Source organism: Carcharodon carcharias (genome assembly GCF_017639515.1).
Source record: "Carcharodon carcharias isolate sCarCar2 chromosome 27 unlocalized genomic scaffold, sCarCar2.pri SUPER_27_unloc_1, whole genome shotgun sequence".
Taxonomy (NCBI): Eukaryota; Metazoa; Chordata; class Chondrichthyes; order Lamniformes; family Lamnidae; genus Carcharodon; species Carcharodon carcharias.
The window spans coordinates 3700573-3772661 of record NW_024470624.1 but is presented as its reverse complement, the minus strand read 5'-3'; the positions used below and the strand labels follow the sequence as shown (position 1 = coordinate 3772661).

The 72089-nt window shown below is 44.5% G+C and overlaps 2 protein-coding genes, 1 non-coding gene and 1 pseudogene across 4 annotated transcripts; 3 read left to right on the top strand and 1 right to left on the bottom strand.

Annotated features, from left to right (window-relative positions):
* The first annotated feature begins 20218 nt into the window (after nt 1-20218).
* On the top strand, nt 20219-24134 carry LOC121273678 (gastrula zinc finger protein XlCGF57.1-like). The gene is made up of 2 exons (XM_041180830.1): nt 20219-20288; nt 21271-24134. Exon 2 carries the CDS (start codon nt 22012-22014, stop codon nt 23881-23883), a length of 1872 nt encoding a protein of 623 aa, XP_041036764.1. The 5' UTR covers nt 20219-20288; nt 21271-22011; the 3' UTR covers nt 23884-24134.
* An 11556-nt stretch (nt 24135-35690) lies between these two features.
* On the bottom strand, nt 35691-51622 carry LOC121273757 (annotated as a pseudogene).
* Nucleotides 39894-48489, top strand: LOC121273756 (gastrula zinc finger protein XlCGF7.1-like). 2 transcript variants are annotated; one of them, XM_041180917.1, is made up of 2 exons: nt 39894-41139; nt 46645-48489. In XM_041180917.1, the coding sequence occupies exon 2, from the start codon at nt 47009-47011 to the stop codon at nt 47741-47743; it is 735 nt and encodes a 244-aa protein (XP_041036851.1). In that variant the 5' UTR covers nt 39894-41139; nt 46645-47008; the 3' UTR covers nt 47744-48489. The 2 variants fall into 2 exon arrangements, with proteins under 2 accessions (XP_041036851.1, XP_041036852.1); XM_041180918.1 differs by lacking the exon at nt 39894-41139 and adding an exon at nt 45618-45779.
* A 13767-nt stretch (nt 51623-65389) lies between the features above and the next one.
* On the top strand, nt 65390-65530 carry LOC121273789. The gene has a single exon (XR_005942078.1). It is a non-coding gene; the product is annotated as a U4 spliceosomal RNA (small nuclear RNA).
* Nucleotides 65531-72089: the final 6559 nt, after the last annotated feature.

The window sequence follows — 72089 nt, the reverse complement described above, 5'->3', positions numbered from 1 at the left end:
TCTCAACAGCATCAAACCCATATTTCTCCCTCTCTGAAATTCTGGAGAAGAGTCAGACTGGACTCGAAACGTTAACTCTGTTTCTCTCACCAAAGGTGCTGCCAGACCTGCTGAGTTTTTCCAGCACTTTCTGTATTTACTTTAAATTTATCTGTAATGGTAGCAAAAAACACAATTTACTATCCAGGATAAAATAAATGTCCATCATCAGCTTTTGTGGATCATTTCAGTGGAAATGTTCACTCCCAGGCTCAAAGAGCATCAGCCACTGGAAGCAAAGTTGTGAGACCGGCCAGTCCAGCAGAAAGAAACCCTCCGACCCTCCCACTTCACCAAGTGTCAGAATGAACATGGTTCAGTCCTGGATGTGATTAACAGCAGCAATAACAGCAGAATCCAACCCCTGGAATCACTTGTGAACTCGTTGGTGTCTCAGCAGGTTGGATAAATGAGTGAATCCCTTCCCACACACAGAGCAGGTGAACGGCCTCTCTCCAGTGTGAACTCGCTGGTGGTCTCTGCAGGTGGGATACATAGTGAATCCTTTCCATCGGAGCAGGTGAACGACCTCTCCCAGGTGTGAACTCCCTGATGTGTCAGCAGGGTGGATGAAACAGTGAATCCCTTCCCACACTTGGAGCAGATGAAGGGTCTCTCCCCCGTGTGAACTGCTTTGTGTTTTTTAAGGTCGGATGAATTACTGAATCCTTTCCCACACTCAGAGCATGTGAATGGCCTCTCCCCTGTGTGAACTCGCTGATGCCTCAGCACTTTGGATGATTCAGTGAATCCCTTCCCACACTTGGAGCAGGTGAACGGCCTTTCCCCAGTGTGAACTCGCTGGTGTCTCAGTAGGTGGGTTGAATGACTGAAACCCTTCCCACAATCGAGGCAGGTGAATAGTCTCTCCCCAATGTGACTGCGTCGATGAATCTCCAGCTCAGATGGGGATTTGAATCCCTTCCCACAGTCCCAACATTTCCATGGTTTCTCCATGGTGCTTATGTCCTTGTGTCTCTCCAGGTCTGATGATCAGTTGAAGCCTCATCCTCACACAGAACATCTATAATGTCTCTCCTCACTGTGAATGGAGTGATGTTTTTTCAGGCTGTGTAACTGGTGAAAGCTCAGTGCACTGGAACACTCTCACTTGGGTGTGTGGGTCTCGGTGCTTTTTTAGTCAAAATGTTGTTTAAAATTTTCTTGAAGCATACAGAACAGAGAAACCTTTCTCCTTCTAGATTCAAAGGCCAATGATATTCAGGTCGCGATGAATCGAGTGACTCCATCAGATCTTGATGTAAAGTTTCTGTTTGCAAATCCTCCTTCTAATATCCTGTAAAAGGAGTTTACACAAGACATCACTGTCAGTACAGGATAGAAATTCAGAACAGACAATTCTAGTTTCTAAGGAACATTCTTTCCTCTCTCGTTCCCCAAAAGCTGTAAATCTCTGTCCCCAATGCACTCTCCCTCCATTCTCATTCTGCTGTATCTATTATACACCTAACAGTACTGCACTAAAAATATGTGTAATATACAGTGTTAGGGTCGGAAGCAGTGAACTGTCATGGAGTGTTTCAGTTGGCAATTGTAGGTTAATTGACAAATACTTCACTGGGTGTATCTAAAGGGGAAACAGGTGAGACAATGTGTGTATAGAATTATGTGTGTGCTAGAATAAAACTCTGCTTGAAGGAGTAAAGACCTGGTTTCTGTCTTTATTATCAAGCAGCCATTGGAGCTTAACATACAGTACTCCATTACATGATTAGGGACAGATGGGTCTGTTAGGGAGAACTTTATTTCAACAGTGAGTGCTGATGACCTGGATCTCGCTGTCTACAAAGGTGGTGGGAGCATAAACGATCAATAGTTTCAAAATGAAACTGGATGGACAGACGAAGGAAATAATCTTGCAGGGGAACGGGCATATAGAGGAGGAATGGGACTGAGTGAATTGCTCTACAGAGATTCGGCATGGACTCGAGTTGCAGAATGGACTCCTGTGCTGCAATGGCTCTATGACTGGATATACATCACGTAGCTACAGTACTGTAGGAACTAGGACTAGGAACGATAATACATAAACTTTATTACAGAATCATAATTATTATATCTAAAATGTCCCCTATTAGACATATTATTATTATTATTATTACATTAGACATATCTATGTCCTATATTATTGTATTGTCCAGGGGGCAGAACTCTTATAAAATAAGGAGCACATCAGCCATGGGGCTGGAGGCATGGCTGGGGGGTGTGGTGCGGTGCTGGTGACCAAGACAGCAGCTGGGGAGGGTTGCGGATTTCAACATGAGACGGGCTGGAGAGAAGGGGTCTTGAGACAATAATAGTGGGAGGGGTGGGGGATAAAATTAACTAAAACTTACAACTTATTTTGTTCAGTCAGAAAATCATCATCTCTCTGCTGGCCGACTCACTCACTTGCCGTCTCACTCAAACTTACCCTGGAGACTCCCAGGATCAGTTTCCCACAGGCTGTCCTAGAAATACGGGGCAAAAGGCAAAATAAGGAGCAATCCCTCAAAATACGGGATAGTTAATTACCCTGAAATTGTCCCCTTAAATGTCATCCATCTCCCAGGGAAACCACCCCTTTAATTGTGAAATACATAACATAGCTACATACATATATATATATTGCAAAACTAGAAACAATAATAAATAAACTTTATTACAGAACCATAAATAATATATCCAATATGTACTATATAACTCCAGACACATCTCTGTCCGATATTAATTTACTGTCCCCTTAAATGTCAGCCATCTCCTGGGGAAACCACCCCATTAATTGTGAACATTAGGAAAGAGACCATCCTTTTAGCCAGCCAAATAAATGTGTCAAGCTGAGGGAGCAAAGGATGTCAATGTCTTTAAGAGAGAGAGAGAAAGAGGGAGACTTGGGCCAACCTTTCCAGAGTCTGCACCCTCCCTGGATTCACTTCCTTTCCCTTCAGTTCCTGCAAGTCAACAATTTCCCCCCAGAATGAGAAAAGAAATGGAAAGGGGGAGAAAAGAAACTGTTTTACTCATAGATGTTGGACACAGGAGGAAGTTTTAGTCTGTGTGAAGCTAAATCTTCATTCAGACAAAACCCGCGCTCTGATTGGCTGGAGGGCAAGAGACCTTCCGTTCCTCCAACTCTTCCCATTGGTCAATCTCCAGCATGAGGTCAATGGAGCAGCGGAAGTCGTCTTGGGCCCTGGAGACCCTTTGACCCTCGTGACGGCTGAGGGGTTGGTCAATGGGCAAAAATCCACTCTCTGCAAATGCGCACCTGTCCCTCTCCCTCGGACATGCGCTGCTCCCCACTCTCCCTCGGACATGCGCAGTCCCGGGCCGACAGCCCGCGTGGCAGACAGAGCGGTTTCCCCACCGCGGGGGAATGTGGGAGCTGCGGCCGCCATTATTCATCCGGAGCCCAGTCGCCAAACTCCTGAGACTGGGATGGAAAGTGGGGGTGGAGGGCGCAGTGCCCCCACGCTGACACACAGTACATGTGGGTAGTCACTGGATTTGATTGTCTTGTCCCCTTAGCAAAACAGTTTGTTAACTTCAGGTGTAAACATTCAGACACCTGGGTGACAGATCAGGGAGGGCAACAGGTGAGTGTGAAACAGAGCCCGAGAGTCAGCACCTTCAGGGGAGGAGAGTTAGGGGGAAAGCAGGAGGAGGATAGTAACATCAATTAGGGTTACAATGAATAGGAAGGAACGGAGTGTAAGGGGGCAGAGATTTATAGTTAGAGAAGAAGGATTCTGCTGTTATTGCTGCTGTTATTCAGATCCAGGAGCAAACTATATTCATCCTGACCGTTGGGGTATATTTCTGCTCATGTTAATGATCCCTGTAACTGAGCTGGAGTTTAATATTCTGGATGTAAGTGGAATTAATCAGCTTTGGATTGAACACCCTGTGTCATATCCTTGATGTGAGATAAATTGGGATTGCTGATTTGCTGGGTGAGCAGTGTCTCTTTAAGAACTGCTGTTTGTGATCTCTCCTCATTCATTCAGAGACTCTCAGCTGAATTTATTTTACAATAAAACAGTTCACTTTCAGCATCACATCCTAAGGTTAGGTTTAGGGTTCAGTTAGGGTTAGTTTTAGGTTTAGGGTTATGGTTAGGGTTAAGGTTAGGACTATGGTTAGGGTTTGGGTTAAGTTTAAGGTGAGGGTTCAGTTCAGGCTTATGGTTAGTGTTAGGTTTAGGGCAATGATTAGTTTTAGGGTTAGTGTTAGGTTTCGGCTTATGTTTAGGGTGATGGTTAGGGTTAGGGTTATGGTTAGGTTTAGGGTTATGGTTAGTTTTAGATTTAGATTTAGTATTAGCTTTATGCTGAGAGTTAGGTTTAAGATTAGGGTTAGGTTTAGGGTTATGGTTAAGTTTATGGCTTTGGCTAAGTTCATGGTTAGGTTAGGGTTATGGTTAAGTTTAGGATTCTGGATAGGTTTAGTGCTATGGTTAGGTTTAGAGTTAAGTTTAGGGTTATGGTTAGGTTTACGGCTATGATTACAAGAGTTAGGGTTACAGTCATGGTTTGGCTTCGGGTTATGGTTAGGTTTTGGGTTAGTGTTAGGTTTATGGTTAGGTTGAGGGTTAGGGTTAGACTTAGGGATATGGTTAGGTTTAAGTTTATGGTTAGGTTTAGGGTTAGGGTTAGGTTTAGGGTTAAGTTAGGATTAGGTTTAAGTTTAGGGTTCGGGTTAAGCTTAGGGCTATGGTTAGGTTGAGAACCATGGTTAGGTTCAGGATTCGTTTTAGTTTTATGGTTAGGGTTAGGTTTAAGGTTAGTGTTAGGGTTAGGATTCGGATTATGGTTAGGTTTATGGTTAGATTTAGGGTTATAGTTAGGTTTAGGTTAAGGTTAGGGTTAGGATTTTGGTTCGGGTTATGGTTAGGTTTAGGGTTATGTTTAGGGTTTGGGCTATGGCTAGGTTTAGGGTTAGATTTAGGGTTATGGTTGCGGTTAGGATTATGGTTAGGTTTAGAGTTAGGTTCAAGATTAGTGTTGGGATTATGGTTAGTTTTAGAATTTGGCTTAGGGTTAAGCTTAGTTTTAGGGTTAGGTTTAGGGTTATTGTTATGGTTAGTATTAGGTTTAGGGTTATGATTAGTTTTAGTGATAGTGTTAGCTTTCGGCTTATGTTTAAGGCTATAGTTAGGTTTCGGGTTAGGGTTAGGCTTAAAGTTATGGTTAGATTTAGGTTTATGGCTAGCTTTAAAGTTAGGTTTAGGCTTAGGTGTAAGGTTAGGTTTAGACTTCTGTGTAAGTTTATTGTTAGGTTCAGCATTATGGTTAGGTTTAGGGTTAGGTTTTTGGCAGGTTTAGGTTTAAAGTTAGGTTTAGGCTTAGGGTTAATGTTAAAGTTAGGTTTAGGGTTATGGTTAAGTTTACGGTTATGCTTAGGTTTAGGGTTAGATTTAAGGATATGGTTAGGCTTAGTGTTATGGTTAGGTTCATGGTTAGGTTTAGGGTTACAGATAGGTTTAGGGTTAGGGTTCAGGCTATGGTTAGGTTTAGGATTAGGTTTTGGGTTATGGTTATGTTTAGGGTTAGGTTTTGGGATTGTGGTGGGGTTTACTGTTATGATTAGGTTCACAGTAAGGTTTAGGGTTATGGATAGGTTTAGGGTTAGGGTTCGGGTTGTGGTTTGGTTTAGGACTAGGCTTAGGTATATGGTTAGGTTTAGTGTTATGGTTAGGTTCACAGTTAGGTTTAGGGTTATGGATAGGTTTAGGGTTGGATTTTGAGATATGGTTAGACTTAGGGTTAGGTTTAGGGTTATGGTTAGGTTTAGGGTTGGTTTTAGTGTTATGGTTAAGGCTAGGGTAGGGTTTAAGTTTAGGGTTAGGGCTAGATTTAGGGTTACAGTTACGGTTAGGGTTATGGTTAGATTCAGGGTTAGTGTTGGGGTTATGGTTAGGTTTAGGTTTTGGCTTATTGTTAGGGTTAGGTTTTGGGATGTAGTTAGGTTTAGTGTTATGGTTATGTTCATGGTTAGGTTCAGTGTTATGGATAGGTTTAGGGTTAGGGCTATGGTTATGTTCAGGATTAGGTTTAGGATTATGGTTATGGTCAGGTTTAGGGTTAGGTTTAGTTTTCAGGTTAGGGTTAGGGTTAAGGCTATGGTTAGGTTTAGGGCTATATTTAGATTTAAGGCTAGATTTAGGTTTAGTTTCAGTATTATGGTTATGTTTATGGTTATGGTTAGTGTTATGGTTAGGGTTAGCATTATGGTTAGGTTTAGAGTTAGGATTCGGTTTAGGTTTTGGGTCAGGTTTAGGGTTAGGGTTAGGATTATGCTTAGGTTAGGGTTATGATTAGGGTTCGTGTTAGGTTTAGGTTTAGGGTTAGAGTTAGGGTTATGGTCAGATTTAGTTTCAGGGTTAGGTTAGAATTAGGGTTAGGGTTAAGGCTATGGTTAGGTTTAGGGCTAGGTTTAGGTTTATCTTTAGTATTATGGTTAGGGTTCAGGTTAGTGTTAGGGTTAGGGGTATGGTTAGGGTTATGGTTATTGTTAGGTTTCGAGTTAGACTTTAGTTTAGGGTTAGGGTTAGGTTTAGGGCTATGGATAGGTTTATGGCTAGGTTTAAGTTTTATTTTAGTGTTATGGTTAGGGTTAGGGTTAGCTTTAGGATTAGGTTAGGGTTAGCGTTAGGGTTAGGTTTAGCTTTAGGGTTAGGTTAGGATTATATTTAGGGTTTTGATTACGGTTAGATTTAGAGTTAGTTAGCCTTCGGGTTAGGTTCAGGGTTAGGTTAGTGTTATGGCTAGGTTTAGAATAATGGTTAGGGTTAGGGGTTAGGCTTAAGGTTAGGGCTATGGTTGTGTTTAGGGCAATGTCTATGTTTAGGGCTATGTTTAGGTTTAGTTTTAATTTTATGGTTAGGGTTCATGTTCAAGTTGGTTTAGGGCTATAGTTAGGGTTAGGTTTAAGTTTAGTTTTAGTGTTGTGTTTTGGGTTAGGGTTAGCTTTAGGGTTAGGTTAGGATTATGGTTATGTTTAGGGTTAGGTTTAGAGTTAGAGTTAGCCTTAAGGTTAGGCTCTGGGTTCGGTTAGGGTTATGGCTCGGTTTAGAATAATGGTTAGCGTTAGTGTTAGGTTTAGAATAATGGTTAGGTTTAGGGTTAGATTTAGGGCAATGGTTAGTTTTAGGGTTATGGTTAGCTTTAAGGTTAGGTTTAGGTTTAGAGTTAGGTTTATGGTTCGCTTAGGGTTAGGCTTAGAGTTATAGTTAGTAATATGGTTAGATTTAGGGTTATGGTTAGGTTTAGGTTTAGATTTAGGGTTACGGTTAAGTTTGGGTTACAGTTAGGTGTAGGGTTACAAAGAACAAAGCAAAGTACAGTACAGGAACAAACCCTTCTGCCCTCCAAGCCTGCACCGATCATATTGCCCATCAGCTAAAACATTTTGCACTTCTGGGGTCCGTATCCCTCTATTCCCATCCTATTCATATATTTGTCAAGCAGCCTCTTAAACAACACTATCGTACCTGCTTCCACCACCTCCTCTGGCAGCAAATTCCAGACAATCACTACCCTCTGTGTAAAAAACTTGCCCTGCACATCAGCTTTATAGTTTTCTCCTCTCACCTTAATCTATGTCCCCTAGTAATTGAATCTTCCACCCTTGGAAAGGATGAGGTTTCATGCTGGGTTTTAAAAAGTTTAATAAAGTTTTGGTGTAATTTATGAACATGTCCCATCTCATGTCACATTGTCAAATGAAGGGTCATGTTAAGGATTTTATTTTCTATTTTTAATGTTTTTTAAAGTGTAAGCGATCTCCCTGAGGCAGCACTGAGCCTCAGGGAGATGTGTGCTCTTTCGTGCACATGCGTGAAAGAGCGCACTCTCGCTTTTGGGGAATCCCCACCAACCCGCACAGGGAGGAAATAGCGCTTCCCACTGGACAATGCGCTGGGTGGGCCTTAATTGACCTGCCCACGTAAAGTGGCAGTGATGCCCGCTTCTCCGGCAGGGATCGGCTTCCCGCCCGCCGGAGATTGGGTCGGGTCCACCCACCCGGCAGGCAGAAAATTCTGCCCTCTGATTCCACTGTCTTTTCAGGGAGAGAATTCCAAAGGTTTATGACCCTCTGAGAGAAAAAAATTCGCCTGATCTCTGTTTTAAACGGGCGGCCCCTTATTTTAAAACATTGATCCCCTCGTTTTACTTTCTCTTTTAAGTGGAAACATCCTCTCCACATCCACTCTGTGAAGACCTCTCAAGGTCTTAAAGGTTTCAATCAAGTCACTTCTTACTCTTTTAAACTCCAACTCCAAGCCCAGCCTGGCCAACTTTTCCTCATAAGACAACCCACCCGTTCCAGATATTAGCCTGGTAAATCTTCCCTGAACTGCTTCCAACACATTTACATCCTTCCTTAAATAAGGTGACCAATACAATCGACAGTACTCCAGATGCAGTCTCACTAGTGCTGTGTATAACTGAAGCATAACTTCCCTACTTATGTATCAAATTCCCCTCACAATAAATGATAACATTCTGTTAGCTTTCCTAATTACTTGTTGTCCTTGCATACTAGCCTTTTGCAATTCATGCACTAAGACACACAAATCCCTCTGTACGTCAGAGCTCTGCAATCTCTCATCATTTAGATAATATGCTTCTCTGACATTCTCCCTGCCAAAATGGACAATTTCAGATTTTCTCACAAACCCTAACTGTCAGAATGAACATGGTTCAGTACTGGATGTGATTAACAGCAGCAATAACAGCAGACAACAACCCCTGCAGTGAAACATGAATTCACTGGTGTGTCAGGAGATGGGACGAGCAAGTGAACCTTCAAACAGTCTTTCCCTGGTGTGAACTCAATGGTGTATCAACAGGCTGGAGGATTGGTTGAATTCCTTCCTACACATGGAACATTTAAATGCCTCTCCCCAGTGTGAATTCGCAGCTTGGCTGACTGAGTGAATCCCTTCTGAGTTGGATCAGGTGACTGGTCTCTCTCTGGTGTGAGCTCATTGATATGTTATCAAGCTCAATGAGTGAGTGAATCCCTTCCAACGTTCAGAGAAGGTCAGTGGCCTCTCGTGGTGTCCCAGTAGGTGAGAGGAAACCCTGAACCTTTTCACACACTGGAAGCGAGCAAAGGGCCTCTCCACAGTGTAAACTAGTTAGTGTCTAAGCAGGGTGGATGAGCAAAGGAATCCCTTCCCACACGCAGAGCAGGTGAATGGCTTCTCCCCACTGTGACTGCATGGTTGAATTTCCAGATTGGCTGCTTTCTCAAAGCCCCTCCCACTGCCAGGTTTACAAAGATCATCCCCTGTCGGGCTAGAGTTGTCCATCACCAAGCTGGATGACCAATTGAAGCCTCACACTGATAGCTGAAAACTTTTTCATTGGATAGATAAACAAATAATTTCTCATTTAGCATTCAGAAGCTGATGATAGACTCGAAACATCAACTGTGCTCCTCTCCAGACCTGCTGAGTTTTTCCAGGTATTTTTGTTTTTGTTTTTGTTCTGCTGATAGTCAGGGCCTGATAAATTGAGTGATGCTGTCAGATCTTGACGTGATATTTGGCTTGCGTTTCTGGTCTGCAAATCCTTCCTACTAATGCACTGTAAAATCAGATTACAAGCATACTACAAAAGCAAAGGGTAGAAATCCAGAACTGTCGATTCCAGTTATCATAGAACATCCTTCCTCCTTTCAAATGATAAATCTCTGTCCCGTACATGCTCTGTTCCTCCTTATTGATTGTAGCTCTAATTCATCTTACTATCCTCCTCCTGCTTTTTTTCCCAATTTTCCTCTCCTAAAGGTGCTGACTCTCGGGTTCAGTTTCACACTCACCTATTGCCTTCCCCAATATGTCACCCAGGTGTCTAAATCTTTACACCTGAAGTTAATGAACTGTTTTGCTAAGGGGACGTCAGAATCAAATCCAGTGTCTACCCACATGTACTTTGTGTCAGGGCGGGGTCATTGAGCCGCCCACCCCCACTTTCCATCCCAGTCCCAGGAGTTTGGAGACTGGGCTCCGGATCAGTAATGGCGGTCGCAGATCCCACAATCCACCGCGCTGGGGAAACCGCTCTATCCGCCGCGCTGGCGGCCGGCCCGGGACTGCGCATGTCCGAGGGACAGAGGAAGCTGCGCATGTGCGAAGAATTGTGATTTCCATTGGGCAACGACTCGTTCGTATTGGGTCAAAGAATCTCCCGCTTAAATGAAGGCTTCCGCACATTGTCTTCAGGCGGGAGATTGACCAATGGGAAGAGTTGGAGGGCTGGAAGGACTCTGGTCCTCCAGCCAATCAGAGCGCGGGCTTTGTGTGAATGAAGATTGAACTTCACACGGACTAAAACTTCCTCCTGTGTCCAACATCTGTGAGTAAAACACTTTCTTTTCTCCCCCTTTCCATTCCTTTTCTCATTCTGGGGAGAAATTGTTGACTTGCAGGAACTGAAGGGAAAGGAAGTGAATCCAGGGAGGGTGCAGACTCTGGAAAGGTTGGCCCAGGTCTCTCACTCTCTTAAAGACATTGACATCCTTTGCTCCCTCAGCTTGACACATTTATTTGTCTGGCTAAAAGGATGGTCTCTTTCCTAATGTTCACAATTAAAGGCTGATTTCCCCAGGAGATGGCTGACATTTAAGGGGACAGTAAATTAATATTAGACAAAGATATGTCTAGTGTTGTTATATGATACATATTTTATTATTCATGGTCATCTAAACTTCATTCATAATTATTTCTAGTCTTGTAATATAGTAGTGTAGTTACATAATGTGCCTTCATTCATAGTCTTTGTGGCACAGAGGGAGTCCATTCAGCAATTTGAGCCAACACTGACTCTCTGTGTAGAGCAATACAACCAGTAATCAGTATCAAACAGAAAGCGGTGAACATGATTCTGTCAGTCAGGATGAATCAGCATCTTCAGGAGAATTGGGAGGAGGTTTTAAGGTGAAGCAGTGTGAGAATGGAGAGAGAGTGTGGGTGGAGAGATTCACAACTTTTCGGCAATGACAGGAGGCAGAATGTTCCATGGAAACTAGAATTGTTGGTTCTAATATGTAATCCTGTACTGACTTTGCAAACTTCTTTTACAGGATATCAGAAGTGGAGGATTTGCAGAAAGAAATCTCAAACCAAACATCATGTCAAGATCTGACAGAGTCACACGGTTTAATGGGACCTGAATATCATCGGCCATTGAATCTAGAAAAAGCAATGTTTGTCTGTTCTGTCTGCTTCAGAAGATTTTAAACATCAGTGTGACTGGACAAGCACCAAGACACACACCCGAGTGACTGTTCCAGTGCACTGACTGTCAAGGAGCATCAACCAGGTAAACAGACTGATTTGACATTGCAATGTAGAGAGACTGTAAAAGTGTTCTGATTGTGGACGAGGATTTAACTGATCGTCAAACCTGGAGAGACACAAGGACACCCGCACCATGGAGAAACTGTGGGAAGGGGTTCACATCCCCCTCGAAGCTGGAAATTCATCGGCGCAGTCACACTGGGGAGAGGCTGTTCACCTGATCTGTGTGTGGGAAGGGATTCAGTCAGTTATCGAACCTTCTGACACACCAGCCAGTTCACACCAGGGAGAGGCCATTCTCCTGCTCTGAGTGTGGCAAGGGATTCACTCGGTCATCCCACCTGCAGACACACTGGTGGGTTCACACCGGGGACAGGCCATTCACCTGTTCAGAGTGTGAGAAGGTCTTCACTCAGTCATTCAACCTACTGACACATCAGCGAGTTCACGCCAGAGAAATGCCAAATGTCTGCTCTGAGTGTGGGAAGGGATTCAGTCAGTTATCCAGCCTGCACACACACCAGCGAATTCACACCGGAGAGAGACCATTCACCTGCCCTGAGTGTGGGAAAGGATTCAGTGATTCATCTGCCCTGCAGAAGCACAAGCGAGTACACACTGGGGAGAAGCCATTCACCTGCTCTGAATGTGGGAAGGCATTCACTCAGTCATCTGACCTGCAGGCACACTTGCAGGTTCACACCCTAGAGACACCATTCTCCTGCTCTGAGCGTGGGAAGCAATTCACTCGGTTATGTAGCCTGCAGACACACCGGTGGGTTCACACGGGGCAGAGACTGTTTATCTGCTCTGAGTGTGGGAAGGCATTCGCACAGTCATCCGACCTGCTGACACGCCAGCGAGGCCAGACTGGAGAGAGGCCATTCATCTGTTCTCTATGTAGGAAGGGATTCATTCATTTATCCAGCCTGCTGAGACACCAGCAAGTTCAGAAGTGATTCCAGGGGTTGGATTCTGCTGTTATTGCTGCAGTTAATCACATCCAGGACTGAACCATGTTCATTCTGACACTTGGTGAAGTGGGAGGGTCGGAGGGTTTCTTTCTGCTGGACTGGCCGGTCTCACGACTTTGCTTCCAGTGGCTGATGCTCTTTGTGCCTGGGAGTGCACATTTCCACTGAAATGATCCACAAAAGCTGATAAAGTACATTTATTTTATCCTGGGTAGTAAATAGTATTTTTCCTACCTCTACAGGTAGATCTAAAATAAATACATTTGTCTCTGTTCCATTGAGTCTACAGCACAGGGCCAGGCCAGGCAGCTCAGTTGGTCTCTGCCAGTATTTATGCTCCACATGAGCCTCCACCCACCCCTCTTCATCTCCCCCCATCAGCATATCCTTCTATTCCTTTCTCCCTCATGTATGTATCTAGCTTCCCCTTAAATGTATTCATGCTATTCACCTCAACCACTCGCTGTGGTAGTGACCTCCACTCGCTGGGTAAAGAGGTTTCTCATGAAATCCCTATTGGATTATTGAACCCCTTCATATTTTTAAAGACTTCCATCAGGTGACCCTTCAGTCTTCTCTTTTCTAGAGAAAAACAGCCCCAGCCTTTCCTGAGGGTTAAATGGTCTCATTTCTGGTATTAGTCTTGTGAAGCTTTGTTGCCCCTTTTCCAGTGCCTCTATTTCCTTTTTCTAAATGGAAGTCACAAATGTTGACAGTACTCCCAGTGTAGTCTAACCATGGTTCGAAACAAGTTGAACATAACCTCCAAGCTTTTCAATTCTATCCCTCGAAAATGGAATCCTATATCTGGGCCCCACACTTTAGGAAAGATGTGAAGTTCTAGCAAGGGTGTCGAGGAGATTTACGAGAATGGCACCAGGGATGAGAGACTTCAGTTAGTTGGAGAGACTGGAGCAGCTGAAATTGTTCTTTTTAGATCACAGGGTCATTAGGGTAGAGAAGGAGTCCATTCAGCCCATCGTGTTCATGCCAGCTCACTGCAGAGCAAACCAGTCAGTCCCATGGCCTTCTTCTATCCCTGTCACCCTGAAAATTTATTTCCCTCAAGTGCCCATCCAATTTCCTTTGAAACCGTTCACTGTCTCTGCTTCCACCCACCATACAGACGGCGAGTTCCCAGTCATCATCACTCACTGTAAAAACGTTCCCCCTCAAATCCCCCCCATATCTTTTCATTTTCATTCTTTCGTGGGATGTGGGTGTCACTGGCTGGGCCAGCATTTATTGCCTATCCCTAATCGCCCTTGAGAAGCTGGTGTTGAGCTGCCTTCTTGAACCGCTGCAGTCCATGTGATGTAGGTACACCCATAGTGCTGTTGGGGAGGAATTCCAGGATTTGACCCAGCGACAGTGAAGATATACCCACGGTGATGTGGATATATCTCCTGTACAAAACTTGAAATCTGTGTCCCCCTCGTCCTTGTACCATCAGCGAATGGGAACAGCTTTTCTCTGTCCTCCTTATCTAAACCTGTCATAATCTTGTACGTCTCTATCAAATCTCCCCTCAACCTCCTTTGCTCCAAGGAGAACAACCCCAGCTTCTCCAACTTAACCTTCTGGTTAAAGTCCCTCATTCCTAGAACCATTCTGGTAAATCTCCTCTCCACCCTGTCAGGGACCCTCACATCCTTCCTAAAGTATGGTGACCAGAACTGGAGTCAATATTCTAGTTGTCACCTAACCAGAGTTTTATAAAGGTTCAGCAAAACTTCCCTGCTTTTGTTCTCAATCCCTCTATTTCTGAAGCCCAAGATTCCATGTGCTTTGCTAATTCCTCTCTCAATCTGCCACCTGCAATTATCTCTGCACATGAACCCCCGGGTCCCTCTGCCCCTGCTCACTCTTTAGAACTGTTCTATTTACATCTATATTTCCTCTCCCTATCCCCTCTGCCAAATCACATCATCTCACAATTCTCTGTATGAAATTCCATCTGCCACTTAAGAGAATGTTAAGGGGAGATTTAAGTGTTAAACTAAACATACAGAGAAGAGGAGGCACTGCTTTCTTTAATATGTCACCACAATTGAAGATGATCCCCTCCCTTTAAATGCAGACAAAGCTCATAGAGCACAGAAGGAGGCCATTTGGCCCATCGTGCTCCTGCCGGCTCTTTGAAAGAGCTGTCCAACTAACCCCATCGCTCTGCAATTTTCTTTTCCTTTCAAGAATCTGTCCCATTCCCTTCTGAAAGATACAGTTGAATTTGCTTCCAGCACGTTTTCAGGCAGTGAATTCCAAATCACAAGAACTCGCTGTGATTTTTAAAACAAAAAATTCCTCATCTTGGTTGTGGTGTGTTTGGATTTTCAAAAAGCGTTTGGAAAGGTGTCAAACAGGAGGTTCATACACAAAGTGAGCTCTCAATCTCTATGAATGATTTCGATGAGGGACCGAGTGTAATATCTCCAAGTTCGCTGACAATTAAACAAAGGCTTGCATTTCTATAGCACCTTTCATGACCACAGGACGTCCCAAAGCGCTTTACAGCCAATTAAATACTTTTGAGGCGTAGTCACTGTTGTAATGTAGGAAACACAGCAGCCAATTTACACACAGCAAGATCCCACAAACAGCAATGGGATAATTACCAGATGATCTGTTTTTAGTGATGTTGATTGAGGGATGGATATTGACCAGGACACCAGGGATAACTCCCCTGCTGCTCTACTTCGAAATAGCGTCCATGGGATCTTGCACATCCACCTGAAAGGGCAGACAGCGCTGGCAGTTTAATATATCATTTGAAAGAAGGTTGCACTGACAGTACAGCACTCCCTCAGTGCTGGCACTAGCAATGTTGGCTTTGATTTTTGTCGTCAGGTCCCGGGAGTGAGACTTGATCCCACAGCCTCATGACCCAGAGGTGAGAGTGTTACCCACTGAGCCAAGGCTGACACGATAGGCAATAAAAAGTTAGAAACGGAAAGTTACCCTTTGCCTCCAGTGTCTAAATCTAATAATAAAATCCCCAGTATAAATAACAAGTGTTTGAGTGACAAATGTTGAAATGTTGGTTCAGAGCCACAAGCTTCGACTTCCCATTTGAGCCTCCAGCACCTTTCCGTCTCTCTATTCCTCGTGTCAATGACAGCCAGGCGACGGAGCAGAGGGCTGAATTTAGCTGAGAATAACAGGGCCTGTGCCCCAGTTGGGAAACTGCCATGGGCATCGCACTGATAGGGAGACAGGAAGGTGCTGGAGGACTGACTGGGAAATGGGCCTCCAATCGATCAGAGCGCAGGAGGGGGTGACCCGACCCCCGGGGTTCAGTGCCCCTGTGTACAAAGTAGGGAGTCACAGGAACAGGGTACAGAGGAGCTGAAGAGAAACCATTTGGGTCCAGAACATTGTGCACATCCTTTTACTCTGGTTGTCTTTAATCCTCAAGTAATTTTCTGTTGTTTTTGACCATGTTCAATTTCATTAATAAACTTTTATTTTGCTGGACTTTTCATGATTAGATATCTGCACTTTAGGGAAAGTGGGTGAGAGGGGTTGGCAGGCTCTTTAACAGAAAGTGAGTCCCTCTGAGGTAATTGGCAAAGGAGCCAGAGGGGGAGATGAGATTTTATTTTTGACACAGCGATGTTAGGAAATGGGGTCAGGGAGTCATTTAACCCCTTATCCCCTTTTCCCAAACTCTGAAATAATTCACAGTGATAACCCTTATTGGTGACAGTGGTTAGATTTGATTCAGTATAAATAAGATCTGACACATGCTCATGTCTGAGCAGTAATATCAAAGTGCAGCAGCATTACCATTACACTCTGGGTAGCAGCACCATCTCCACGTAAATGCTCCCTGGTCTGCCCCAGATGCCATGGCACCAGTCAATGCAATATGTAAAACCTCTACAAATCTCTGTGCTCGGGGAATCCCTTCTGATACTTTTTTACATCACAATCTGACTTAACCCAATCATTGCCAAGCTAACATTTGAACAGACCAATTACAAAACCTGTCATTGAACCATCTGTACCTGCCCAAGCCACGTCAAACTCTCAAACAATTGGCTTCCCACGCTCCATCCCCGGTACAGGGAGTCAGCATTCCCATGCCAAGCAGTGAAAACATGGTGGCCTTGACACCCAGGTGTCGTCTAGGATTCAAAGCACTCTTGTTTTCTCTGTCCTCTGGGAGCTGTTCATCTCCCTGTTCCCACATAGCAAGTTGTTTGTTCTCAGCTCTGCCAGATTTCTGCTGAAGTTTGGCCCCTTTTACACCTTTCAGATCAATAAAACATTTTGTCAATGAAGACCCAAACCACAATTTCCCATCCTGTCACCTGTCAACCATCCTCACCCAGAGAGTAATCACAACAGGAATAAAAACAGGAGAAGTGTAGCAATCAAATTAAAAATAAATGCACAGCCTGTCATAGTTTTTAATTAAATGTTCACTAATTAGCAAGAAAACCCGAAGAAGCGGATCCCCCAGGATTCTTACAGTCCACACCTTAAGGAGGAGAACTCTCTCTCCGACCCCTCACTCAATTTCACTCCATTATTTTCCAGCTCTGTTATGGCCCTGCCTGAGGTAATATCTACTCAATCTTTTCTTCTCCTGAGGGAGCGCCGTGAGTTCTAGGTTACTGACATAAGAACATATGCTTCAGGCAACAGATCAAGCATGGATGTAAATGCTCTCTTCTTACCCCTGTCCAACTTGTGGACAGTTCTCACTTAGTATTATTTTTCCCAAGCCCTTAATTGACCCAATCCAAATCTTTATCTCTGTTCGTTCAATTTTAGTCACTTTTTGACCATGACCAGTGTGTTTAATTCTATCCTGATTGTTTTACAGTCAGTTTCTCTCTGGAGTATGTGTCAATGCTTTGATGATGTCAAAATATTGTCTCATTCTCTTGGTCACAACCATTTCATGTCACGTTGTTTGTCAAGTAGCTGTGTATGTTTGAGACCTGTTCCTCAGTCCACTTCACAATGAATTTACGTGTCCTATTGTCTTCACGTGTAACAAATCATATCTGCACACTCACACCGGTATCCCAATGTCAGGCCACATATTCTGAACTTTCAGGTGCGCTTATCAAAAGATCAAAGTGAGTGTCTGTCTTTGCTTATCTCCTCCTGTTATCATCCTGATATTTCAGGTGGTGTCCAGACAATCAGATGTGGTTTTCCTTAAAACAAAATTCATAGGTAAGGATGTAAATATCTCCCAGAGAAATCTATCAACTTATTCATCTCATCTACACCTCCCTGACTTTCACTAGAATGTAGGTGGATACCAGATTGATACATTCCACTGATCACCCGGGTGAGTTACTCCAATTCCTTTAATGTCCAATACAATATATTCATCATATCTTTAAAACAGAAATCAAACATTCCCAATTGATTTCAGGCATTAACATATTGTTTGTTCTTTATTTTAGATGTCAGGCTGGGGTTGTTTTCCTTGAATCCGGGAGGTTGAGGGGAGATTTGATAGAGATGTAGAAGATTATGACAGGTTTAGATAAGGTGGACAAAGAAAAGCTGTTCCCATTCGCTGATGGTACAAGGACGAGGGGGACACAGATTTAAGGTTTTGGGCAGGAGCTGCAGGGGGGATGTGAGGAGGAATATTTTTACACAGCCAATGCTAATGACGTGGAACTAGCTGTCTATGAGGGGCAGGGTGGGAAGCAGGGACGATGAACAATTTCAAAAGACAATTGAATGGACACGTGAGGGAAATAAACTTTCAGTGATTCAGTGATAGAACAGGGGAATGGGACTGACTGGATTGCTCTACAGAGAGCTAGCATGGAATTGATGGGCTGAATAGTCTCCTTATATATCTTAATGATTCCATGATCCAAAGACAGAAAAGTTAGCTGTTCCAGTCTCTCCAACTAACTGAAGTCCTTCATTCCTGGTGCCATTGTCGTAAATCTCCTCTGCACCCTCTCAAAAAACTTCACATCTTTCCCAAAGTGTGGGGCCCAGATACAGTCTCTCATTGGTGTGAGTGACATGGTGTGTCAGCAATTTGGATGACTGAGGGAATCGCTGCCCCCACACAGTGCAGGTGAACAGCCTCTCCCCAGTGTGCACTCACTGATGTATCCACAGATGGGCTGAATGACTGAATCCCTTCCCACAGTCAGAGCAGGTGAATGGCCTCTCTCCAGTGTGACTGCGTTGATGAATTTCCAGCTTTGATGGGGATTTGAATCCCTTCTCACAGTCCCCACATTTCCACAGTTTCTCCATAGTGCGGGTCTCCTTAGTGTGAACTTGCTGATGTGTCAACAGGTGGGACGATCGTGTGAATACCTTCCCGTGCTCCGAGCAGATGAATAGCCTCTCCCCACTGTGAGCTCGCTGGTATCTCAGCAGGCCAGATAAATAAGCAAATCCCTTCCCACACTTGAGCAGGTGAATGGCCTCCTCTCCCCAGTGTGAACTCGCAGGTGCATCTGTAGTTTGGATGACTGAATGAATCCTTTCCCACACTCAGAGCAGGTGAATAGCCTCCCCCTGGTGTGAACTCGCTGGTGCTCCTGCAGGTTGGATGAATTTCTAAACCTCTTTATGCAGTGAAAGCAGCTGAACGGTCTCTCCTCAGTGTGAATGCGCTGGTGAAACATCTGTTCCCGAGAGCTTTTGAAGCTACTCCCACAGTCAGAACATTTAAAGGGTCTCTCATCGGTGTGAGTGACATGGTGTCTCAGCAGGCTGGATGACTGAGTGAATCATTTTCCACACATGGTGCAGAGGAACAGACTCTCCCTGGTGTGAATGTGCTGGTGAATCTGCAAGTGGGATGACTGAGTGAATCCCTTCCCACAGTCAGAGCAGATGAATGGTCTCTCCCCGGTGTGAACTCGCTGGTGTCTCATCAGGTGGGATGAATGAGTGAATCCCTTCCCACACATGTAGCAGGTGAACGGCCTCTCTCCAGTGTGGCTGCGTCGATGAATTTCCAGCTTTGATGGGGATATGAATCCCCTCCCACATTCCCCACATTTCCACAGTTTCTCCATAGTGTGGATGTCTTTAAGTCATCCCAGATTCAATGATCAACTGAGCACTCCACACACAGAGCATGTGTACAGTCACTCCCGTGATGTTTTATCAGGCTGCGTAACCAGTCAAAGCTCTTTCCACAGTCAGTACACTGGAACACTCTCACTCAGATGTGTCTGTCTCAGTGCATTTCCAATATCACTGATTTCAAAACCGTCTGAAGCAGAATGAACAGAAACATTTTTCCTTCTAGATTCAAAGGCCATTGATATTCAGCTCCCGATGAATTGAATGACTCTGTCAGATCTTGATGTGACGTTTGATTTGAGATTTCTGTCTGCAAATCCTCCCCTTCTAATATTCTGGAAAAAGGAGTTTACAAAATTCATCACTGTCAGTCCATGATAGAAAATCAGAACAGCCGAATTCAGTTCCTGCAAGTCAACAATTTGCCTCCAGAATGAGAAAAGAAATGGAAAGGGGGAAACATTGATTTCCTCACAGATGTTGCCCAGAGGGGCAAGTTTTAGTCTGAAGCTCATTGTCCAAATTCCGCATTGTGACGTCCACAATGGAACCCTGCCTGAATCAGCCAATAGGAATCACTCTGCTCCGCGGTGACGTCCTCGGGTTCCAGTCCGCAGGCCTGGCGCGCGGACACAGGAGCCCCGCCCCCACCCATTGTTCCCTCTCCGCCTCCGCCTCCTCGAGCCCAGGTTTCCTGGCAACCGGCTGACGGCTCCGGCCAGAGCGAGAAGCTGCTCTGTGAACTCGGGAGAGGGGAAGCTGCGCATGTGCGGGGGAGAGCCCGCCTCTTCCCTTCATGCTGAGGAAATGACCAATGAAGAGAATTGGAGGACCGGAAGGATACTGGTCCTCCAGCCAATCAGAGCGCGTGCGTTGTGTGGCTTAAGATTGAGCTGCACGCAGACTGAAACTTCCTCCTGTGTCCAACATCTGTGAGTAAAAGTTTCTTTTCTCCCCCTTTCCATTTCTTTTCTCATTCTGGGGAGAAATTGTTGACTTGCAGGAACTGACGGGAAAGGAAGTGAATCCAGGGAGGGTGCAGACTCTGGAAAGGTTGGCCCAGGTGTCTCTCTCTCTCTCTTAAAGACATTGACATCCTTTGCTCCCTCAGCTTGACACATTTATTTGTCTGGCTAAAAGGATGGTCCCTTTTTTAATGTTCACAATTAAAGGGGTGGTTTCCCCATGGGATGGCTGACATTTAAGGGGACAGTAAATTAATATAGGACAGAGATATGTCTAGTGTCGTGACAGGGAACAGTTTAGATATATTATTTGTAGTCCTGTAATTAAATTCATGTATTAGCCTTCCCAGTCTTGTAATGTATATATTTCCAGTCATAGGGTCATTACGGCACAGAAGGAGTTCATTCGGCAACTCAAGTCCATGCTGACTCTGTGTAGAAGAATCCTTTCAGTCCCTTTCCCCTTCTATATCCCCATTCCCCTGCAAGTGTACTTCCATCAAGTGTCCGTCGAATTTCATGCTGAAATCAATGATCATCTTCAGTTCCACCATCCTCAGACTCATTGAATTCCAGGTCATGATCACTGACTCCTAAATACAGTTCTTTCTTGCATCCCCCCATACCTCTAATCATGCAATACATATTATATTGTATTACAACATTTGTATTTCTCTAATGTGTTCATGCTTATGGCTCACATGTCTGTTTGCTGGACTGACAGTGCTGAACATGGATCTGTCAATCAGGATGAATGTGTACCTTCAGGAGAATTGGGAGGTTGTAAATTAGGTACAGCAGAGTGAGATTGGAGGGAGAGTGTGTGGGACAGAGATTTACAGGTTTTGGAGAGCGAGAGAGGAAAGAATGTTTCATAGAAACTAGAATTGTATATTCTGAATTTCCATCCTGTACTGACTGTGATGACTTTTGTAAACCCCTTTTGCAGGATATTAGAGGGGGAGGATTTGCAGACAGAAATCTCAAACCAAAAATTACATCAAGATCTTACAGTGTCATTCAATTCATCAGGACCTGAACATAATTGACATTTGAATGTGGAGAAACTTTTGTCTGTTCTGTCTGTGGGGAAAGATTCTAAACATTGGTGTGATTGGAAAAGCACCGAGACACACACACCCGAGCGAGAGTGTTCCAGTACACTGACTGTGGAAAGAGCTTCAACCAGTTACACAGCCTGAAAAAAAAATCACACCATTCACAGCGGGGAGAGACTGTACATGTGTTCTGTGCATGTATGAGGCCTCAACTGATTGTCAAACACAGAGAGACATAAGGACACCTACACCATGGAGAAACCATGGAAATGTGGGGACTGTGGGAAGGGATTCCGGAACCCGTCTGTGCTAGAAATTCTCAAACCAAAATTCACGTTAGCATCTGCCAGACTCACTCGATTCATCAGGACCTGAATATCATTGGCCTTTCAAACTAGAAGGAGAGATGATTGTCTGTTCTGTCTGCTTCAAAATGTTTCAAACATCAGTGTGATTGGAAAGCACACCCGAGTGAGAGTGTTCCAGTGCACTGACTGTGGAAAGAGCTTTAACAAGTTACACAGACTGAAAAAACATCAGCATTCACAAAGGGAAGACACCACACGTGTTCTGTGTGTGGACAAGGCACCAATTGATCAACAGACGTGAAGATACAAAAGGGCACGCGCACCATGGAGAAACTGTGGGAATGTGGGGACGGTGGGAAGGGATTCCAAACCACATCTGTGCTGGAAACTCATCGACACATTCACACCGGGGAGAGGCCATTCACCTGCCCTGTGTGTGGGAAGGGATTCACTCGTTCCTCACATCTAGTGGCACACCAGATAGCTCACACCAGGGAGAGGCCACTCACCTGCTCTGTGTGTGGGAAGGGATTCACTCATTCCTCACACCTAGTGGCACACCAGGTCGCTCACACCAGGGAGAGGCCGCTCACCTGCTCTGTGTGTGGGAAGGGATTTAGTAAGCCATTACACTTAGTGGCACATCAGGTAGCTCACACCAGGGAGAGGCTGCTCACCTGCTCTGTGTGTGGGAAAGGATTCACTCATTCGTCCCACCTAGTGGCACACCAGGTCGCTCACACCAGGGAGAGGCTGCTCACCTGCTCTGTTTGTGGGAAGGGATTCACTCATTCATCCCACCTATTGGCACACCAGGTAGTTCACACTGGGGAGAGGCTGTTCACCTGCTCTGTGTGTGGGAAGGGATTCACTCAGTCATCCCACCTAGTGGCACACCAGGCAGTTCACTCCTGGGAGAGGTCGTTCACCTGCACTGAGTGTGGGAAGGGATTCACTCAGTCTGCGCACCTAGTGGCACACCAGGTAGTTCACACTGAAGAGAGGCCGTTCACCTGCTCTGTGTGTGGGAAGGGATTCACTCAGTCATCCCACCTAGTGGCACACCAGGTAGTTCACACTGAGGAGAAGCCATTCACCTGCTCTATTTGTGGGAAGGGATTCACCCAGTCTGCGCACCTAGTGGCACACCAGATAGTTCACACTGAAGAGAGGCCGTTCACCTGCTCTGTGTGTGGGAAGGGATTCACTCAGTCATCCCACCTAGTGGCACACCAGATAGTTCACACCAGGGAGAAGCCATTCACCTGCTCCGAGTGTGGGAAGGGATTCACTCATTCATCCCACCTAGTAGCACACCAGGTAGTTCACACCAGGGAGAGGCCTTTCACCTGCTCTGAGTGTGGGAAGGGATTCACTCATTCATCCCACCTAGTAGCACACCAGGTAGTTCACACAGAGGAGAGGCCTTTCACCTGCTCTGTGTGTGGGAAGGGATTCACTCAGTCATCCCACCTAGTGGCACACCAGGTTGCTCACACCAAGGAGAGGCCATTCTCTTGTTCTGTGTGTAGGAAGGCTTTCACTCAGTCTACACACCTAGTGGCACACCAGGTTACTCACACCAGGGAGAAGCCATTCACCTGCTCTGTGTGTGGGAAGGGATTCACTCAGTCATCCCACCTAGTGGCACACCAGGTAACTCACACCAGGGAGAAGCCATTCACCTGCTCTGTGTGTGGGAAGGGATTCACTCAGTCATCCCACCTAGTGGCACACCAGGTAGTTCACACTGGGGAGAGGCCGTTCACCTGCTCCGAGTGTGGGAAAGGATTCACTCAGTCTGCGCACCTAGTGGCACACCAGGTCGTTCACACCAGGGAGAGGCCGTTCACCTGTTCTGAGTGTGGGAAGGGATTCAGTCAGTCATCCCATCTAGTGGTACACCAGGTTGTTCACACCGGAGAGAGGCCGTTCACCTGCTCTGTGTGTGGGAAGGGATTCGCTCAGTTATCCCACCTGCTGACACACCAACAAGTTCACATTGGAAAAGACCATTCACCCGCTCTCCATGTGGGAAGGATTCGCTCGGTCATCCCATCTGCAGACACACCGGCAAGTTCACACTTGAGACAGGCCCTTCATTTGCTCCATGTGTGGGAAGGGATTCGCTCTTTCATCCTACCTGCTGACACATCAACAGGGTCACACCGGGGCGAGGAAGTTTGCCTGCTCTGAGTGTAGGAAGGGATTCACTCGGTTAACCAGCCTGCTCGGACTGTGGGAGTTAATTGTGTCAATTGAGGTAAAATATATACAGATGCAGAGCATTTATTGGATGGTTACTTCACATATAAAGAGACACTACTGACACATAGTGGGGTGCATTCAGGAGGTATATATCTGTAATGTTTCACACTGTGAATAAATCTACACCAAGCAAAGACTGTTCCCATTTTCTTGCTTCACCATCAGGCTGTCAGGATTATAACATGGTAACAGAGAATACTTGTCTAATAGTCGAAGTTGGAAACTAAAGGAAAATAACATTTCTGACAGAAGCTGACAATCCAAGTAGCTTTTGTGAGAAATGGCTGAAATCAAGTGGAAATTGTCAAGGAATTGCTCTGAAGAAGGGTCATACGGACTCGCAACGTTAACTCTGTTTCTCTCTCCACAGATGCAGCTAGACCTGCTGAACTTTACTAACCCTTTCTGTTTTTGTGTCAGATTTCCAGCTTCTGCAGTAATTTGCTTTTATATTATGGAAATTGTCAGGGTCTGATTACCCGCCGATGTTCTCAGAGTCTGAGCCACATGACCAGTGGAAGAATGAAGTGGAGATGTGGACACGGATTATGTCCCTACCAAGGAGGAAACAAAGTCTGGTCTTGGCATTGTCACTTCCCAACAAAAGTAAAATCAGAAGCAAAGTATTTAGTGTGCTGGATGCCCGTCAGTTGGATACTGATGAAGGTTGGATCTTCTATTCGGGTTCATTGATGAGATTTACAAGAAAGATGATCTATTGGATGCCTATGAAGCATAGATGGACTTTGACAGGTTTCGAATGAGGGTGAAAACATCTTTAGCAGATCTGGATATCACAAGGGACAGGATTGGAACAGCACTAATCGGTGAATGAACCCCAGGAATGACCAAGGAACAATTAACAGGTGTTTCAGGTCTGACTCAAAATATCATTATGTGATGAACTGCCCAAAGTGGAAAATCAGGGTCTTTGAAATGACACATGACACAGAATTCTGAGGCTGAAGATGATGATGATGATCACTCTGAAGGAATTGTACTAGTCACAAGGAGCTTTGGTCCAGTGATGATTGTGTTCATTACAGACTCGTTCAACTGTGCTGTGTTAGATAGTGGCTGCACCTCGACAGTATGTGGATCAGTTGGTGAAAATGTTATCCAGGTTCACCTCGTAATGAGGATTGACAGAAGGAGTATGAAAGTTCTACTTGTCTTTGTTTGGTGATGTGAACACACTGACGTCAATAAAAAGAGTGGGGATTTTTGCAAAATAGCTGGAGTCAGCCACTTTATCAGGACTGGTGTACTCTCTAGTGAGGTACCCTTATTGTTGAGTAAACCTTCCACAAAAAAGGCACAAAAGGCACAAAAAAAAGGCAACTGGACATGGAGCAAGATAAGACAACTGCTTTTGGAAAGTCAGTGGATCCGCAGTTACTCAATCAGGACATAATCGTCTCCCCTTAACAATACTTGATGTTTCTAATCTGTGTGTTTGAGAAGGATTAATGGCATCAATGATAAGAATCAGAGAGAAAAAAAACAAATTATTTTAAAACTAAACAGACAATTTGCTCACCCTTCCTGTCAAAGATAACAAATCCTGCTAAAAGATGCAGGGGTGGTTGATGAAGAGAATACGAGGCTCATAGAGGAGATTAGAGCAAAGTGTGAAATGTGTAAAAAGTATGGGAGGACGCTGTCACATCCTATTTTAAACCTTCCCTTGGCACGTGACTTTAACCAGGTAGTTGCCACGGATCTAAAGGGACGGGACAAAGACAGAAATATTTTCATTCTACCCTTTATAGACATGGTAACCGATTTAGTCTTTCTCAATAATACACAGCAAGGACCAAAGGGAGATTATAAACCAAGTCATGGAGAAATGGATAGAGAATGGACCTGGGGCACCAGCTAAGTTTCTGACTGATAATGGAGGGGAAATTTGCTAATGACGAGTTTGGAGAAGTGTGTGAAAACATGAACATTATGGTCATGAACACGGCAGCTGAAAATCCTTTCAGCAATGGACTCTGTGAAAGGAATCACACTGTGATCGATGAAATGCTGCAGAAAATCTTAGCTGATCAGCCAAACTGCAAGTTGACAACTGCACTGACATGGACGATTGATGGAAAGAATTCACTTCAGATGGTTGGAGGGAAAAGTCCCTTTCGATTGGTCTACAGGAGAGATCCCAAATTAGCCTCTGTGCTGGGCGATAGCCCTCCTGCTTTGGAAGGGTCGACAATTAGCTCCATTTCTAGTCATCAATTACCAGATTGTTTCATTAAAAATAAGTGCTCGAACTGAGAAATTACTGGGGATCCTCGAAGAGGGATGTCTTAAAATGTAATAATTCTTTGTGCAAAATAAGGAAAATCATATTTTGTCCTCTTTGATTTGTTTTGAAATATTGTTTGTGCCGATTGTTACAATCCCGGTCAGGACCATTACTGTTTAAAGAGAAATTCGAACACCCAGTGATAACTGAAAGAATTACACCACATTTACAAACAAAACCAAAATTTACTGTATATATAAAACAAAAGAATATTAAAAACCAGCACTACGAACTTAACGTTATAGATTATAAAGATTTATGCTTTAAACCCAGTTCTACTTTTTAACTTCTCCACAAGAGAACTTATACTTAACAATATCTTGAAGGTTCGTTTGCTTCTGTTCCTGGGACCATCCCAAAGGGATGTCAAAGCTCTCCAGAATTCACTTTAATTCTCCTCAGTATTCCAGCTATTCTCCAAGCTCCAAGACTTTATGGGGGTCCTTCCATTAGCTTTAGGCTAAGAAACACTGCAACTTTCCTTTAAGGCCTCAAAGCTGTGGACTTCTCTGTTCAAGCGGAAATTTTACTACCTTCTTGCTGAGGGATTTAAACATGAGCAACACGCTGGTTCCTAATGACCCTCTTGGCTTCTCGTCCCACATTTGGTTCACAGCTCCTGGTCCCACACTTCCTGCTGACTGACCAAGCTGCCCGTAGGCTGCTGACTGAAACTGCCTTTAGTGAGAAAATAAAAAGAAAAATCTACAATGGATCATCCATTGTTTAAGTGTTCTCACTATCAATACTGACCTTACTGAATACACAAAGGTCACATTTTAACTGTAATTAACCCAGGCTTGTTTGATTTGTATTTCCATCAGAGTTGTGTTCAACAGTTTCTCAACCCAGAGTTTCCATCGAGCTACATTTCAACCCACAAACTAAAAGTTATTTTTGAAACCACATGACTTATGAACTTAGATATTTGCAGCAGCCGGCATGATGGGCCAAATGGCCTCCTTCTATGCTCTATGAGCCTCATATACATTGAAAGGGAGGGGATCATCTTCAACTGTGGGTGACATATTAAAGGAAGCAGTGCCTCCTCTTCTCTGAATGTTTAGTTTAACACATATCTCCCCTTAACATTCTCTGAAGTGGCAGACGGAATTTAATCCAGAGAAGACTGAAGCGATGTGATTTAGCAGTGGGGATAGGGAGAGGAAATATAGATGTAAATAGAACAGTTCTAAAGAGTGAGCAGGGGGTTCATGTGCAGTGGCCATTGAAGGTGGCAGGACAGTGAGATAGGAATTAGCAAAGGAAATGGGATCTTGGGCTTCAGAAATAGAGGGATTGAGAACAAAAGCAGGGAAGTTATGCTGAACATTTATAAAGCTCTGGTTAGGCCACGACTAGAGTATTGAGTCCAGTTCTGGTCACCAGACTTTAGGAAGGATGTGAGAGTCCCTGAGAGGGTGGAGAGGTGATTTACCAGAATGGTTCCAGGGATGAGGGATTTTAACCACAAGGTTAGGTTGGAGAAGCTGAGGTTGTTCTCCTTGGAGCAAAGGAGGTTGAGGGGAGATTTGATAGAGGTGTACAAGATTATGACAGGTTTAGATAAGGTGGGCAAAGAAAAGCTATTCCCATTCGCTGATGGTACAAGGATGAGGGGGACACAGATTTAAAGTTTTATACCGGAGATATATCTACATCACCGTGGGTATATCTTCACTGTCGCTGGGTCAAATCCTAGAATTCCTCCCCAACAGCACTGTGGAAGTATCTACACCACATGGACTGCAGCGGTTCAAGAAGGCAGCTCAACACCAGCTTCTCAAGGGCAATTAGGGATGGGCAATAAATGCTGGCCCAGCCAATGACACCAACACCCCATGAAAGAATGAAAATAAAAAGATATGGGGGAGATTTTAGGGGGAACGTTTTTACACAGCGAGTGGTAATGACCTGGAACTCGCTGTCTATGAGGTGGGTGGAAGCAGAGACAATGAACAGTTTCAAAAGGAAATTGGATGGGCACTTGAGAAAAATAAATTTTCAGGGCAACAGGGATAAAACAAGGCAATGAGACTGACTGGTTTGCTCTGCAGTGAGCTGACATCGACATGATGGGCTGAATGGACTCCTTCTCTACCCTAATGACTCTGATCTAAAAAGAACAATTTCAGCTGCTTAAGTCTCTCCAACCAACTGAAGTCCCTCATCCCTGGTGCCATTCTCGTAAATCTCCTCTGCTCCCTCTCTAAGTACTTCACATTTTCCTAAAGTGTGGGGCCCAGATAAAGGGTTCCAATCTTGAGGGATAGAAGTGAAAAGCAGGGAGGTTATGTTCAACTTGTTTTGAACCATGGTTAGACTACACTGGGAGTACTGTCAACATCTGTGATCTCCATTTAGAAAAAGGAAATAGAGGCACTGGAGAAGAGGCAACAAAGATTCACAAGAATAGTACCAGAAATGAGAGCATTTAACTCTCAGGAAAGACTGGGGCTGCTTTTCTCTAGAAAAGAGAAGACTGAAGGGTGACCTGATGGAAGTCTTTAAGATGATGAAGGGGTTCGATAATCTAATCGGGATTTCATGAGAAACCTCTTTACCCAGCAGATGGTGAGAGTGTGGAACTCACTACCACAGCAAGTGGTTGAGGTGAATAGCATGAATACATTTAAGGGGAAGCTAGATACATACATGAGGGAGAAAGGAATAGAAGGATATGCTGATGCGGGGAGATGAAGAGGGATGCGTGGAGGCTCATGTGGAGCATAAATACTGACAGAGACCAATTGAACCGACTGGCCTGGGCCTGTGCTGTAGACTCAATGGAACAGAGACAAACGTATTTATTTTAGATCTACCTGTAGTGGTAGGAAAAAACACTATTTACTATTCAGGATAAAATAAATGTCCTTCATCAGCTTTTGTGGAAGATTTGGTCTAAGTGAAGCTCAATCTTCATTCCACGAAGCCGGCGCTCTGATTGGCTGGAGGACCAGAGTCCTTCCGGTCCTCCAACTCTTCCCATTGGTCAATCCCTCAGCATGATGGGAAGGGGCGGGCTCTCCCCTGCGCATGCGCAGCTTCCCCTCTCCCGAGTTCTCCGAGGATCTTCTCTCTCTGGCTGAAGCCATCAGCCAGTTGGCTGGAAACCTTGGCTTGAGGAGGGGGAGGGGGAACAATGGTTGGGGGTGGGGGTCCTGTGTCCGCGCGCCTGGCCTGCGGTCTCTCATCTCTCTCCATTGGTCAATCCCTGTTCGACCAGATTATTTCTGGGTCTGTCATAAACTTCATGAGATAATATTACTCGTCCCATAGCATTGTAGCGATGTAACATATATATATACACACATATACACACAAACACATATATATACTCACACATATATATATATGCACACACACATATATATACGCACACACGTATATATACACACACACATATATGCACACACACACACACATATATATATACACACACACACACACACATATATATATATCTTCTATATTTCAAGTCACAGGGATCAAAGCAACTAGAATCGTCTGCTCTGAATTTCTAGGTCTCGTGTTGTTGTCAGACATGTCTACTCGCTCCCTGAATAAAATTCTCCCTCACTCCCCCCACCACCATATCTCTAATAAGTCTGACATTACTAAATATTGCACACAATTTTAGTCCAAAAATATAGACAGATATATGGCAAGCAGCCTGCATGAAGATTTTAGGGTCTCTGTATACAGGACAGCAAGTGCTGAGCATGGATCTGTCGATCAGCATAAACCAGCACCTTCAGGGCATTTGGGAGGGTGAATATCAGGTGAACAGAAAGAGTGTGTGTGGGATGGAGATTTACAACTTTTGGGGAATGAGAGAGAAAATGATGTTCCAGAAACACTCAAATTGTCTGTTCTGAATTTCGATCCTGCACTAACTTTTGTAAACTCCTTTTACAGGATATTAGAAGAGAATTTACAGACAGAAATCTCAAACCAAACATCACATCAGAATCTGACAAGTCATTCAATTCATCAGGACCTGAATATCATTGGTCTTTGAATATAGGAGAAATGTTTCCCTGTTCTGTCCACATCAAAAGATTTTAAACGTCAGTGTGACTGGAAAAGCATCGAGATGCAGACATCTGAGTGAATGGGTTCCAGCGCACTAACTGTGGAAAGAGCTTTAATCAGTTACACAGCCCCAAATAAATCACAACATTCACAGCAGGGAGAGACTGTACGCGTGTTCTGTGCGTGGATGAGGCTTCCACTGATATTCAAACCTCAATAGTCACAAGGGCACCCACCATGGAGAAACGGTGGAAATGTGGGGACTGCGGGATGGGAGTCAAAGCCCCGTCAGATCTGGAAACTCATCGACGCATACACACCAGGGAGAGGCCGTTCACCTGCTTTGTGTGGGGAAGGGATTTATTAAGTCATCCAACCTGAAGCTATACCAGTGAGTTCACAGCGCAGAGAGGCCATACACCTGCTCTGTGTGTGGGAAGAGATTCAGTGATTCATCCACCCTGCAGAAACACCAGCGAGTTCACACCGGGGAGAGGTCATTCACCTGCTCTGACTGTGGAAAGGGATTCACTCAGTCATCCCACCTAAAGACACACCAGAGTTCACAGTGGAGAGAGGCCGTTCACCTGCTCTGACTGTGGTAAGGGATTCACTCAGTCATCCCTGCTGCAGATACACCAGCGCGTTCACAATGGTGAGAAGCCATTCTGCTGCTCTGTATGTGGGAAGGGATTCACTGATTCATCCAACTTGCAGAGACACAAGCGAGTTCACACCGGGGAGAAGCCATTCACCTGATCTGAGTGTGGGAAGGGATTTACTCAGTCAGTGCACCTGCAGACACACCAACGAGTTCACACTGGGGAGACGCCATTCACCTGCTGTGTGTGTGGGAAGGGATTCACTTGTTCATCGGAGCTGCTGAGACACCATGGCAGTCACACCAATTAGAGATTTTTTAGATATTCTGATTATGGGTGTTAACTGTCTCTATTCAGGTTAAGTAGATATTGATTGGATATTTACATGAATACACATGAATAGAGACTTACTGACATAGTGTGGAGTCAGGAGGAATATACCTGTAATGTTTCACTCTGTGAATAAATCTATACAAAAATAATGATTGACTCCACCCTAAGGCTGTCAGGATTAGAACATAGTAACAGAGAAAGCTGGTCTAATACTGAAGTTTGAAATTTATTGGAAAGTAAAATTTCAGACAGAAGCTTACAATGAGTAGCTTTTGTGAGAAATGGCTGAAAGCAAGTGGAAATTGTCAGGGCCTGATTACCCATGGATGAGGCTGCAACTGATCATCGAATTCACACTGAGGAGAAACTGTTCACCTGATCTGAGGTTGGGAAGGGATTCAGCCATTCATGCACCTGGCTGAGACACCAGCGTGTTTCTACCACTGCAGGTAGTTCTAAAACAAATACATTTGTCTTTGTTCCATTGAGTCTACAGCACAGGGCCAGGCCAGTCAGCTCAGTTGGTCTATGTAGGTACTTCTGCTCCACATGAAACATCACCCACCCCTCTTCATCTCCCCCAGCCCCATCAGCATATTTGTCTATTCCTTTCTCCCTCATATGTGTATCTAACTTCCCCTTAAATGTATTCAAGCAGCCCAGCCTTTCCTAAGGGTTAAATGCTCTCATTTCTGATATTCTTGTGAATCTTTGTTGCTCCTTCTCCAGTGCCTCTATTTCCTCTTTCTAAATGGAGATCACAAATGTTGGCAGTACTCCCAGCGTAGGCTAATCATGGTTCGGAACAAGTTGAACATAACCTCCCTGCTTTTCAAATCTATCTTTCCCTCTAGAATGGAACCCTATATCTGGGCCCCACACTTTAAGAAAGACGTGAAGTTCTTAGAGAGACTGGAGAGAGGATTTATGAGAATGGCAGGGGTTTAGTTAATGGAGTAACTGAAATTTCTCTCTGTAGATCACAGAGTCATTAGGGTAGGGAATGGAACCATTCAGCCCATTGAGTTCATGCCGGCTCCCTGTAGAGCAAACCAGTCAGTCCCATTGCCCCGTTCTATCCCCGTATCCCTGGATGTTTATTTCTTTCAAGTGCCCATCCAATCTCGTTGCAAAAACATTCCATCATCTCTGCTTCTACCACATTCATAGGAAGTGGATTCCAGGTCATTACCATCACTTTAACTGCACACGAGGCTCACAGAACACAGAAGGAGGCTATTTGGCCCATCATGCTAATGCTGGCTCTTTGAAAGAGCTATCCAATTCATCCCATTGTCCTATAGTTTTGTTTTTCTTCCAAGGATCTGTCCTGTCCCTTTTCAAAGATAGATTCAAATCTGATCCTCGCACCATTTTCAGGCAGTGCATTCCACATCACAACAATTCGCTGTGTTTTCATACAAATACTCAGGATATAATCGTGTTTTGATTTTCACAGAGTATTCAAAATGGCATCAAAGACATGGTTATTACACAAAATTAAAGCTCAATCTTTATCAATAACTTTGATGAAGGGGCTGAGTTTAAATATCCAAGTATGCGGACAATTAGAAATAAATTGCATTTCTATAGCACCTCTCATGACCACAGGACCTCCTAAAATGTTTTACAGTCAACAAAGAACATTTGAAGTATAGTCACAGTTGTAATGTGGGAAACTACGTAGGTTTGGGTAATCAAATTTACTTTTAAAATTCAATCAATTTCATACCATATTCACTGTTATGAGTAACAAGGTCAAGGAAGCCATTTTAAACACTAACATGTGGCTTGCTGCAGCCATTTCACATTCTGTAACTTTATTAACTGTATATTGATTTTGTATTGAAAGGCAGTCATGAAACAAATGATTATTCAGTAATGAACCTTGTAATGTAATAGATAATTACTTTAAAGGCTGGATCTTTATTTTAAAAATTAAAACTGTATAAACCTAAATGTTTCTCGACACTGCAGAGCTAGTAGTAATTGTTTAAACAAAGACATTCTTTTCTAATTTTGATAAGCTACAGTCTTCATATTCTGTCAAAGTCCAGCTCAAGAATAAAGCTCATTTTTCAATACAATCAAAATCAGTAAGAAAGAAAGCTATTGTCTTCCACAAGCTGTCTTTTTGAACCAATATATCTTGTATTAACCAAATGTGTTAATGTGTTAATTCAAGATTACTGTTTTAATTAGCTACCAGTCGGTAATAGATGATTGAATAAGTAGTGAGTCTTAACTGAGTTACAATTATTAATCAGTAATTATAATAAAAGACTGAATTTCATTTTCTGTAAAAATGTAAGACATTAATTGCTGTGTTTGTAAAGAATGTGCAATGATGATAAATGTACCGGCAAGAGAGACCTTCAGGCTCTGATTGGCCTCAACATTTGAAATTGTATGAATGAGGGATTGTATAGAATCAGATAAAGGGATAGTATGAAACAGTTCTATTGTATTCCTGTCTAAGTTAATGAGAGAAGGTGGTGTAAGTAATTGGGGATCCAATTAAATTAATCTAGTAACCAAATTGACCAATTGTCATTTTACAACTGGTCCAACTCTGACGTGAGGTAATGGTCATTTTGGGGATAAAAGTAGAGGTTCTGAAGGTCTCCCTTGCTAGCCAAGTACTGAAGACTCCCGAGGCCAAGTTCCAAGGAACTTACTGTCGACGATGGAGCCAGACTACTGAGGCCGAATTCCTCAAGAATTACTGTCAAAGAAGGAACCAGAGAGGGTTACGCTTCTACATACTGATCACCCACTTGAAGTTGTAAAAGTCAATGTCTTGTCCGAACCATAAGCAAATTTATTAAATGACAAGTTGGGGATGGCGGAAATCAGTTAAGTTACAGATAACAGGATTATGTAATATAAATGTAAAATTTAAAAATTTGCATTTATATAGTGTCTTCCACGACCACAATGTATTCCAAAGTGCCTTACAGCCAATGAAATACTTTTGAAGTGCAGTCACTGTTGTAATTTCGGAAACACAGCAGCATTTACACACAGCAAGATCCCACAAACAGCAATGTGGTCATGATCAGATGATCTGTTTTTAGTGATGTGATTGATAAATTTTCGGTTGGACACTGGGGATAACTCCCCTGCTCTTCTTCAAAATAGTGGCTCCAGGAAGTTCTAAGTCCACCTGAAGCAGCAGACAGGGCCGCTGGGTCCAAGGACAGCAGCTCTGACAGTGCAGCACTCCCCCAGTGCTGGCACTCAGAAGTTTGGATGTGATTTTTGTCCTCAGGCCCCTGGGCTGGGACTTGAAGCAACAACCTTCTGACCCAGAGGTGGGAGTGTGATCCACTGAGCCATGGCTGACACTCCAGACAATACAACATTAGTAACAGAAAGTTACCCTTCAAAATCCTCCGCCCTTTGCCTCCGGTGCCTAAATCTCATAATAAAAACCCCAGAATAAATAACAAGTATTTGATGGACAAATGTTGAAGTGTTGGTTTAGAGCCACAAGTTTTGAGTTACCATTTGAGCCTCCAGCACCTTTCTGTCTCTCTATTGCTCGTGTCAATGACAGCCAGGCGAAGAAGTTGTGGGCTGAATTTAGCTGAGATTAACGGGGCCTGCGCCCCAGTTGGGAAACTGCCATGGGCGTTGCAATAATAAAGAGACAGGAAGGTGCTGGAGTGCTGACTGGGAAATGGACCTCCAACCAATCGGGGCAAGGTAGGGGGTGACCCGACTCCCAGGGTTCAGTGCCCCTGTGTCCAAAGCAGCAGTCACAGGAATAGGGTACAGAGGAGCCAAACAGAAACCATTTGGGTCCAGAACATTGTGCACATCCTTTTACTCTGGTTGTCTTTGATCCTCAAGTAATTTTCTTTTTTTTTAACCATGTTCTGTTTCATTAATAAACTTTTTTTAGTAAAAAGATTTTATTCTGCTGGGCTTCTCATGATTAGATATCTGCACTTTAGGGAAAGTGGGTGAGAGGGGTTGGCAGGCTCTTTAACAGAAAGTGAATCCCTCTGAGGTAATTGGCAAAGGAGCCAGAGGGGGAGATGAGATTTTATTTTTGACACAACTATGTTAGGAAATGGGGGTCAGGGAGTCAATTAGCCTTTATCCCCTTATCCCAAACTCTGAAATGATTCACAGTGATAATCCTTATTGGTGACAATGGTTAGATTTTATTCCGTATAAATAAGACCTGACACATGCTCATGTCTGAGCAGTAGTATCAAAGTGCAGCAGCATTACCATTACACTCTGGGTAGAAGCACCATCTCCTCGTAAATGCTCCCTGGACTGCCCCAGATGCCATGGCACCAGTCAATGCAATATGTAAAACCACTACAAGTCTCTGTGCTCGGGGAATCCCTTCTGATACTTTTTTACATCACAAAGTCTGTGGAGACTGATTTAACCCAATCATTGCTGAGCTAACATTTGAACAGACCAATTACAACACCTGTCATTGAACCATCTGTACCTGCCCAAGCCACATCAAACTCTCAAACAATTGGCTTCCCACGCTCCATCCCCGGTACAGGGAGTCAGCATTCCCATGCCAAGCAGTGAAAACATGGAGGCCTTGACACCCAGGTGTCGTCTAGGATTCAAGGCACTCTTGTTTTCTCTGTCCTCTGGGAACTGTTCATCTCCCTGTTCTCACATAGCAAGTCATCAGTTCTCAGCTCTGCCAGATTTCTGCTGAAGTTTGGTCCTTTTACACCTTTCGGATCAATAAAACAATCAGAGAATGAAGACCCGAGTGTGGTTTTCTTTTAAAGAAGTTCAGAGGCAAAGGATACAAATTTCGCCAAGATACAGCGATCAACTTATTCATTTCATCTTTCTTGCCTTTCACTAGAATGTAGGTGGAAACCAGATTGTTACATTCCACTGAACTACACCCACAGTGAGTTATTCCAATTTCTTTACTGTCCAGTACAATATTTTCCTCATATCTTCAAAACAGATATCAAACATTCCCATTTGATTTCAGAGATTAATGTAATTTATTTGCTCTTTATTGTAGATGTCAGGCTGGGGTTGTTCTCCTTCAAGCACAGGAGGTTGAGGGGAGATTTGATAGAGGGGTACAAGATTATGACAGGTTTACATAAAGTGGACAAAGAAAAGCTGTTCCGATTTGCTGATGGTACAAGGACGAGGGGGGACACAGATTTAAGGTTTTGTGTAAGAGATGCAGGGGGGATGTGAAGAGGAACTGTTTTATGCAGCGAGTGATAATGAGCTGGAACTCACCTGTGTGCGTGGTGCAAGCGGAGACGATGAACGAATTCAAAAGGAAATTGGGTGGAGACTTGAGGGAAATAAACTTTCAGGGATATGGGGATAGCACAGGTCAGTGGGACTGGTTTGCTCTATAGAGAGCCGGCATGGACCCGATGGGCTGAATGGCCTCCTTCTCTGTCCTAACGTCTCTTGATCTAAAGAGAACAATTTCAGCTGTTCCAGTCTCTCCAACCAACTGAAGTCCCTCATCCCTGGTGCCATTCTCGTAAATCTCCTCTGCTCCCTCTCTAAGAACTTCACGTCTTTCCTAAGGTGTGGGGCCCAGATATAGGGCTCCATTCTAGAGGGATAGAAGTGAAAAGCAGGGAGGTTATGTTCAACTTGTTTCGAACCATGGTTAGACTACACTGGGAGTACTGTCAACATTTGTGATTTCCATTTCCAGAAAGGAAATAGAGGCGCTGGAGAAGAGGCAACAAAGATTCACAAGAATAACCCCAGAACTGAGAGCATTTAACCCTCACGAAAGGCTGGGCTGCTTTTCTCCAGAAAAAAAAAACCGATGGATGACCTGATCGAAGTCTTTAAGGTTATGAAGGTGTTCAATAATCCAATAAGGATTTCACTTTACCCAGTGAGTGATGAGACCGTGGAACTCACTACCACAGCGAGTGGTTGAGGTGAATAGCATGAATACATTTAAGGGGGATCTGGATACATACATGAGGGAGAAAGGAATAGAAGCATATGCTGATGGGGGGAGATGAAGAGGGGTGGGTGGAGGCTCATGTGGAGCATAAATACTGACAGAGACCAATTGGGCCAACTGGCCTGGCCCTGTGCTGTAGACTCAATGGAACAGAGACAAATGTATTTATTTTAGATCTACCTATAGTGGTAGGAAAAAGACAATTTACCATCCAGGATAAAACAAATGTGTTTCATTGCTGTTGCAGATCAATTCAATGGAAATGTGCACTCCCAGGCTTAGAGATCATCACTGGAAGCAAAGTTGTGAGATCGGCCAGTCCTGTAGAAAGAAACCCTCCAACACTCCCACTTCACCAAGTGTCAGAATGAACATGGTTCAGTCCTGGATGTGATTAACAGCAGCAATAACAGCAGAATCCAACTCCTGGAATCACTTGTGAACTCGCTGGTGTCTCCGCAGGCTGGATAAATGAACAAATCCCTTCCCACACACAGAGCAGGTGAATGGCCGCTCCCCAGTGTGAATTCTCTGGTGTTTCTGCAGGTGGGATAACTGAGTGAATCCTTTCCCACACTCAGAGCAGATGAATGGCCTCTCCCCGGTGTGAAGTCGCTGGTGTGTCAGCAGACTTGATGTGTCAGCGAATCCCTTCCCACACTCAGAGCAGGTGAACGGCCTTTCCCCAGTGTGAAATCGCTGGTGTGTCTGCAGGCTGGATAACTGACTGAATTTGTTCCCACACACAGAACAGCTAAATGGCCTCTCTCCAGTGTGAATTCGCTGGTGTGTCAGTAGGTTGGGTGACTGAGTGAATCCCTTCCCACACTCAGAACACGTGAACGGCCTCTCCCCGGTGTGAACTCGCTGGTGTGTTCGCAGGTGGGATGACCCAGTGAATCCTTTCCCACACTCAGAGCAGGTGAATGGTCTCTCCCCAGTGTGAACCCGCTGGTGCTTCAGCAGGTGGGATGACCGAGTGAATCCCTTCCCACATTCGGAGCAGCTGAAAGGCCTTTCCCCAGTGTGAATGCGATGATGAATTTCCAGTTCAGATGGGATTCGGTAGCACTTCCCACAGTCTCTACATTGCCACGGTTTCTCCATAGTGTGGTCGTCCTTGTGAATGTCAAGGTTTGACCATCAGCTAAGCCTCGAACACACACGGAATACTTGGACAGTCTCTCTGCACTGTGATGTTTTTTCAGGCTGTTTAAATGGTTAAAGCTCTTTCCACAGTCAGTACACTGGAACACTCTCACTAAGGTGTGTGTGTATTTCGGTGCTTTTCCAGTCACAATAACGTTTAAAATGTTTTGAAGCAGACAGAACAGACAAACATTTCTCTTTTCAGATTCAAGCTTAATAGTATTCGCATTCTGATGAATCAAGCGACACTGTCAGATCATGACATGATGTTTGTTCTGAAATTTTTGTCTGAAAACTCTCTCCTTTTGATAGCCTGTAAAAAAGAGTTTTTTAAAATCAATACAGGATAAAATTTTGGAACTGAGAATTCTAGTTCATGTGGAACATTCTTTCTTCTGTCACTCCCCAAAAGGTGTGAATCTTTGTCCCACACACTGTCCCTCCATTCTCACTCTGCTGTACCTTAAATTTCCAATTTTCCTGATTCATGCTGATGGATAGATCCATGCTTACCGCTTCCTCTCCAGGACACAGAGACCTGAAAATCTTCAAGCATGTGGTCAACCATATATGTGTCTATTTTAAAGCATGATACTGTACTGTATCACTTGCTTAAGATACAAGGGGAATGTGAAGAAGAACTTTATTTACCTCCGAGTAGGACAAGGGCAGCAGATACATGGGAACACCACCACCACCACTTGCAAGTTCCCCTCCAAGCCACTCACCATCCTGACTAGGAAATATATCAGCCATTCCTTCACTGCTGCTAGGTCAAAATCCTGGAAATCCTTTCCCAGCAGCATGTTGGGTGTACCTGCATCTCATGGACAGCAGCGGTTCAAGAAGGTCTCTCACCACCACCTTCTCAAGGGCAATTAGGGATGGGCATTTAAAATGTTGGCATAACCAGTGACACCCAGACCCTGTGAAAGAACATAATGAAAATGTAGACAGCGCACAGTCATTACCTGGAACTTGCTGCCTAAGGGGTGGTGGAAGCAGAGAAGGTCAATCATTTAAAAATGAAATTGGATGGGGACTTGAAGGAAACTTCCGGGAGAGAGAATGGAGATATTGAGGGTGAATGAGACCGATTGGATTGCTCCACAGGGAATTGGCACAGACTCGAGTTCCTTCTGTGCCAAATTGACTCCATGACTGGAAATATATAATGTAGCTGCAGCACTTTATTACAAGACTAGAAAAGAAATGGAAAGGGGGAGAAAAGAAAATGTTTTACTCACAGACGTTGGACACAGAAGGAAGTTTTAGTCTGAGTGAAGCTCAATCTTCATTCACACAAAGCCCGCGTTCTGATTGGCTGGAGGACCAGGGTCCTTCCGGTCCTCCAAATTCCCATTGGTTAATCCCTCAGCAGGACGGGAAGGGGCGGGCTCTCTTCCGCACATGCGCAGCTTCCCCACTCTCGAGCTCTCCCAGCAGCTTCTCGCTCTGGCCGGAGCCGGTTGCCTGGAAACCTTGGCTCCAGGAGGAGGTGGAGGGGGAGGGTGACAATGGGTGGGGGCGGGGCTGGCCTGCAGACTGGAACCCGAGACGTCACCGTGGAGCAGAGTGATTCCTACTGGCTGATTCAGGCGGGGTTCCATTGTGGACGTCACAATGCGGAAGTTGGACAATGAGCCTCAGACTAAAACTTCCTCCTCTGGGCAACATCTGCGAGGAAATCAGTGTTTTCCCCTTTCCATTTCTTTTCTCATTCTGGGGGCAAATTGTTGACTTGCAGGAACTGAAGCGAAAGGAAGTGAATCCAGGGAGGGTACAGACTCTGGAAAGGTTGGCCCAGGTCTCTCTCTCTCTTAAATACAATGTGACACCCAAGTGAGAGTGTTTCCAGTGCACTGACTCTGGAAAGAGCTTTAACCAGTTACACAGCCTGAAAAAACATTGCACTTTTCATAACAGGGAGAGACTGTACATGTGTTCTGTGTGTGGATGAGGCTTCAACTGATTGCCAAAGCTGGAGAGACTCAAGGACACTCACAACATGGAGAAACCATGGAAATGTGCGGACTGTGGGAAAGCTTTCAGGTTCCCATGTCAGCTGGAAACCCATTGACGCAGTCACACCGATGAGAGGCCATTCACCTGCTCGAAGTGTGGACAGGGATTCACTCAGCAATGCAACCTGCTGAGACATCAGCTAGTTCACACGGGGCCAGGCCGTCCAACTGCTCTCAGTGTGGTGGGGGATTCAGTGATTTGCCCACCCTGCTGCACCACCAGCAACTTCACACCGAGAAGAGGCCATTCACCTGCTCCAAGTGTGGGAAGGGATTCAGTCGGTCAGCCCATCTACTGAGACACCGGAGGTTTCATACTGGGGAGAGGCTGTTCAACTGCTTGGAGTGTGGGAAGAGATTCATTCAGTCATCCAACCTTCTGCGAGACCAACGAGTCCACACTGGGGAGAAGCCGTTCACCTGCTCCAAGTGAGGAAGGGATTCACTCAGTCGTCCAGCCTGTTTACCCACTAGCGACTTCACAGTGGGGAGAGGCCATTCCTCTGCCCCAATTGTGGGAAGGGATTCAATCGATTATCCAACCTGCGGAAGCACCAGCAAGTTCACAAGTGATTACAGGGGTTGGATTCCATAATTGCTGCTGTTAATCACATCCAGGACTGAACCATGTTCGTTCTGGCAGATGGCAATGGAGGGTTTCTTTCTGCTGGACTGTCTGTTCTCATGACTTTGCTTCCAGTGGGCTGATGCTCTGAGACTTGTTGCGACTATTTAGCTGCTTATTTCATATAGATCACAGGAACAAAGGGTGTTTTGAAGGTAAATGGAATGGTAATTAGTTTGCATTTCTGCTTGGAACCGTCTAAAGCATGCCACTTTGCCATAAAGATGGGCTTTGGGAGGATTAGAATGTTATTTTGTTTAATTTATCTGGGTGTTGCTCAAAAGAAAGCTGCCACAGATTTGCTCTTGTTTCGTTTGCAGCTAAATTGGAGTTGGTGAGTGGAAAAGAAGCTGGAAGATTTGTTGAGCTTGGAGTTGGAGGATGAAATCTACAGTGACCCTCGCAGTGAAAGGCCTTGTGGTAGAACCAGTCAGCTTGAGCAGTTAGCTTGGAAAGAGCTGTGAAGATGCAGTTGGAGCAGGCTGGGGAGAAGCAGTCTGTCTGGTCAAAGTCAGGTCAAGAAGGCAGTGAGGCTCATATTTGAGTTGAGGAATCTACAGTCATGAGGACTGAAAGAAATTTTGGAGGGTCACTTAGCCAAAAGCTGATGGAATGATGCTCAAAGGTAGAACGGGGTTTACAACTTAAATAATTACAAAACAGTGTTAAGTTCATAGTGTGTAGTTTGTTCAGTTTTTTTCTTTACAATAAAGTTTGTTATTGTTTAAAAACATTACATTTTGCGGCGTAACTCCTTCAGTGAATCACTGGGTGTTCAGATTTCTCTTTAAACACTGACAGTCCCGACCAGGATGGTAACATTCTAGCTTGGTGCCTGGGGAGAAAAGTGACCAGAAACGGTCAGTGAGAATCTCCACAGAGAGCGAGGCAGCAGAAGCCAGTCAGGCTCAGGAAGAGGTGAACAGATAATGGGTGTTTTCAAGTTACTGAATGAGACAGCGTGGCCTGTTTGTTCTTCTACTTTGTCATGGGCAGTGAGTCAGAACTGGAAGCTTTTTTTATTTTTTCACAGAATGTGAGTGTCACTGTCAAGGCCAACATCTATTGCCCATCCCTAATTGCCCATGAGAGGAGGGTGGTGAGCCACCTTCCGGGACCGCTGCTGTCTATCTGATTCGAGTTTTCTGTAACAGTTTGGTACAACCGTGTGTCTTGCTGGGCCATTTCTGAGGGCAGTTAAGGGTCAACCACATCCCTGTGGGTCCAGAATCACTTGTAGGTCAGACCAGGTAAGGGCGGCAGATTTCCTTCCCTGAAGGGCACTGGTGAACCAGATGGATAAGAGAATTCCAAAGATTCACAAACCTCTGAGAGAAGAAATTTCTCCTCATTTCAGTCTGAAATCATCAGCCCCTTATCCTGAGACTGTGCCCCCGTGTTCTAGATTCCCCAGCCAGGGGAAACAGCCTCTCAGTGTCCACCCTTCACACCATGGCTCTGGCAGCAAGCTGGCTCCACCATTTGCCAGTTGAACTTTCAGATGTGAAGCGATGGGGGAAACATTCTTAATAAGTGTCCCCTGGTTGACTCTGGTGGGCTTTGCAGATACCCAGTGGCTGTCCTGACTCCTCCCCTCCCAGCCGAGGAATCTTTGAGAAGATCGGGAACTCTGGCTTTGTGCTCTTGTGGCATTGTGGCCCGGTCTTGTGCAACCCCACCCCCACTGCCTCACCCAGGCAGATACCAGGGACCTGACATTAATCCTCTTGGGGTCTGAAAGAAATCCAAACAATTTTCAAAGCAAACACTGATGCAGCTTGAAATTGATACATTTGTCACTGAAACAAAATCCACGTGGGATTCCGCTCCCTCATTAGCTTCATGTGGCAGATTGACCAATGGGAACAACTGGAGGACTGAAAGGACTCTGGTCCTCCAGCCAGAGCTTCCTGCATTGTCTGAATGCAGAAGTTGGACAATGAGTTTGTTCACCTGCTCATTGCTGCCCAGTAAAGCTGCTGCTCCTCTCTCTCTGAATGAAGGTTGAGCTTCACACAGACTAAAACTTCCTCCTGAGACCAATGTCTGCAAATAAAACACCTTCTTCTCCCCCTGCCCCTTTCCATTTCTTTTCTCATTCTGGGGGTAAATTGTTGACTTGCAGCAACTGAGGGGAAAGGAAGTGAATCCATGGAGGGTGGAGACTCTTGAAAGGTTGGCCCAGGTCTCTCTCTCTCTCTCTTAAAGACACTGACATACTTTGCTTCCTCAGCTTGACACATTTATTTGTCTGGCCAAAAGGATGGTCTCTTTCCTAATGTTCACAATTAAAGGGGTGGTTTCTCCAGGAGGTGGCTGACATTCAGGTGACATTATAGCAATATAGGATAAAGTATGATCTAGTGTTATTATAATGGTACATATTATTTATGGTTCTCTAATTAAGAACATGTATTTTATTCCTAGTCTTGTAATATAGTGCTGTATATATTTCCAATCATAGAGTCATAAAGGCACAGGAGTCTATTTGGTAACTTGAGTCCTTGCCAACTCTCTGTAGAGTAATCCAGTCAGTACCATTCCCCCTCTGTATGCCCATTGCCCTGAAAGTTTATTCCCTTCAAGTGGCCATCCAATTTCATTTTGAAATCATTGATTGCCTCCGCTAACACCATCCTCATTGGCAGCGAGTTTCAGATCATCACAACTCACTGTCTAAATAAAGTTTCTCCTCACATCCCTGTGTAGCTCTAATCAAGTAATCCAGTACGAATAGTCATTTGGTAGCACAGAACCTGAGTACTGCTGAAGAAAGTGACATGATGTCAATGCTTTTTGTCTTGCACTCATCAGGACAATTTGCAAGTATACCAATTGTAACTGGAACAACAATTTATATTGCATGGGAAGAGAGTGCTGATTGGTTGGCAAGTAGACTCTAATTGGTAGAGGCGTTGCCATGCACAATGATCTTGGAAATGGTTTACTGCCAAACTTTTGTTTAAATGCAAACCAGACTCTGGTTGATCAAGGCAGTGCCCTGAGGAATGAATGAGGGAATGGCTTAAATATCAGTTGGGAAGCATTTTTTGGGGAGGTGATGGCATAGTGGTATTGTCGCTGGACTAGTGATACAGGCACCCAAGGTAATGTTCTAAGGATCCAGGTTAAAATCCCCGGTACAGCAAATGGTGGAATTTGAATTCAATAAAAATCTGGAATTAAAAAGTCTCATGATGATGATGAAACCATTGTCAATTGTTGTAAAAACCCATTTGCTTCACTAATGCCCTTTAGGGAAGGAAATCTGCTGTCCTTACATGGTCTAGCTGACATGTGACTCCAAACCCACAGCAATGTGGTTGACTTTTAACTGCCCTCTGAATAAGTGTAATTAGGAAATGGCAATAAATGCTGGCCTAGCCAACTACACCCACATCCCATAAATGATTTTTTTTTAAATTTAGGAGACTGTGATCATTGTATTGTATGTTTTAGGATGATGATAGAAAAGGACGATAGACAATCCACAGTAAGAATTATTAACTGGACAAGAGCCGATTTGGGCCAGAGAGAGTGGAGCAAAACATTGGCAGGAAAAACTGCAGTTGAACAATGGCGACCTTCACAAAATTGGTTTGGGTACAGTCAAGGTATATTTCATGAAAAGAGAAGGTAGGGCAAACACATCCAGAACCCCCTGGATGAAAAAGGAGATTGAAATAAAGATCAAGAAGACAAAGTCATAGATGTCAGGTAGAAAATACAATTGTGAACCAAGAGGGATACAGGTGGTTCAGAGGGGAGGTAAGAAAACATATTAGAGAAGCGAAGAGGGATTATGAGAAAAGACTGACAGCCAACATAAAGGGGAATCCCAAAGTCTTCTATCGACATATAAATAGTAAAAAGGTCTTAAAGTGGAATAAGTCCAATTAGGGACCTAAAAGGAAATTAACACATGGATGAAGGGGCCAAGGTTGAGGTATTAAATTAATACTTTTAATCCATCTGGAACAAATAAAAAAAAAATAGGAGACAATGATCACAGGCAACCTACACCCTGTTATTGAAACACTAATTCATGCTACTATCCTCCTCCAGCTTTTTCACCAATTCTCCCCCCTGAAGGTGCTGACTCTCTGGTTCAGTTTCACACTCACCTATTGTCCTCCCCAATATGTCACCCAGGTGTCTAAATCTTTACACCTGAAGTTAACAAACTGTTTTGCTAAGGGGGCGTCACAATCAAATCCAGTGACTACCCACATGTAATTTTTGTCAGAGCGGGATCACGGCGCCCCCCACCCCGACTTTACATCCCAATCCCAGGAGTTTGGAGACTGGTCTCCGGATGGGTAATGGCGGCCGCAGCTCCCACCATCCGCCGCGCTGGGGAAATCGTTCTATCCGCCACGCGGGCGGGCGGCCCGGAACTCCGCATGTTCAGAGTAGAGGGGAAGCTGCGCACGTGCCGGGGAAACGATGGACTGCGCATGTGAGCCTGCGGGTTTTGGGCATGAATGTGCATGTATGGGGTGAGATGGGGACCTGCGCAAAGCCCGCGCTCTCATTGACCGGGGGCCATTGTCTGTTCAGTCTTCCAGCCTTTCCCATTGGACAACAGCTCAGCGCGGCTGTGGGCCCGGGGGGAGGGGGCAAAAACCCTCCCACGTGGGGTTACGCCTCTCAATGTCTTCAGGTGAGGGATTGACCAATGGGAAGTCTGGAGCACCGGAAGGACTCTTGTCCTCGAGCCAATCAGAGCGCTAGCTTTGTGTAAATGAAGAGTGAGTTTCACACAGACTAAAGCCTCCTCTTGTGTCCAACATCTGTGAGTAAAACACTTTCTTTTCTCCCCTTTCCATTTCTTTCCTCATTCTGGGGGGAAATTGTTGACTTGCAGGAACTGAAGGGAAAGGAAGTGAATCCAGGGAGGGTGCAGACTCTGGAAATGTTGGCCCAGGTCTCTTTCCCTCTCTCTTAAAGACATTGACATCCTTTGCTCCTTCAGCTTGACATTTATTTGTCTGGCTAAAAGGATGGTCCCTTTCCTAATGTTCACAATTAAAGGGGTGGTTTCCCCAGGAGATGGCTGACATTTGAGGGGACAGTAAATTAATATAGGACAGAGATATGTCTAGTGTATGTTATTTATGGTTCTTTAGTAACAGAGATGGAGTCATTACAGCACAGAAGAGCCCACTTAGCAATTGGAGTCCATGCCGACGCTGTAGAGCAACCTAGTCAGTCCCATTCCCCCTCTATATCCCCGTTCCCCTGCAAGTTTATTTCCTTCAAGTGCCCATCCAATTTCATTTTAAAATCATGAATCGCCTCCACTTCCACCATCCTCGGAGGCAGCAAGTTCCTGATCATGAAAAATCACTGCCTAAAAAAAAACCTTCTTCAGATTTTCCCGATATCTCTGATCAGGAAATAAACTTATATGACGATTTTCACATTATGGACAGGAAGCAATGAGTTTGCATCTGTCAATCAGCATGAATCGGCCCCTTCTGGACAATTGGGAGAGTGTATATTAAATACAGCAGAGTGAGAATGGAGGGAGAGTGTGTTGGATGGAGATTTAGAGATGTTGGGAAGAATGAGGGATGAATGTTCCATAAACTAGAATTGTCAGTTCTGAATTTCTATCCTGCACTGACACAGATGATGTTTGTCAACACTTTTTACAGGATATTAGAAGGGGAGGATTTTCAGCCTGAAATCTCAAACCAAACATTGTGTCAAGATCTGATAGAGTCATCCAATTCGTCAGGACCTGAATATCATCGGCTGTTGAATCTGGAAGGAGAAATGTTTGTCTGTTCTGGCAGCTTCAAAAGGTTTTCATCATCAGTGTGACTGGGTAAACACCGAGACACACACACCCGAGTATGAGTGTTCCAGTGAAATGAGTGTGGCAAGAACTTTAACCAGTTACACAGCCTGAAAGTACATCACACTATTCACAGCAGGGTGAGGCTGTGCACGTGTTCTGTGTGAGGATGAAGCTTCAACTGATCATCAAACCTGGAGAGACACAAGGACACATGTATCATGGAGAAGCTGTGGAAATGTGGGTACTGTGGGAAGGGTTTCCGGTTCCCGTCTGCGCTGGAAACTCATCGACGCATTCACACTGGGGAGAGGCCATTCACTTGCTCCATGTGTGGGAAGGGTTTCACTGATTCATCCACCCTTCGGAAACACCAGCATGTTCACACCAGGGAGAGGCCGTTCACCTGCTCCGAGTGTGGGAAGGGATTCAGGGACTCATCCCATCTGTTGACACACCAACGGGTTCACACCAAGGAGAGGCCATTCATTTGCTCGGAGTGTGGCAAGGGATTCAGTCATACATCCCACCTGCTGACACACCAGCGAGTTCACACGGGGGAGAGGCCATTCACCTGCTCTGTGTGTGGGAAGAGATTCACTCAGTCTTGCAACCTGGTTATGCACCAACGAGTTCACACTGGGGAGAAGCCGCTCACCTGCTCTTTGTGTGGAAAGCGATTCAATCACTTATCCAACCTGCTGAGACACCAGCGAGCTCACAGTGGAGAGAGGCCGTTTACCTGCTCTGAGTGTGGAAAGGGATTCACTGATTCATCCAACCTGCTGAGACACCAGCGAGTTCATGCTGGGAGAGACCATTCGCCTGCCCTGAGTGTGGGAAGGGATTCAGTCAGTTCTCAAGCCTGCGGAGAAACCAGTCAGCTCACGCTGGGGAGAAGCCATTCACCTGCTCTGAGTGTGGGAACAGATTCTCTCAGTCACCACACCTGCTGACACCCCAGCAAGTTCACAAGTGATTACAGGGGTTGGATTCTGCTATTATTGCTGTTGTTAATCACATCCAGAACTGAATCATGTTCATTCTGACACTTGGTGAAGTGGGAGGGTCAGAGGGTTTCTTTCTGCTGGACTGGCCGGTCTCGTGACTTTGCTTCCAGTAGGCTGATGCTCTTTGAGTCCGGGACTGCATATTTCCACTGAAATGATCCACAAAAGCTGATGAAGCACATTTATTTTATCCTGGTAGTAAATCGTGTTTTTCCACCCACTACAGGTAGATCTGAAATAAATGCATTTGTCTCTGTTCCATTGAGCCTCGAGGCTGGAGTGAGGATTTATGAGAATGACACGAGTCATTAGTTAAATGGTGTATTCTCCATGGCAATGCATCCACCAATCAGAGTGCATTTGCCAACCAATCAGCACACTCCTCTCATGAAGTATAAATTGTTGTTCCCTTCACATTTGATATTCTTGCGAATGTTCGGATGAGTGCAAGATGAAAAACTTCAACGTCTCTTTTTTCCGCAATTACTGTTTTAATTAATAAACAGTAACAAAGATTGAATAATAATGAATTAGTAGTTCGAGTAAAAGATTGAATTTTATTTGCTGTGAACATGTAAAACCTTAATTTCTGTGTATGTAAAGAATGTGCAATGATAATAAATGTACTGGCAAGAGAGACCTTCAAGCTCTGATTAGCCTCAACATTTGAAACTGTATGAATAAGGGATGGTATAGAATCAGATAAAGGGATAGTGTCAAACAGTTCTGTGGTATACCTGTCTAAGGTAATGAGACAAGGTGGTGTAAGTAATTGGGGATCCAATTAAATTAATCTAGGAACCAAATTGACCAACAGGCCCAAAAGCTGTTCCCACTAAGGATGAGGGGACACAGGTTGAAGGTTTTAAGTAAGAGATATGGGGGGGATGTGAGGAAGAATTTTTTTTACACAGCGAGTGAGAATGACCTGGAACCCGCTGCCTATGAGGTGGTGCAATCAGAGATGATGAATGATTTCAAAAGAAAATTGAATGGGCACTTGAAGGCAATAAACTTGCAGGGATACGGGGATCTAGAGGGGGAATGGGACTGACTGGATTGCTCTACAGAGAGTCAGCATGGACTCGAGGTACCAAATGGACATGTTTGAAGGCAACTGTGTAACATTTAACCCATGTTGGTGCAGCTGTTCAACAAAACTAACAACTTCTTAAACAAATATTTCTGATTCTTGACCAATGGGAAAAGTGTTCCTCATTTCCCAATGACAAATTGAGCCAATCAGCTTGGAGTCACTTCTAACTGTGAACTTTAACTTGTATCTAAACAGGGTGTCCTGGAACACCTGGTGCTCTGACCCCTTCCTGACCTTAACACCAGTTTTTTTTTTCCTTAAAGCTACATTACAGTATCTGGAACTTAAAGAGACAGGCAATTGAAGACTGTTCATCGTTAAGCTTACATACAGTACAATTTGGTAATATAAGCCTTATTAATTACACAAATGTGTCATCGAGGTGAAGTCTAACAGTTAACACTGATAAAGAGGCTGACTCCAGTTATTTTGCAGGGAATCCCCACTCTTTTTAGTGACTTCAATGTGTTGACATCACCAAACCAGAACTTTCATACTCCTTAACCTTGTGTCGATCCTCACTATGAGGTGAATCTGGGTAACATGTTCACCAATCTGATCCACATACTGTCGAGGTGCAGCCACTATCTAACACAGCACAGTTGAATGAGTCTGTGACTAACACACTCATCACTGGACCAAAGTTCCTTGTGACTAGTACAATTCCTTCAGAGTGATCATCATCATCATCTTCAGCCTCAGAATTCTCTGTATCATGTGTCACTTCGAAGACCCTCATTTTCCACTTTGGGCAGTTCATCACATAATGATATTTTGAGTCAGACCTGAAACACCTGTTAATTATTCCCTGGTCATTCCAGGGGTCATTCACCTATTAGTGCTGTTCCAATCCTGTCTTTTGTTGTGATATCCAGATCTGCTAAAGATGTTTTCACCCTCATTCGAAACGTGTCAAAGTCCATCTATGCTTCATAGGCATCCAATAGATCATCTTTCTTGTAAATCTCATCAATGAGCCCGAATAGAAGATCCAAACCTTCATCAGTATACAACGGATGGGCATCCAGCTCACTAAATACTTTGCTTCTGATTTTACTTTTGTTGGGAAGTGACAATGCCAAGACATTTTGTTTCCTCCTTGGTAGGGACGTAACCTGTGTCCACATATCCACTTCATTCTTCCCAGGTCATGTGGCTCAGACTCTGAGAACATCGGCGGGTAATCAGACCCTGACAATTTTCACTTGCTTTCAGCCATTTCTCACAAAAACTACTCAGGTTGTAAGTTTCTGTCTGAAATTTAATTTTCCTTTAGTTTCCAACCTTCATCATTAGACAAGTATTCTCTGCTACCATGTTATAATCCTGACAGCCTGATGGTGAAGGAAGAAACCAGAGCTATTCTTTACTTGGTATAGATTTATTCACTGAGTGAAACATTACGGGTATATACCCCCTGACTCCACTACACTCTATGTCAGTCAGGGTCTCTTTATATGTGCTTAAGTAACTATCCAATCCATGATGTCCACCTGTATATTCTTAACTTCAATTCATACAATCGAAAGCCACAGTCACAGCATCTAAAAGGTCTCTAATCAGTGGGACAGTCATGGTGTGTCAGCAGCTCGGATGAACAAGTGAATCTCTTCCCACACTCAGAGCCTGTGAACGGCCTCTCCCTCATGTGAACTCGCTGGTGTCTCAGCAGGGTGGATGTATCACTGAATCGCTTCCCACACTCAGAGCAGGTGAATGGCCTCTCCCTCGTGTGAACTCGCTGGTGTGTCTGCAGGGTGGATGACCGAGTGAATCCCTTCCCACACATGTAACAGGTGAACGGCCTCTCCCCAGTGTGAAGTCACTGGTGTGTCTGCAGGTCGTAAGACCGAGTGAATCTCTTTGCACATTCAGAACAGACAAGCCAGTCCCCAGTGTGAAGTCGCTGGTGTGTCAGCAGGTAGAATGACCGAGCGAATCCCTTCCCACACTCAGAGCAGGTGAATGGCCTCTCCCCGCTGTGAACTCGCTTGTGCATCAGCAGGAGGGATGGTTCACTAAATCCCTTCCCACACTCAGAGCAGATGAATGGCCTCTCACCAGTGTGAACTCGCTGGTGTCTCTGCAGCTGGGATGTATTCCTGAATTCCTTCCCACATTCAGAACATGTGAATGGTCTCTCCCCACTGTGAATTCGCTGTTGTGACTGCAGGCTGGATAACTGACTGAATACATTCCCACACTCAGGGCAGGTGAATGGTCTCTCCCCAGTGTGAACTTGCTGGTGTGTCTGCAGGTGAGGTGACTGGGTGAATCCCTTCCCACACTCAGAGCAGATGAAAGGCCTCTCCCCGGTGTGACTGTGTTGATGAGTTTCCAACACAGACGGGGTTTTGAATCCCTTTCTGCAGTCCCCACATTTCCACGGTTTCTCCATGGTGCGTGTGTCCTTGTGTCTCTCCAGGTTCTCCGATCAGTTGAAGCCTCGTCCTCACACAGAACACGTGTACGGTCTCTCGCTGCTGTGAATGGTGTGATGTTTTTCTCAAGCTGAGTAACTGGTTAAAGCTCTTTCCACAGTCAGTGCACTGGAACACCCTCACTCGGGTATGTGTGTCTTGGTGCTTTTCCAGTCACACTGATGCTGAAAACCTTTTGAAGCAGACAAACATTTTTCCTTCTAGATTCAAAGGCTGATCATATTCAGGTCCTGATGAGTCGACTGAGTATGTCAAATCTTGATGTGAGGTTTGGTTTAAGATTTCTGTCTGCAAATTGTCCCCTTCTAATATCCTGCTAAAGAAGTTTACAAAAGTCATTATTGTCAGTACAGGATAGAAATTCAGAACAGACAATTCTAATTTCTAATGAACATTCTTTCCTCTCTCATTCCCCAAAAGCAGTAAATCTCCATGCCACACACTCTCACTCCATTCTCACTCTGCTGTGTCTAATATACTCCCAATAGTACTGCACTAAAAATGTGTATAATACACAGTTCACCAATCAAAGCACGGGCTTTGTGTGAATGAAGATGAGCTTCACACAGACTAAAACTTTCTCCTGTGTCCAACATCTGTGAGTAAAACACTTTCTTTTCTCCCCCTTTCCATTTCTTTTCTCATTCTGGGGGGAAATTGTTGACTTGCAGGAACTGAAGGGAAAGGAAGTGAATCCAGGGAGGGTGCAGACTCTAGAAAGGTCAGCCCAGGTCTCTCTCTCTCTCTCTTAATGACATTGACATCCTTTGCTTCCTCAGTTTGACACATTTATTTGTCTGGTTAAAAGGATGGTCTCTTTTCTAATGTTCACAAGTAAAGGAGTGGTTTCCCCACGAGATAGCTGACATTTAAGGGGACAGGGCAGAGACATGTCCAGTGTTGCTATATGGCACATATTAGATATGTTATTTATGGTTCTATAATAAATTGCATTGATTGTTATTTGTAGTTTTCTAATATATTACTGTAGCTGTGTTACATATTTCCAGTCATAGTCATTGCAGCTCAGAAGTCTATGTGAGAACTTGAGTCCACACTGACTCTCTGTAGAGCAATCTAGTCAGTCCCATTACCCCTCTATATCCCCGTTCCCCTGCAAGTTTATTTGCTTCAAGTGCCCACTCAATTCTCTGATTCCACCACCCTCGTAGGGAGTGGGTTCCAAGTCATGATCATTTGCTACCTAAACAATGTTCTTCCTTGCATTGCCTGCATCTTAACCCAAAGAAACAGTCCTGTAGATTACACCCATTTTAAGACCAGTGACACAGCCATTATTTCCATTCAGTGGGCAGCCCAAAGAAGAGAAGAAATAATGTCCTGTAGGAACTGGAATAGTGTGTTCTGAATTTCTGTCCTGCAATGACAGTGATGACTTTTGTAAACTCCTTTTACAGGAAATTGGAAGCAGAGGATTTGCAGGCAGAAATCTCAAACCAAATATTAGGCCAGAACCTGACAGAGTCACTTGATTTAGCAGGACCTAAATATCAATGACTTTTGTTTCTAGAAAGAGAAATATTTGTCTGCTTCAAAAGGTTTTCAGCATGACTGAAAAGCACCGAGACACACACACCCGAGTGAGAGTGTTCCAGTGCACTGACTGTCGAAAGAGCCTTAACCAGTTACACAGCCTGAAAAACACATCACACCATTCACAGTGGGGAGAGACTGTACACGTGTTCTGTGTGTGTGGACAAGGCATCAATTGATCATCAAACCTGCAGAGTCACAAGGACACCTGCATCATGGAGAAACCATGGAAACGTGGGGACTGTGGGAAAGGATTCCGGTTCCCATCTGCGCTGGAAACTCATCGGCGCAGTCACACCGGGGAGAGGCCTTTCACCTGCTCTGAGTGTGGGAAGGGATTCAGTCAATTATCCCACCTGCAGACACACCAACGAGCTCACACCGGGGAGAGGCCATTCACCTGCTCCGTGTGTGGAAAGCGATTAAAACACTCATCGAATCTTCTGCAACACCAGCGGGTTCACACTGGGGAGAGGCCATTTACCTGCTCGGAGTGTGGGAAGGGATTCTGTGCTTCATCCAATCTGCTGACCCACCAGCGAATTCACACTGGGGAGAGGCCATTCACCTGCTCCCTGTGTGGGAAGGGATTCACTCATTCACCCCACTTGCTGAGACACCAGCGAGTACACAAGTGATTACAGCGGTTGGATTCTGCTATTATTACTTCTGTTGATCACATCCAGGACTGAACCATGTTCATTCTGACAGTTGGTGAAGTGGGAGGGTCAGAGGGTTTGTTTTTGCTGGACAAGCCAGTCTGACGACTTTGCTTCCAGTGGGCTGATGCTCTTTCAACCTTGCTGCGAATATATTGGTTCATATTTGACATGGATCATAATATCAAAGGGTGTTTTAAAGGTAAAATATATTTATTTGCTTTTCTGTTTGGAACTTCTCAAAGCATGCCACATTGCCATGGAGATGGGCTGTACAGGTTAGAAGTTTATTTAGTTTAATTTATTTGCCTGTTTCTCAGAGAAGACAGTTACAGATTTCATCTTGTCCAGGCTACAGCTGACTTCACTTCGGGTGAGGGGAAAATAAGTTGGACTATTTGCCCAGCTTTAAGCCGGAGGAGGAAATCTCCAGTGGTCTGAAGGGTGTGAGGAATGGAGTTTTTAAAAATATATATATTTTTGTGGACTATTGTGTTATTCTGTGAAGAAGGCTGGGTGTCTGTGTGTATGTAGATAATTTAATTAAGCTGGGCAAAATTTAACAGAAGACAGGTTGTCCGAGGGGGTTTAAAACAGGAAAGGATAAAGGTGTTAGATTTGAGGTAGAAGTAAATAGTTTGGATATAACATTTGCATTATTAGATAAATTGAGTTTGTTTGAATATCAAAGGGAAGTCAGAGGTGCAAAGAAACATGTTTGTATCTTGCAGGAGTTCCATAGGTAAACAGAAGAGGTTATATGACATTGCATTGACCCAAAAGCAGAGGAAAAAATAGAAACACAAAATATTTTATATTTGGAAGGATTTGAGGTTCAAAGAGGTGTGAGAACAATGGAACATGAGGTGAAAGGGCGGGGGGCGGGGGGGAAGGTATTTTAGAGTTACTGTTGCTGCAGCTGGAGCTGACCTGAGAGCTGTTAGCTGTAGCTTTAGGCTGGAGGAAGAGGTAGTTTGAATCAGCATCCAGTCAAACCAGAGAAGTCTTGGTTGCAACAAATGGTCCTGTTCTGAAGGCTTGGATTTCCACAGCAGAGTGGAAGGGAGTTACAGGTCATGTGGTATGCTTTTATGAAAGTTACAGCAGTTTGCCTTAGGTGATATTATTGGATTTTTATAGTTCAGCACCTATAAGCGAGTGTTGCCTGGTAGGTGTTTACTTGTGGGTCTGACCAAGTAGGGAGTCTTTTGGAGGATTGTGTTGTAAGACGAATTTTAACTGTGCAACTGTAATCTTGTGTGCGTAAGTTTTTGTTTATTCTTGTTAATAAAACTTTTACTTTTAATTTTTAAAGTCCCAAATCTCTTACTGGAATTATTGCTGCTGCGATCAGTACGTTTACTTTCTAATTTTCAGAATACAAAAAAGGGTATGGCCTGTAATCAAGTTTCCCTCTGGGATTTGGTTTGTGCAGCAGTTAACATCAGCTGTGATCATAACAACGGTGAAAGGCAGTTAGCCTTGTGGCAGAAGGCAATCAGCTTGAACCGTTAGCTTGGACAGGGCTGTGAAGAAGCTTTGGGAGCCGACTGGGAAAAAGCAGTTGGTCTGTCCAATGTCAGCTCAAGAAGACAGTGGAATCCTCACAGAGGGAAAGAACTCTGGAAGTCTGAGTGCCAGACTGGGAAACTGGGGAGAAATCAAAGTAAATTCCAGAGGGCTGTGGCATACCTTCAGGTTGGTCCCAAAAGAATAAGAATGAACCATCAAGATTTCAAAAGAGAAGGGAACTCTTAGGGAGGAAGTGCAGGGAAAACTAGATTCATAACCCTGTTAGATGTTTAAGTTTGGTTTGAAATTTCTATTTGCAAAACTTCCCCTTCTAATATCCTGTAAAAGGAATTTACAAAGTCATCGCTGTCAATAAGGATAGAAATTCAGAACAGACAATTCTGGTTTCTTGGGAACATTCCTGCCTCTCCATCCCAAACATTTAGCGCCCAGAATGAGAAAAGAAATGGAAAGAGAGAAACATTGATTTCCTCACAGATGTTGCCCAGAGGAGGAAGTTTTAGTCAGAAGCTCATTGTCCAACTTCCGCACTTTGACGTCCACAATGGAAACCTGCCTGAATCAGCCAATACGAATCACTCTGCTCCGCGGTGACGTCCTCGGGTTCCAGTCCGCAGGCCAGGCGCGCGGACACGGGAGCCCCGCCCCCACCCATTGTTCCCTCTTCCCTTCCACCTCCTCGAGCCAATGTTTCCAGGCAACCAGCTGACGGCTCCGGCCAGAGCGAGAAGCCGCTCGGAGAACTCGGGAGAGGGAAGCTGCGCATGTACAGGGGAAAGCCTGCCCTTCATGCAGGGGGGGGGGGGGGGGGGAAATTGGCCAATGGGAAGAGTTGGAGGACCGGAAGGATGCTGGTCCTCCAGCCAATCAGAGCGCGGCCTTTGTGTGACTGAAGAGTGAGCTTCACACAGACTAAAACTTCCTCCTGTGTCCAACATCTGCGAGTAAAACACTTTCTTTTCTCCCCCTTTCCATTTCTTTTCTCATTCTGGGGGGAAATTGTTGACTTGCAGGAACTGAAGGGAAAGGAAGTGAATCCAGGTAGAGTGAAGACTCTGGAAAGGTTGGCCCAGGTCTCTCTCTCTCTTAAAGACATTGACATCCTTTGCTCCCTCAACTTGACACATTTATTTAGCCGCACCCCACCCTGCTCTCATGCCCACATGTCTGTCCTTAGCCTGCTGCAATGTTCCAGTGAAGCCCAACGCAAGCTGGGCGAACAGCACCTCATCTTCCGATTAGGCACTTTACAGCCTTCCGGACTGAATACTGAGTTCAACAACTTCAGACCATGAACTCTCTCCTCCATCCCCACTCCTTTGTGATCCCCATTTTTCAATATTGATTTTTAATTTTTATCCCCTTATTTTTATTTATTTTAATCTTTGTTTTTAATTTACTTTGTTTTTAATTCATTGTTTTATCCCCACCTTATCCTATTTTCAATCTTTTTTCCCACCAATGTCCCCCCCACCCACCCACCCCTCACCCCCAGGGCAATCTGTCACTTACTCATGTTGTTCTTTACCCTTGTCCAATTGTTATCTCATTCTGCTTTCTATCCTTAATGTCACCATCAGCATCTCCTTTAGCCAGTACCATTACCATTAATACCCCTTTGCCCTTTTGTCCATGATATCTCTCTCAATCTCTCCTTTGCCTCCACCTGTCGCTGGCCTTCAATTCAGCTTCACCCCCCTTAAACAGCTTAAATTTCACCACATTTTTACTTCTCTTTAGCTCTGAAGAAAAGTCATATGGACTCAAAACGTTAACTCCATCTTTCTCTGCACAGATGCTGTTAGACTTGCTGAGATTTTCCAGCATTTTTTGTTTTTGTGACACCTTTATTTGTCTGGCTAAAAGGATGGTCTCTTTCCTAATATTCACAACTAAAGGGGTGGTTTCCCCAGGAGATGGCAGATATTTAAGGAGACAGTAAATTAATATAGGACAGAGATATGTCCAGTGTTGTTATGGGTTACATATTAGATATCTTATTTATGGCTCTGTAATGAAGAATATTTATTATTATTTCTGGTCTTGTGATATCGAACTGTGGCTACATTATTCATTTGCAGCCATACAGTCAGTATGGCAGAGAAGGAATCCATTCAGCAACTCAAGTCCTCTCTGTTGAACAATCCCATTACTCCCATTCCTGTTCTATATCCCCGTGACCTTGCAAGTTTATTTCCTTCACGTATCCATCCAATTTCCTTTTGAAATCATCGAACATCTCCAATTCCACCATCCTCTTCAGCAGCCAGCTTGTCTTCATGGCTATCCACTACCTTAATAAAGTCCTTACTGACATCGTTCATGAATCTCTGATCAAGTAATAAAGCACTGTGTATTAAACACATTTTTAGTCCAGAATCTATACGTGTAAGTATTCAGTCTACTGCCTGCATGAAGATTTTCAGGTCTTCATATCCTGGACAGGAAGTGGTGAGCATGGGTCTGTTTATCAGCATGAATCAGCACCTTCAGGGGAATTTGGAGGGTGTATATTTGGCACAGCAGAATGAGAAAGGAGGGAGAGTGTGTGGGATGGAGATTTACACCTTTTGGGGAATGAGAGAGGAAAGAATGTTCCATAAAAACTAGGAATGTTCTGCATTTCTGTCCTGTACTGACAGTGATGACTTTTGTAAACATCTTTTGCAGGATATTAGAAGAGGAGGATTTTCAGACAGAAAACCAAACATCACATCAAGATCTGACAGAACCACTTGATTCATTGGGATATGAATGTCATCGGCCTTTGAAGCTAGAGGGAGAAATGTTTGTCTGTTCTGCCTGCATCAAATGATTATGAACATCAATGTGACTGGAAAAGCACCGAGACATACACACACTCGTGTGAGAGATTTTCCAGTGCACTGATTCTGGTAAGAGCTTTAACCAGTTACACAGCCTGAGAAAACATTGCACCATTCACAACAGGGATCTGTGTTCTGTATGAGGACGAGGCTTCAACTGATCACCGAACCTGGAGAGAGACACGGACACCCACATCATGGAGAAACCATGGAAATGTAGGGACTGTGGGAATGGATTCAAATCTCCATCTGCAATGGAGATTCATTGACGTAGTCACACTGGAAAGAGGCCATTCACCTGCTCAACATGTGGGAAGGGATTCAGTAATTCATCCACACTGAACACACACCAGCAAGTTCACACTGGGTAGAGGCCATTCACCTGCTCTGAGTGTGGGAAGGGATTCACTCGGCAATCCCACCTGCAGACACACCAGCAACTTCACACTGAGGAGAGGCTGTTCATCTGCTCTGTGTGTGGGAAGGGGTTAATTCATTCAGGCATCCTGCAGACACACCAGCGAGTTCACACTGGAGAGAGGCCATTTACCTGCTCCGTGTGTGGGAAGGGTTTCAGCGATTCATCCACCTTGCACAGACACGAGCCAGTTCACACCAGAGAGAAGCCGTACACCTGCTCTGAGTGTGGGAAGGGATTCGCTCAGTAATCCCACCTGCAGACACACCAACGAGTTCACACCGGGGAGAGGCCATTCACCTGCAGTCAGTGTGGGAAGGGATTCACTTGGTTATGCAGCCTGCAGATACACCAGTGAGTTCACAGTGGGGAGAGGCCATTCAGCTGCTCTTTGGGTGGGAAGGCATTTAGTGAATTATCCACCCTGGGGAAGCACCAGCGAGTTCACACTGGAGAGAGACCGTTCACCTGCACTGAGCGTGGGAAGGGATTCACTTGGTTATCCAGCTTGCTCAGACACCAGCGAATTCACAAATGATTACAGGGGTTGGATTCTGCTGTTATTGCTGCTGTTAATCACATCCTGGACTGAACCATGTTCATTCTGACACTTGGTGAATTGGAAGGGTCCGAGGGCTTCTTCCTGCTGTTGCCTGACAGGTGGTTTTGAGCAAAGAAAATTGTACAGAATTTTGACAACGTGAGAGAAATCGTATTCATGGAAGAATTTAAAAACCAAATTTCATGAGCTTTCAGGGCATATCTGCAGGACCCGTAAGGTTTTTAAGATAAGGGAAGCTGCTGTTTTACGTGATGGCAATGATTTAACCCAGACACCTGGCAGGCAGCAAACCACAGATTGGAAAGGTGGGTCGTATGATAATGAACAGAACTTGTAATGAGGACAGTAGGAATGATAAAAGAGATTCTCCCCAGGGTGGTAAAAAAATATAGTGTAGAGCATATTACTGAGTCAGAAAGACCAACATGTTTTCACTGTCATAGAGTTGGACATTTAAATACAGCTTATTGGAAATTTAAAACTAAACCAGTGGCATTGGTGCAAGTGGCTGGTGTTTCTCCAGAGAAGGTTGTACCAAAGAGGGAAGCTTGTGAGAAATCAATACCTTCTAATGTATTTACCATGGGTGTAAATAGAGACATGAGGGATTATGAAGGATTTCTATTCGAAGGGAAAATCACTCCCAGAAAGATCTTGAAAGATTGTTATCTTGTGAGATGCTGGTTTAGCTCAGTGCTGAATATTTATAATTTTCTTCGAAAAGCTCACTGAATAAAAATGTATTGGTACGGGGTATTGATGGGGAGTGTGTGACTATCCCATTGTGTAGAGTGAATTTAAACTATGCTTTAGTAAAAGGCTCTGTTATTGTTGGTATTGTTTCTAAATTACTGATTACAGATATAGATTTTATATTTGGGAATGATTGAGCGGGTTTTTTTCCACTTACTGGGACTGTGTTCACAGTTCAGAAGATGTTTCTGAGAGTAAAAAGCCATTGCCTATTGGTGACCCAGTTAAGCAACAAACTGATGTAAATAAAGATACTGATGTACCCACCTGAGTACTGGACAGTGTAGAGTCAGGAAAAGTGCCTGAAGCATTTCAAGATAAAAGTCCACCACAGAAGGGACTAAGACCTCAAAGTAACCCTGAAGGGTTAATGACCCCTAATACTGAATTACATGTAGCTGCCAGTGCTGAGGCAGAACAAGATATAGGAGTAGCAGGTTGGGATGGGCAATAAATGCTGGCCCAGCCAGTGAAGCCCACATCCTGTGAATGAATAAAAGAAAAGTTCAGGCAAATGGACAGTTCACAAAAAAATACATTTAAAACCCCAACATGATCAGAATGAAGTAGGTTTTGTGAGTGACGTGGAAGATTCAAAAGCTCGAATAAAGATGAAAGTCCAGAATGAAGAAGCTGTCGACATTGCTGGGAAGGAATGAAATAAAACTGGGTCTGAACGGGCACACCTTTAACAAACCTTTGGGATGTTCCCAGGAACAGAAGTGAATGAACCTTCAAGATATCGTTAAGTATAAGGGAACTCACGGGGAGAAGTTAAAACGTAGAACTGGGTTCAGAGCATAAACTATAGTGTTCAGTTCATAGTACTGGTTTTCAATATTCTTTTGGTTTTGTTTATACAGTAAAGTTTGTTTTTGTTTGAAAACATGGAATTTTGTGGTGTAATTCTTTCAGTTATCACTGGGTGTTCAAACTTCTCTTTAAATGTTAACAGTCCTGACCAGGATTGTAACATTCGGCACAAATAATATTTCAAAACAAATCCTAGAGGCAAAAATACAATTTTCCTTGCACATGCGCAGCTTCCCCTCTCCCGAGTTCTCCAAGCGGCTTCTCGCTCTGGCCGGAGCCGTCAGCCGCTTGCCTGGAAACCTTGGCTTGGAGGGGGGGAAGGGGAACAATGGGTGGGGGCAGGGCTCCCGTGTCCGCGCGCCTGGCCTGCAGACTGGAACCAGAGGATAAAAGCAAAAAACCGCGGATGCTGGAAATCCAAAACAAAAACAAAAATAAAAATACCTGGAAAAACTCAGCAGCTCTGACAGCATCTGCGGAGAGGAACAGTTAACGTTTTGAGTCCGTATGACTCTTCAACAGAACTAAGGAAAAATAGAAAAAAGGTGAAATATAAGCTGGTTTAAGGTGGGGGGGGGGAGGTGGTGGGACAAGAAGAGCTGGATAGAGGGCCAGTGATAGGTGGAGATACCCAAAAGATGTCACAGACAAAAGGACAAAGAGGTGTTGAAGGTGGTGATATCATCTAAAGGAATGTGCTAATTAAGGGTAGAAAGCAGGACGAGCAAGGTACAGATAACCCTTGGGGGAAGGGATCGAAATAGGCTAAAAGGTAGAGTTAAAACAATGGATGGAAATACATTTAAAAATGATGGCAATAGGTGGGAAAATAAAAATCTATATAAATTATTGTATAAAAGGAGGTGGGAATGGAGGAGAGAGTTCATGATCTAAAATTGCTGAACTCAATATTCAGTCCAGAAGGCTGTAAAGTGCCTGGTCGGAAGATGAGGTGCTGTTCCTCCAGTTTGCGTTGAGCTTCACTGGAACATTGCAGTAGGCCAAGGATATATATGTGGGCATGACAGCAGGGCGGGGTGTTGAAATGGCAAGCGATAGGGAGGTCTGGGTCATGCTTGCAGACAGACCGAAGGTGTTCTGCAAAGCGGTCACCCAGTCTGCCTTTGTACTCTCCAATGTAGAGGAAACTGCATTGGGAACAGCGAATGTAGTAGACTAAATTGAGGGAAGTGAAAGTGAAATGCTGCTTCAGTTGAAAGGAATGTTTGTGCCCTTGGACGGTGAGGAGGGGAGAAGTAAAGGGGCAGGTGTTGCACCTTCTGCAGTTGCATGGGAAGGTGACATGGGAGGGGTTTGAGGTGTAGGGGTTGATGGAGGAGTGGACCAGGGTGTCCCGGAGGGAACATGTGAAGGGAAGATGTGTTTGGTGGTGCCATCATGCTGGAGTTGGCGGAAATGGTGGAGGATGATCCTTTGAATGTGGAGGCTGATGGGGTGATAAGTGAGGACAAGGGGAACCCTATCATGTTTCTGGGAGAGAGGAGAAGACGTGAGGGCAGATGCGTGGGAGATGGGCCGGACATGGTTGAGGGCCCTGTCAACCACCATGGGTAGAAAACCTTGGTTAAGGAAGAAGGAAGACATGTCAGAAATGGCATCATCAGACGGATGCGACAGAGGCAAAGGAACTGAGAGAATGGGATGGAGTCCTTACAGGAAGCGGCTGTGAGGAGCTGTAGTCAAGGTAGCTCTGGGAGTCGGTAGGCTTGTAATGAATATTGGTGGACAGTCTATCACCAGAAATTGAGACTGAGAGGTCAAGAAAGGGAAGGGAAGTGTCAGTGGTGGACCACATGAAAATGATGGAGGGGTGGGAAATAGAAGCAAAATTAATACATTTTTCCAGGTCCAGACGAGAGCATGAAGCAGCACCGAAGCAGTCATTGATGTACCGGAGAAAGAGTTGTGGGATGGGGCCGGAGTAGGACTGGAACATGGAATGTTCCACATACCCCATAAAGAGACAGGCATAGCTGGGGCCCATGCGGGTACCCATAGCCACACCTGTTATTTGGAGGAAGTGAGAGGAGTTTAAGGAGAAATTGTTCAGTGAGAGAACAAATTCAGCCAGACAGAGGACAGTAGGGGTGGATGGGGATTGTTCGGGTCTCTGTTTGAGGAAGAAGTGGAGAGCCTTCAGACCATCCCGGTGGGGGGTGGAGGTGTAGAGGAATTGGACGTCCACGGTGAAGAGGAGGCGGTTGGAACCCAAGGAAGTCACTGTGCAGCAGAGTGATTCCTATTGGCTGGTTCGGGAAGGGTTCCATTGTGGACGTCACAATGAGGAAGTTGGATAATGAGCTTCAGACTAAAACTTCCTCCTCTGGACAACATCTGTGAGGAAATCAATGTTTCCCCCTTTCCATTTCTTTTCATTCTGGGGGGAAATTGTTAACTTGCAGGAACCGAAGGGAAAGGAAGTGAATCCAGGGAGGGTGCACACTCTGGAAAGGTTGGCTCAGGTCTCTCTCTCTTAACGACATTGACATCCTTTGCTCCCTCAGCTTGACACATTTATTTGTCTGGCTAAAAGGATAGTCTCTTTCCTATTGTTCACAATTAAAGGGGTGGTTTCCCCAGGAGATGGCTGACATTTAACGAGACAATTTCAGGGCAATTAACTGTCCTGTATTTTAAGGGATTGCTCCTTATTTTGCCTTTTGCCCTGTGTTTCCCAGACAGCCTGTGGGAAACTGATCCCAAGAATCTCCAGGGTGAGTTTGAGTGATTCAAGTGGGACTGCAAGTGAGTGAGTTGGCCAGCAGAGAGATGATGATGTTGTGACTAAACAAGATAAGTTGTAAGTTTTAGTTTATTTTAAACCCCACCACCCCTCCCACTATTATTGTCTCTAGACACCTCCTCCTCACCCCCTCTCATATTGAAACCCAAACCCCCATCCACCTGCTCTCACGGTCACCAGCATCCCACCACCAGCCACTCCCTCACCCATGTCTCCAACCCCACGGCTGAAGTGTCCGTTATTTTATTTTGTAAGACTTCTGCCCCCTGGACAATATAGTAATAGAGGACAAAGATATGTCTAATGTTGATATATTATTTATAGTTCTGTAATTAAGTTCATTTATTATCCTTTCTAGTCTTGGAGGAGAGTACTGCAGGCTTAATATATTTCCAGTGATAGTCATTATGACACAGAAGGAGTCCATTTGATAACTTGAGTCCAGACTGACTCTCTGTAGAGTGACCCAGGCAGTCCCATTCCCCCTTCTATATCTCCATTCCCCCGCATGTTCATTTCCTTCAAATGTCAATTCAATTTCAATTTGAAATTATTGATTGTTTCTGGAACCACCACCCTCATAGGCAGTGGATTCCAGGACATCACCACTGGCTGTTGAAACAAAGTTCTTCCCCACAGCATCATGTGTATCTCTAATCTCTAATAGAGTCCTGTGTATTAGACACATTTTTAGTGCACTACTATTGGGTATATATGAGGTACAGCAGGGTGAGAATGGAGTGAGACTGTGTGGGATGGAGGTTTACAGCTTTTGGAGAGCGAGAGAGGAAAGAATGTTCCATAGAAACGAGAATTGTCTGTTCTGAATTTCTATCCTGTACTGACAGTGATGACTTTTGTAAACTCCTTTAATAGGATATTCGAAGGGAGGATTTGGAGCCAGAAATCTCAAACTAAACTTCACATCAAGATCTGACAGAGTCACCCCATTCATCGGGAGCTGAATATGATCGGCTTTGAATCTGGAAGGAGAAATGTTTGTCTGTTCTGTCTGCTTGCAAAGGTTTCCAACATCAGTGTGACTGGAAAAGCACCAAGACACACACACTCGAGTGAGAGTGTTCCAGAGCACTGACTCTGGAAAGAGCTTTCACCAAATACACAGCCTGAAAAAACATCACCATTCACAGTGGGGAGAGGCAATACACGTGTTCTCTGGGTGGACGAGGCTTCAACTGATCGTCGAACCTGGAGAAACACAAGGACACGGGCACAATGGAGAAACCGTGGAAATGTGGGGACTGTGGGAAGGGATTCAAAGTCCCGTCTGAGCTGGAAACTCATCGACGCAGTCACACCGGAGAGAGGGCATTTACCTGCTCTGAGTGTGGGAAGGGATTTACTCAGTCATCCCACCAGCAGAGACACCAGCGAGTTCACACCAGGGAGAGACCGTTCACCTGCTCTGAGTGTGGAAAGGGATTCACTGATTTATCTGTCCTGCGGATGAATCAGCGAGTTCACACCGGGGAGAGACCCTTCACCTGCTCTGAGTGTAGGAAGGAATTCACTCAGTTATCCCCACCTGCAGGTACACCAGCGAGTTCACACCGGGGAGAGACCATTCACCTGTTCTGAGTGTGGGAAGGGATTTAGTGATTCATCCACACTGCTGACTCACCAGTGGGCTCACAGCGGGGAGAGATCATTCACCTGCTCTGAGTGTGGGAAGGGATTCACTCAGTCATCCTACCTGCAGATACACCAGTGGGTACACACTGGGGAAAGGCCGTTCACCTGTTCCGTGTGTGGGAAGGGATTCATTTTCTCATCCCACCTGCAGAGACACCAGCGAGTTCACATTGGGGAGAGGCCATTCATCTGCTCTGAATGTGGGAAGGGATTCACTTGGTCATCCCATCTGCTGACACACCAGCGAGTCCACACCAGGGAGAAGCCGTTCACCTGCTCCAAGTGTGAGAAGGGATTTAGTGATTCATCCGAGCTGCTGACGCACCAGCGAGTTCACACCGGGGAGAGACCGTTCACCTGCTCTGAGTGTGGAAAGGGATTCACATGTTCATCCGAGCTGCTGAGACACCAGACAGTTCACACTGATTAGAGACCTTTTAGATGATCTGACTGTGGGTGTTAATTGTACCAATTGAGATTAAGGAAATACAGGTGTGTGTCATGGATTGGATAGTTACTTGAGCACATATAAAGAGAAGTATCGTAGCCGATGAGGTTTAACCGAGGCGCAATTATTGCTTATTGAAAACTTTTCCCAATACCCCGCTTTGACAACTTGAAATATAGTCGGCAATGGCAATTTTTGACAGTCTCTGCGGAGACTGATGAATCAAATAAAGAGACTCTTACTGACAGAGAGTGGAGCCATGTCAGAAAGTAGATACCTGTAATGTTTCACTCAGTGAATAAATCTGTACCAAGTAAAGACTGGCTCCAGTTTCCTCCTTCATCATCAGGCTGTCAGGATTATAACATGGTAACAGAGAACGCTTGTCTCATGGTGAAGGTTGGAAACTAAAGGAAAATTAAATTTCAGACAGAAACTTACAATCTGAATAGCTTTTGTGAGAAATGGCTGAAAGCAAGTGGAAGTTGTCAGGGTCTGATTACCCGCTGATGTTCTTGGAGTCTGAGCCACACGACCAGTGGAAGAATGAAGTGGATATGTGGACATGGGTTTTGTCCCTACCAAGGAGGAAACTAAGTCTGGTCTTGGCATCATCACCTCCCAACAAAAGTAAATCAGAAGCAAAGTATTTAGTGAACTGGATGCTGCTCGTTTGGATACTGACAAAGGATTGGATCTTCTATTCAGGTTCATTGATGAGATTTTCAAGAAAGATGTTCTAGTGGATGCCTATGAAGCATAGTTGGACTTTGACAGGTTTCGAATGAGGGCAAAAGCATCTGTAGCAGATCTGGATATCACAACAGAAGACAGGATTAGAACAGCACCAATAGGTGAATGAACCCCAAGGACAATGTGAAGGTAAACCCGAAGGGTTTCTACAAGTATGTTAAGAGTAAAAGGATATTAAGGGACACAATTGGTCCCCTTGAAGATCAGAGTGGTCGTATATGTGTGGAGCCTCACGAGATGGGGGAGATCTTAAACAGTTTTTTTGCATCAGTATTTACTCAGGAAACTGGCATAGTGTTTAAGGAAGGAAGGGAAACAAGCGGTAGTGTCATGGAACATATAGAGATTAAGGAGGAGGTGCTTGCTGCCATACAGCGAATAAAGGTAGACAAATCCCCCGGGGCCTGACATGATATTCCCTCGGACCTTGAGGGAGACTAGTGTAGAAATTGCAGGGGCCCTGGCAGAAATATTTAAAATGTCCTTAGCCATGGATGAGGTGCCGGAGGATTGGAGGGTAGCTCATGTTGTTCCGTTGTTTAAAAAAGGCTCAAAAAGTAAACCAGGTAATTACAGGCCAGTGAGCCTGACGTCAGTAGTAGGTAAATTATTGGAATGTGTTCTGAGAGATCAGATATACAATTATTTGGACAGCCAAGGGCTGATTAAGGATAGTCAGCATGGCTTTGTGCATGGTAGGTCATGTTTAACAAACCTTGTGGAGTTTTTTGAGGAGGTTACCAAGAAAGTAGATGAAGGTAAGGCTGTGGATGTTATCTACATGGACTTTAGTAAGGCCTTTGACAAGGTCCCACATGGGAGGTTAGTTCAGAAGGTTCAGACACTTGGTATCCATGGAGAGGTTGTAAACTGGATTCGAAATTGGCTGTGTGGGAGAAGACAGAGAGTGGTAGTGGATGATTGCTTCTCAGACTGGAGGTCTGTGACTAGTGGTGTGCCTCAGGGATCTGTGCTGGGACCAATTTTGTTTGTTGTCTATATCAATGATTTGGATGATAATGTGCTGAATTGGATCAGCAAGTTTGCTGATGACACTAAGATTTGAGGCATTGTGGACAGCGAGGAAGGCTTTCAAACCTTGCAGAGGGATCTGGACCAACTGGAAAAATGGGCCAGAAAATGGCAGATGGAATTTAATGCAGAAAAGTGTGAGGTGTTGCATTTTGGAAGGACAAACCAAAGTAGGACATACACAGTAAATGGTAGGGCACTGAGGAGTGCGGAGGAACAAAAGGATCTGGGAGTTCAGAGACACAATTCCCTGAAAGTGCCATCACAGGTAGACAGGGTTGTAAAGAAAGCTTTTGGCATACTGGCCTTCATAAATCAAAGTATTGAGTATAGGAGTTGGGATGTTATGGTGAGGTTGTATAAGACATTGGTGAGGCCAACTTTGGAGTATTGTGTGCAGTTCTGGTCGCCTAACTACAGGAAGGATATCAGTAAGATTGAGAGAGTGCAGAGAAGATTTACTAGGATGTTGCCAGGTCTTAAGGAGTTGAGTTACAGGGAAAGATTAAACAGGTTAGGACTTTATTCCTTGGAGCGTAGAAGAATGAGGGGAGATATGATAGAAGTTTACAAAATAATGAGGGGTATAGACAGAGTAAATGTGAGTAGGCTCTTTCCACTTAGATTAGATAAACACAAGAGGACATAGCTTTAGGGTGAAAGGGGAAAGGTTTAGGGGGAACTTCTTCACTCAGGGAGTGGTGAGAGTGTGGAATGAGCTACCATCCGACGTGGTAAATACGGGCTCATTCTTAAGTTTTAAGAATAAATTGGATAGATACATGGATGGGAGAGGTCTGGAGGGTTATGGACTAGGTGCAGTTCAATGGGACTAACGGAATAATATTTAGGCACAGACTAGAAGGGCCGAATGGCCTGTTTTATGTGCTGTAGTGCTCTATGGTTCTATGATGACCAGGGAACAGTTAACAGGTGTTTCAGATCATTTTGTGATGAACTGCCCAAAGTGGAAAATCAGGGTCTTCGAAGTGACACATGATACAGAGAATTCTAAGGCTGAAGATGATGATGATGATCACTCTGAAGGAATTGTACTAGTCACAAGGAGCTTTGGTCCAGTGATGAGTATGTTAATCACAGACTCATTCAACTGTGCTGTGTTAGACAGTGGCTCCACCTCGTCAGTATGTGGATTAGATTGGTGAACATGTTACCAAGATTCACCTCATACTGAGGATTGACATGAGGTTAAGGAGTGTGAAAGTTCTACTTGTCTTGGTTTGGTTATGTCAACGCATTGAAGTCACTAAAAAGAGTGGGGATTCCCTGCAAAATACCTGGAGTCAGCCTCTTTATCAGTGTTATCTGTTAGACTTCACCCCGATGACACATTTGTGTAATTAATAAGGCTTATATTACCAAATTGTACTGTGTGTAAACTTAATGATGAACAGTCTTCAATTGCCTGGCTCTTTCAGTTCCAGATACTGTAATGTAGCTTTCGAAGTGGCTCCAAAGCTGATTGGCTCAATTTGTTGTTGGGAAATGAAGAACACTTTTCCCATTGGCCGAGTCACAAATATTTGTTTAAGAAGTCGTTAGTTTTGTTGAACAGCTGCACCAACATGGGTTAAATGTTACAAAGTTACCTTCAAAAAGATTCATTTGGTACCTCGAGTCCATGCTGACTCTCTGTAGAGCGATCCAGTCAGTCCCATTCCCCCTCTATATCCCCATATCCCTGCAAGTTTATTGCCTTCAAGTGCCCATCCAATTTTCGTTTGAAGTCATTCATCATCTCTGATTGCACCACCTCATAGGCAGTGAGTTCCAGGTCATTCTCACTCGCTGTGTAAAAAGTGCTTCTTCCTCACATTCCCCCCCACATCTCTCACTTAAAACCTTCAACCTGTGTCCCCTCATCCTTGCCGGGAACAGCTTTTCTTTGCCCAGCTGATGTAAACCTGTCATAATCTTGTACACCTCTATCAAATCTCCCCTCAACCTCCTTTGCTCCAAGGAGAACAGTCCCAGCCAGAACAAAGAAACAAGATATGTTCATGCCTGGAATAAAATGGGAATGTTTACAATTCTACTGGGCAGTGAAGGAATTGGAATAATTCACCTTGGGTGTAGTTGAATGGAATAGATCAATCTGGTATCCATGTAAATTCTAGTGAAATTCAGGGAAGTATAGACAAGATGAATAAGTCGATAGCTTTCTCTTGGAAATGTTTACATAATTTGCCTCTGAACCCTTTTTTAAAAGAAAACCACAATTGAAATCCCGGCCACTACCTGAAATATCGGGACTGCACAGAGTGAGATCAGCAAAGCTCTTGAGGCAGATCCACCCCAACCCCCAAACACGCACCACATCCCATCCACCCCCCCTCACCCCCCCACCCACCCATACACACACACACACACACAGGCACCACCACCCGCCCACCCCCCCACCCCCCCACCCCCACAGCACCCATGAACTTCAGATAACATGAAAGTCAAAAAATGTCTGTCATGCTATTGGGATACCAGTGTAAATGCAGATGTGATTTGTTAGATGTTAAGCAACTAATAGAAGGAAATGCATGGTGAAAGACATGGAAGAGTCCCAAACATACACAGTGACTTGACAAACAGTATGACATGAAATGGTTAATGTGGCCAGAGGAATGAGACAACATTTTGATATGATCAGGACACGCTCCAGAGAGAAACTGACTTTAAAACAGTCAGGATAGAATTAAAGACACCAGTCATGGTTGAAAAGTGAATAAAACTAAACTGAAAGGGATAAAAAAAATTGTGGATTGGGACATTGAAGGGCTTGGGAGAAATAATACTGAGTGACAACTCTCCACAAGTTGGTCAGGGGTAAGGAGAGGTGAAGAATCTTTTACATCCATGCTTGATCTGCTGCTTGAAGCCTATGTCTTGATGCACGAGTAACCTAGAACTCACGGCACTCCTTCAGGAGAAGAAAAGATCGAGTAGATGTTACCCCAGGCAGGGCCAGAACAGAACTGGAAAATAACAGAGTGAAATTGAGTGAGGGGCCGGAGAGAGTTCTCCTCCCTTCAAGGTGTGGACTATAAGAATCCTGGGGGACCTCCTACTTCAGGTTTTTTTGCTAATTAGTGAACATTTAATTAAAAACTATGACTGGCTGTGCATTTATTTTTAATTTGATTGTTACACTTCTCCTGTTTTTATTCCTGTTGTGATTACTCTCTGGGTGAGGATGGTTGACAGGTGACAGGATGAGAAATTGTGGTTTGAGTCTTCATTGACCAAATGTTTTATTGATCCGAAAGGTGTAAAAGGGGCCAAACTTCAGCAGAAATCTGCCAGAGCTGAGAACAGACGACTTGCTCTGTCACCTGGGATGAAACATTTAAGTTATGAAGAGAGGTTGGATAGACTTAGGTTATTTTCGTTAGAGCAGAGAAGACTGAGGGGGGTGACCTGATCGAGGTGGACAAGATTATGAGGGGCATGGACAAGGTGGATAGGGAGCAGCTGTTCCCCTGAGTTGAAGGGTTAGTCACGAGGGGGCATAAGTTCAAAGTGAGGGGCAGGAGGTTTATGGGGGATGTGAGGAAAAACTTTTTTACCCAGAGGGTGATGACAGTCTGGAATGCGCTGCCTGGGAGGGTGGTGGAGGCAGGTTGCCTCACATCCTTTAAAAATTACCTGGATGAGCACTTGGCATGTCATAACATTCAAGGCTATGGGCCAAGTGCTGGTAAATGGGATTAGGTAGGTAGGTCAGGTGTTTATCATGTGTCGGTGCAGACTCGATGGGCCAAAGGGCCTCTTCTGCACTGTAATTCTGTGAACAAGGAGATGAACAGCTCCCAGAGGACAGAGAAAACAAGAGTGCCTTGAATCCTAGACGACACCTGGGTGTCAAGGCCACCATGTTTTCACTGCTTAGCATGGGAATGCTGACTCCCTGTCCCAGGGATGGAGCGTGGGAAGCCAATTGTTTGAGAGTTTGATGTGGCTTGGGCGGGTACAGATTGTTCAATGACAGGTTTTGTAATTGGTCTGTTCAAATGTTAGCTCAGCAATGATTGGGTTAAATCCGTCTCCATTGACTTTGTGATGTAAAAAAGTATCAGAAGGGATTCCCCGAGCACAGAGATTTGTAGAGGTTTTACTATTGCATTGACTGGTGCCATGGCATCTGGGGCAGATCAGGGAGCATTTACGTGGAGATGGTGCTTCTACCCAGAGTGTAATGGTAATGCTGCTGCACTTTGATACTACTGCTCAGACATGAGCATGTGTCAGGTCTTATTTATACTGAATAAAATCTAACCACTGTCACCAATAAGGGTTATCACTGTGAATCATTTCAGAGTTTGGGAAAAGGGGATAAAGGGTTAATTGACTTCCTGAACTCCATTTTCTAACATCACTGTGTCAAAAATAAAATCTCATCTCCCCTTCTGGCTCCTTTGCCAATTACCTTAGAGGGACTCACTTTCTGTTAAAGAGCCTGCCAACCCCTTTCACCCACCTTCCCTAAAGTGCCGAAATCTAATCATGAAAAGTCCAGCAAAATCAAATAACTTTACTGATAAAAGTTTATTAATGAAATTAAACATGGTTAAAAAAAAATAGAAATTTACTTGAGGATCAAAGACAACCAGAGTAAAAGGATGTACACAATGTTCTGGACCCAAATGGTTTCTCTTCGGCTTCTCTGTAACCTGGAGACAGGGGCATAGGACCCTGGGGCTCACGCCACCATCAACCCAGCTTGCCCCTCCCCTACCACGATTGATATATTGAGACATACATGAGGGAGAAAGGAATGGAAGGATATGCTAATGGGGGAGATGAAGAGAGGTGGGTGGAGGCTCATGTGGAGCATAAATACTGACAATTGACCCAACTGGCCTTGTCCTGTGATGTGAACTCAATGGAACAGAAACAAATGTGTTTATTTTAGAGCTACCTGTAGTGGTAGGAAAAACACTATTTACTATACAGGATAAAATAAATGGCCTTCATCA

Excerpts from the sequence above, each read along its gene's own strand:
- LOC121273678 (XM_041180830.1), top strand. The coding sequence starts at position 22,012 with ATGGAGAAACTGTGGGAATGTGGGGACGGTGGGAAGGGATTCCAAACC.
- LOC121273756 (XM_041180917.1), top strand. The coding sequence starts at position 47,009 with ATGGAGAAGCTGTGGAAATGTGGGTACTGTGGGAAGGGTTTCCGGTTC.